Below are 72,089 nucleotides of genomic sequence, written 5' to 3'. Positions count from 1 at the left end.
CCAAACATTCAGACTTAACCTAAAGAACATGAAGGAGTACCAACAAGAAAAGACTGTGATCTTTCCTATAGTGCCCACCCATAGTTTATTTTTCTGTTATATTTTTAAAACCCTTTTATGCCTATTTCATGGATGTGTTAGTTTCAAAGATATTATTTCATAACTTGGACTAGAGATATATCAACAATGATTACTTAGTTGACTATATTTCATGTGTTGTCTAATGATTATGGTTACTAGTGCATTAATGATGCTTTAATGATGATTACTTCATATTCATAATGATGCATTATTTTATCTGAGCATTTGATGTTTGACTTATAATTATTATAGTACTTACCCCATACTTGCATGTGTATGGTGCATGTGTCCATTTTATCTTTCTATTTGTCGTGTTTGATGTGGTTAAGGGAGGGAGTTGTACTCACTTGCTAGTCGGGATCTACACGATGTACCACTCCCTACCATTGCTTGTTGAGTTTAGATATATTTATATACATGTACATGCTCGTCTTTTATGTAGAATGTAGGTACCTGTCATGCCCAAAATTTACCAGGAAAAACACAACTACAAATTTTATTTTATTTTGGTTTTTTTTTAATATCTATTTTTAAAAAAAAAAATAATTTAAAGTTTTATTTTCTATATAGGTGAACCTAGATCACTTACACATTGACATGATACAATTAGGTTATCTGCTAGATGTATGGTCAAGATACCACAATTCTAGATCCATGTGGTATTGTTATGTTTGTTAAGTTTTTTGAGTGTCTTCATCCCAATCAACGATATTTCTCTAGTGGTTGCATTAGAATGAGTACATTACTCCTTGATACTCCACAAAACAAATGGCAATTTGAGTGTTGGTACTAACATGTTTAGTACATAGCTCAAAGCACAATCCTATTCCAACATTAACTCTTCTATAAGGGTGCTCATATCTTAGTCATGAGTAGGGTCACATTTACTAAGGCACATAATGACAATACTTCCATCAATGTATTTATCTAACCTTATATTCTTGTTGGGGAATGTCAAAGACATATTGGAAGGTCCTTTGCGATAACCACCTACCCTCACTTGCATCCATTAACATCCTCACTCATTCATTCACTAGTTATTGAATGAGAGGAAAGTGTATAATACTTAGTTATAAGATAATATTAGATTCCTCAACCTATAACCATATGAAGGGGACTTGTTTTACCTCTATCATGCAACACCTATAGGCACACAATAATTAACACACTCCAATCTTTATTGAGTTTACGTTCATACATTGAGTCAAATAGAAGGATAGGTATATATGTTTATACATAAAAATCTTCTTTCCCTAGTCGATAAAAAAATTTAGTTATTACTATTATATCTAACCAACTTACATAATTATTAATGAAACACATTACACAAGTATCATTCAGATGTCCCATATATCATCTAATCTACACTACCCGTTAAAACAATCCCCAACATATATATAGCTTCATACTCTACCACTTCCTAAATACCATAAGACAAATTATATAATCATTTAAAAATATTTATTAGTATGTAATTATACTAACCTTCATCATCAATAAACTTCTAACTCATTAATAAGAATTAAAAAAAAAAGATTTTATTTAACTACCCTACCCATACTTTTTATCTTATTAGCAACAAACATACTAACATATTAATCCTCCAACATATTACCCCTCTATCCACATTTCAAGAGAAACTTTCTAATACCTTACAAGGTCATGTAGTCCACCATTTATTAATTAAATAGCTACTAATATTTTCTATCCCTACTTAATACAACACTACTACTAATTCTTATTAATACTACTACTATTTCTTGTTAATACTAACTAGCTTTTAATACTAACTATGTTCTATAACTACCTATATCTATCACCCAAGCGCCCATCATCCTAATTTAAATACAAGCCCACCCCTAATCCCCATGCGACATTTCTTTAAAAAATAAAAAAATCACCAACTCCCATGACAACTTGACTCCCCAAACACTATTTCTCCATGAAAACCTTTCTTACCTCCCACTAACCTTGATTTTATTAATAGCCTAACTTGACTTCCTTGACCCACTCATGTGACATCCCTTTTAAGTCATCCTCCAATGCACACAAGAAGAGATGACATGAGGATCAAAGAGGAAAAAGGATAGTTGGTGTGGTGGGATGGCTCGGCCTCAAGAAAAGTATGGTGCATGATCCCTAGGTCATCCACTGACACATGGTACAGATAGTAAGGGTGGCTTTAATAAAGTGCTTTATCTTCTCTCTATACAAGAGGGTTATCACTAACTACGATGCACCCCCCATTAATAGTGATGTGTTGCAAGTTATTACATGGTACTTTTGACATTATAAATTATTATAGATGTCACTATCCTTGGTTCCTACAATGTCACCTCAAAGGACCATGCGATAGTGTTCTTTTTTATATAGTATTATGTTATGAAAAATAATCTTTAGGAAAATTCACCCAATTATTTTAATGAGTCTATATTATTTTTGTTAGACAAATATTATCGTTCCTTCTCATATAATTTCTAGAGAGAAGAGACACCTTCCAACACCATTTCTTTGCAACTCTTACTCATTCATATTTCTCATTTCTCATGACGTTGCTTTGTCTAGTAAATCTAACTCTTACTAGTACCATTATAATATGCAAATAATTTGAATAGAATAATGAATCTATTGAGAGCTATAGAGCCTTAGTTGCAAGGGGGTGCACCTAATGTCGAGAATTTTATCTTTCCTTAAAAAGCTATGCTTGCAACTTAGTGGGAATGCCTATGGAATTAATTCCATCAAATCTCTACTTGTATAATACTTGTGATCATAATGAAAGTATTTACCTATGAAGGATAACTCATTTCATTACAGCTAGTGAAGAGCATTGCTTGCATTCTCTTACTATCACATGTACATGATTATCATCCAACCAAATTCACTATGATACATTTAGAAATTGTTCACAATTTGGAGCACACTGAGGCTACAAGATTACATAACTTTTCATAAATAAAAGAAAGAAAGAATCTCAAACATATGCTTCTATTTCACCAAAATATTGAGTAAAATTTTCTCAACACATTTTATAAACAAGGTGGCCATACTCTAATCATACTCCTATTGATTTTTCAATGGACATTGAATACTATTGAATTTCTACTTAAAATGATTCCATGTTGATAAGGTTTTAACTTGAAGTCTCAATACATCCAAATGCATACCAATGAAATAATAACACTATTACATATGACTCCTTCACAATTCCTTCATTTCTACCATGCAATCATGCATCAAACAACATGAATACTACAATTAACTATACAATGATAAGTTCCCTTTCCATGGCATTGCAACCCATGAGAAATCTAAGCCCTCTTCTATGAGTTCCTTGAGCACAAACCTGTAAATCCAAAAAAAAAAAAAAACAAACAACAGGAACCATGGAGGCTCACATCCCATCCTAGGCTTCTAAGAAGCCACCCATCGAGCAGGGCAAATAAGGCACAAACGGTTGCACACCTTTAGACTCACATATCATACATAACCATAACAACACAACTCAACTCAACACAACACAATACAACCCATCCCAAGGCTTGCACAAAGATTCATCAATAGAAACAAGAAATAGGGTGAAGGTGGGTTCTCTCCGTAAGGAGAATGTCAAATCCATGAATCACATATATTCACATTTTCTGATAAGTAGCATGCTCTTTCAAGGTTCAAGAATGTCTTCCCTCTTCATACACCTCATTATACCTCCCAAAAGTGCAAGTAATCATGAAGTTCATACTCTATTAAAACACATCAAAATCATCTCCACACATGGGAGAGTTTCTCAACTACATGAGTGAGCCCAACTAACCCCTTCACCCAAGCATCTCTTCCCTCCTAAGGGTGAGTGATGCTTCTCACCCATTTTACATAAACAAACAATATGAACAAACAAGATTTAGGAAAAGAAATCACATAAAACTTCTCACATTCAACAACACCTACAACAAGATTCTTCACAAAACCATATCTACACCATATCAAGTCTACAATACAATGAAGAAACACCTTGGATCATAAATACTAACCTCACTCCAAGAAATGACAAGGAAAGTTGTTGTAGAACCCCTTATCCTTCTTCCTCCAACCCTAATGTCTCTAAAGTTGGAGAGTGGGTAAGTGGGTTTCTAATTGGCCATTTCTCTATATAAGACTCTCATTTTCGGATTCAATAAAAAATGCATTCTTTTTGGGGTCTCCTAGGTCTTCTAGGTACTCTAGAAGTCACTATTAGTCCCCTAACTTGAAGTATTATCATGGGTAGGATTTATTTTTATCAAAATTCACCTTAGAGCTAATTTTTGGCCCTCATAATGCTAGGTAAAGTCCAATTTCGAATTTCCTATGGTGATAGCCTTTGTTTCCCTTACTAAGTCAAAGCAATAAGTCTAATTCTTAATTAAAGAATTTAACTTGAGATAAGGTGGCCACATGATCCATCTTTAGAGAACATGTCATTTTCACATAACGAGTACAAGTGTCAAGTGACACACACAAAATTTACTATACATCACACATGACATGTTTTGAATCTACTCATAAAATACGTACTACGCACATACATCTCATGTTTACAAAATAAACACATCACAACGAGGTTTATGAATCTTCTAAAGATTCACCTTGGTAGTGTCAAATTAACATATATTTATACCTTATTTTCTGTTATGTTTCCATGGTTCCTTTCCTACACACTAAACTCGAGCATTAATAGTCCAATGAAAAGTCACATATACAATACATATGAAAGTAAAGATACACGAAAATTTTATTATTCTACAATTCACATTTCATAATTAACTTCCTATTCTCCATCATTTACATATAAAACATTTAATCATTAAACCTCAAAAACTTGCATATTACATTAATTTTCTAATCAAATGATCCAACTAATATTCTAAACCACATTCTAATCCATTTCCTATCAAATGATGAAGTGTTGGATCTATATTGCTAAATCAGCCAATAATGAAAATTAGTTCTGATCACATACCTTAGGTTAACACCACAAAAATGAAATCATCATAGCTAGTATTCTTTGATTCAATTACATATAGGTTTGATTACTAACACTATCTCGTTATCATTATGAGATATTACATTATAAGAGTGGGTGCTAATTCATCTTTTCACAAAGGTCTCCTAAAACAACTATCATAATAGATCATAACATACTATGAACCCATTGGTATAGTTTTTTAAATCACAACATCTCGAGTCTTTATTCCATAGGGCCCTAGCTTATCGACCTGATGACGTTTTGAATATGATATTAATGACATATGACTGCAATGTATATCAATCTTAATAAGATCTCAAGTCCAATATTAATAAGGAAGATGTCGATCATGACGTACCTAAATCTCGAAACCTACTTATCATCCTTCTATCATATGGTGTATGATGACAGTCTATAATTCCTGTACCATGCATGAGAGGCAAGGACATGACACCTCACCTCCTCACACTTCCTAGTTCTTACCATATCCATGCTATTTAGGGATAACAATAAGGTACTGGGGTAGGGGTCTTATAGTACCAGGCATCAACTTCCTTGAATTGCAAGGATGAGCGTGCCCTATCACAATAACTCAATTGTAAGAATGGGGAGATAATGTTCAAGTCCAATCCCAACCATAGCCTAAATACTTGTCCTACAAGGAGGACTTGTAACTGACTTTCCACCCTTTTTAAAACCTGTGAGTTTATCTTTGTTTGTGTTGTTTGATTTTGAGTTTTGGTTTGTTTTGATAATGTTGCTTTTATGTAGATTTCACTATGTGATTTATTTGGTAAATCATTTAATTATAATATTTGGGTTAATTATATAATTAAATATTATTTGATTTAAAAAGAAAATATTAAAGCATGATAATATTTAATTAATTAAAAAACTAATTAAATATGTGCTTTAACTTAGAAGTCTAAATTTAAAAAATTGGCGAAAGAGAAATTAGAAAATATGATGATATTTAATAAATTAAATATGTACTTTAGTTTAAAAGATTTAATTTAAAAGTTTAATTTAAGAAGTTGGACAAAAAGAGAATTAAAATATTATAATATTAAAGATTTAATATTGCTTTATTATAATTATTTATTTAATAATAATTAAATTAGAGTTGCATTTAGACAATGACCTTTGATTATTATTATTAATTTAAATAATAAACTATGCTTTAATTAGTGCTTGCACTAATTAATAAATTGGAAGAAAATAAAATATAAAATAATGAAATTTAAAGATTAAGTTATAGTTCTAATTGTGGCATAGTTATATTTACTAATTTATGATAATTATTTAAGAGTTTTATTTTAATAATAAACTCTAAATAATGTTATTAATTAAATTAATAAATATATTATTACAAATATTTCAAAAATTAATTAAAAAGAGAAAGCTAATTATTTAAATTAGGATATTTTGTAATTAAATATCAAAAAGAGTTGTGCATGAAAAGGTAAAAGGTAATAAAGTGATAAATAGTAATTGATTAGTGAGTTCCCTCTTGTAATTGCACAATCAGAGCCTCAATTTAGAGGAGAACTCTTTATTAGAGATCTAGAGCTCACTTTGCAATTACATAGGTTTTGGGAGCGAAAATTCATAATTGGATCAAAAGAATTGTTGAAAGTTTCAAAAGGTTTGGATTTGCATGCATTCACAGATTGTCTCAGATTTTAGCTATGGTTTTGAGGTAGGGTTTGAAAACTTATTGTAGAATTTTATTGAAAGATCTATATACTTAGTTTCTTCTACGGTGTTTGCATATTGCTTATTAATTTACTGTATTGATTGTTGAATAAAGAATTATGTTATAGATTTTGAAAAAGAAAACTTATTAATAAAAAAAACTTGATTGTGAAAAAATTGTAGAAAATTATTGTGACTGTATTCTTTAAAACCCCTTTTTAATATAGAGAAAATTCAATTACAGAAAATTGGAAGAAAATAACAAATTGAACAGTTAGGGTTTCAAGTTAAAATTTGTCATTAGAACCATGAGATAATCATGAATTTTCTAAATATACATAATTATTATTTCTATATCTAAAATAATCTAATTGCATAATTTATTGGAAAAAGAAAGAAGATTAATTGAGAGGAAAACATGTTGTAACTAAACTTATGCATGCATGAGAAAACAAATATGTTAAAAATAGAAAGCTAACTATAGTATGGTTATATGGATGTGAAAACTAATATGCTAAAAATAGAAAGCTAAGTATAGTATGGTTACATGCATGTGAAAACAAATATGCTAAAAATAGAAAGCTAAGTATAGTAAGGTTACCTACATGTGAAAACAAATATGTTAAAAATAGAAAACTAAGTATAGTATGGTTGCATGATTTGAGAGATCAAAGACATGCAAAAATACTAATTGCATGTGTATTATTATTTAATATAATTTAATTTTCAAATTTATTATTTAAAATAATAATAATAATTTATTATTATTATTATTTGATTGGTAAATCACTGAAGCTTAGATTAATTATTATTATTATTTTATATTAATTATTATTATATGTTAAGCAAAGGTAGATTCGAACCCAAGACCTCCCACATGAGAGACTCGCAAGTTACCATTGCGTTGTAGGCTTTTGCCTAATAATAATAATTTATTATTTTCTAAAATTAAATAAATATTATCTATTTAGTTATAAAGTGAATGTTAGTATTAGTGATTATTTAGGTTTAATTAAAATCTTAGTTGCATATAAGTGATTTTTATAATTATTAATGCAAGAGGGAAGCTAATAAGTAAATATTTAGATTTTTATTATATTTTAATAGAAGTTGTTGTAGAGTTCACTTTGTAATCATTTAGTTAATAACTATTTGACTTTATGAAAAAAATTATAAATAATTAAATTAAATTTATAATTTTATATCTAATTGTATTATAAATTAAAGAAAAAGTAATTTTTAATATTGAACTTAAATAGAAGTCAAATTAATATTTTAGAAATGAAATTGATATTAGTATGTAATCTAATAATATATATTTATGTTATTAATTAAATCATTTATAATTAAAGATTATTTATAATTTAAGATTATTTAAAGTAATAACATGATAATATTGCATAATATTATAATATTTTATATGTACAAAAAATTTGGATATTTAAATACTTATTGTTTTAAATAAGTATATTAGCATAACAATTTATATTAACATGTATATTCTTACTTTATTTCTAAACATATCCTTATGACCCAAATTGGACAAGAGAAATTGGTGGAATTAAATCACGTGGCTGGAAACTTTGTGTTTTCTAATATTCTATTTATAGTCTTTTGATGTTTATTTTCTTCATAGTTTTTCTTTGTGGGTTGTTTAGTTGGCCAAGTTAGGATGTGTACTAGAGACATTTTTTGAGATTTCTTTTATGATTATTTAATTGGATGTCATGATGAACTTTATGATTTGAATTGAAATTTATGTTTTATGAGCTTTATACTATTGAACATTTATGAGAACTTAGGTTTTGAGAACCAATATTATTTTTGGGTTGCCTGTTAATGAACCGAATTCGATCAATATTACTCTTGTGGTATGTGAAACTATTGTGGTTTGTGATTTTTGGGAAGGTAGCCCAGGTACATGTCTATGAGAGTGGCTTGCAATGAGGGCTAGGGCCCAAAGTCGCTGCCAGGGTAACTCATTGTAAGTTGTGTAACAAGTGATAACATAGTAATTAAAATATATTGCCCAACCCTTTTCCTTGAGATACATTAAAAAGATAAGTTAGAGATTTTTCCTCATCCATGCCTTGAGTGCTTGTATAGACTAAGGATGAGATGAAGATGATACCTTGAGAAGTATGACTAGTTTTCTCTTCATCACAAGAGGGTATTCTGGTTCCACATAGAGTCACTAGGGGGCCGGGGTCTTGAAAGACTGTTAGGGTAACTTTAGAGTTGGCTCATGTGATGACACTCCATAGTATGTAGCCCAAGTCTCCTTCATGGTTTTTTAATATTTGCCTCTAGTGGTGTACTTGTTAGATATTATTTTTGATGGTGTATTTATTGTGAGTTGTTATTAATTGATTGGATGTCATTTATTGTTGATAGTTGACTTTTATTAATGAATGGCCAGTTATTTATTGGTGGTGTTTTTATTGTTGGAGTTAGTGATTGGTAGTTTACTTTTATTGGTGACCGTTGTTATCCGTTGGTCATTGTGTTTGTGACACTTGACATTTATTTCAAGGTGGTTATATATTTTTGGTCTTGGTATTTGTATGTTGACTTGGTATGAGATGTTAGCATTGGAATGAGTGTCCTTTCGATTTTGATTATCTTTCTTCTTGAGTAGTTTGTGTTATCCTTGAGGTAGTTTTGGCTATCAAGATTCTTTACTTAGGATTATTTAATGATTTGACTATCTGTGTGTGGATCATACATTATCTCTCCCGCATAGTGGGAGTGAGAGTCTGATTAGGTGACCACGTGGTCGAGAAGTAGTATATTCTTACCATTTGGGTCCCCCTCAGATTGACAGATGTTGGATGCTCCTTGATACAGTGGTACCATTATCATTTATCATCTTATTTTGAAGACTTCTATTCATTTGATGTATCTATGTATCATGTGTTCTAAGATCCTACGGGATATTGTATTGTATATTGATGTACTTGTATCTATTTTCACATACCCTATGACATGTATAGTGGATGTTATTCATTAGATGTGCTTTCATATTATTAGTTGTACTTATGCATTTACTTATATGATTATGTATGTGTTTATTCATTTTATGATTATGGACATTGCAATTGAAACTTAAACTTATTAATAAAACTTTCTTAAATGTGACTCAACGTAAAGGAACCCTTGAGAAATTGAAACTGTATTTGTAATTGATTATGTGTTCTTGATGTGTATGTATATATTGCTTCTGCTTATTGTTACTTTGATGCTGTTTACATTTTTTATTAAAAAAAGTTTAGTAAACTTTGTAACATATTAGGTTTATTTCTTTTGGGTTCTCAAGTGAGGCATTACATTTCTTGATATGGGATATGATGAATCACCTACACAAGAACTTGTGTCCAAAGGGAATATTTGTGGGGACCTTGGTACTACCTTCGAATCAACAATGTTTGAAGATTGAAAGGCATGCTTAGACTTGTATAGCTAGGTTTGGTATCTACAACTCTGCATTAAGACGAGAACATGTGTGTGTGTGTGTGTATATATATAAACAAATAGTGGCAAACAAGGAGGGGCAGTGTGACATTGTCTATATATATATAAACAAATAGTGGCAAACAAGGAGGGGTAGTGCGACATTGTCTAGATCTCCCACATAAGTGACTATGACTACCTCCCCTCATCCTACAAGCACATTAGACAAGATCCATACTAAAACATGTTTGGTTAGTACTGTTAGCTCATAAATAATCTTAGTCTTATAAATGTTGTCAAAGGAAGTAAACCACCATTATGGATAATGAAGTCAAATATCATTTTAAATCATTAATAAAATAATCAATCAAATAATATTTAGGATTGTACATCTAAACATAAAGATAATGACCTTGAACGTAATATCCAAACAAAATTTTCATAGTACCTCATCATTTTTAGTAAGAGAAAAATCAAGAAATAATAAAACGTAACAATCCTATCCAGTCCCAAGTATAATCAATAGTGTCATCAAGGTGGGTATCACACCTTTCCTCTACTAGAACATTGGTAAGCTACTAAATAATTACAAAGTTACAAAATATTACTTTTGTTTAAGTTTCTAATTTTCCCACTATTTCTATAAAATCTTTAGTTTATGTTGAAAGCGATGCTATACATGATGTGTGAATCAAAGTTTGCTTAAAAAATTTAACGCAACTAGATTGAAGGATGTTTGGGATTTGATACAATGGTTAAAAAATGTTACATGTGTCTCTTCTTACCACCTGTATTTGTATTTTCTTGTGAAGCTAATTTTTTTGTCACTTGTTATTGATGCAGGTTGGGCAATATGTTATAATTACTAATGTCAACACATTACAAAAATGTATTTTTTAGTTGATTTGACACTAGCTCGTTCTTTTATTATCTATGAATTTTTTAAAATAATGATGTAACATGTAAGTAAAGTGGGGAGCCAACTTTGTACACAATAGGCATTGGATTATCCAGATTGCCCTCGCAATTTAAGCACAATGTTGAAAATTACTGATATTCAAAATATAAGTGTTAAAATTTAATTTATTCATATATAATTATATTTTTAAAAAATAGTTTACTTTTCAATTTTTTTATTATGAAGAACAAAGTTATGAAGAAGAAAGTTGGAATTCTTTAATTTATACTATTATTTTTACCAGGTAGTACCTTCAATCCGTACCCTCTTTTTTCACAACACCTTACTTATAGTAAACTAATAAAAAGGGACGGATTGAAGGTACTACCCTCTAATCCGTCCCTTTTTGGTTTCAACTTCTGTTCGAATATCAAGCCAGCGCAAATTCTAATTCTTTGAAAACCCATTTCTGGTGTTATTTGCACATGAATCAGGTATACTGTTTCGAATGCAATCATATTTACTTCCGGCCTGTATCAAATCGGAGCTTTGGGATAGGGTATGGGCATTGCTCTGAACGAAGAATGCGTCTGATGCAAAGTATTTTGGAACGTGCCTGAGCTGTTTGACGGGATGCCCTAGATAAATGTTGTCTCGTTGATTGCTCCGCTTGCAGGGAATGCACAAAATGCGTCTGATGCAAAAGTATTTAGGGACTTATCATGATAAAATGTAATTGGTCATTATCTCTACTATCTGTGCCAGGATCCTTCCCGCCTATGCCTTAATTGGGAGTTTTGGACATCCACCACGGGATGAAGGGAAGGAATTATGGCAGATGTCACATCTATGAATGCCTTCGTAGATATAAATGCAAGATGTAGAAGAATATACAATTCACATGAAATGCCATGATTGCAGGATATAAACAAAACAGGATCTTTAAAAATGCTTCAGAAACTTTCGACCAAACGATATCATCACCTCTTAAGCCAGACATCTGCAATCTTTTCCAGTCCAATCGATCAATGGGTAACAGGACAGAGGGATTTTGTTATGTTTAATGCTTAACAGGGCGATTGCCATCAGATATCAAAAATAAGAGTTTTTGCATCTGCTCTGATAGCTATGTCCAAAATATGGAAGCATAGGCAAGGCACTTGGACGTGTTAGGTTAGGGTTGAACAAACTCAAAAGCCTTTAAGCTAGGTCTCCATAATCTCCATATTCTTTATCACTAAGGGCGAGATTTCTACAAATCTCGACTTAGCTAAATCAAGATTTTGCAAATCTTCATTTCTATTTTTGAGATTTTACTTAGCTATTTGTTTCACTTAGAAGATAAGTGTAAAAATACATTTTTATGCATAAGCTTGGAGTTGAAGGGAGACTCCAAAAAGTAGTACAATCTATTGTTTTTACACTCTTCAAAAACATAATCAAGTTTTGATTTTCAATTCCTACTTGGTAGGAGGAAGTTGGAAAACCTAGTTTTGAGACAAAATCAGAAGACCAATTCCATTTTGCCAATTTTGAAACAAACACAATTTCCATCATCTTCCACGAACCAAACAGACCATTAAGGTTGCATAATCTACACAATGAATTTTAGACTCGTTTCATTTTCTCATATGTTCTACGGTGTAGAGAGCTCCTAATTTTTTTTCCACAATTCTCTACTTTTCTTATATGAAGTTAGGATTATATACAATTTTGGTTATTACATATATATAATTTCACACTTAATATTTCTTAAAATTCATGTTAAAACTAGATAGATGTATAAACATATTTTCTTGTTGCTTGCAGATCACGCATGGATATAAATTTAAAGGTATTTAAAAAAAGATGTATTTGAATAAATAAGTTGTCCATTGATTGGAATTTCGTACATTTTCAATTACTTTTATAAGTCTATTATTTTATCCCTTTCAATAAAGAACTTCCAATTATCTATTTACTTGTAAGTCTTTTTATATCTTCGACAATGTACAAAAAGAATGCTATATAAAGCCTTCAAAATATTCTTCTTTTAAACATCAATTTATGTTATAAAAGGACTATATATATACTTTCAAATTATTTTGATCTCTTGAAGTATATGATAACTAAATATGTTCTTAGACTGTCGTCTCCCTTTCACAATATCCCTAAGGAACGACTATTCTATCTCTACTCACAAACCACACAAATTCTTCAAATTGCACCATTTAAATGTTGCGTGTTTCAAATCAAATCACAAAGAATTTAAGGAAATCCAACATACTCAACCCTTCCATTTCTACAAAAAACAAACATTCAAGGGAACGCTTCTTCCGTGTTTGAAGATCTGCATGACACCATATGGTTAAATTTACTTAAAGCGACTCTTACAAAACACTACAAATTGTAATTAGTTATAACCATAGAGCTTAGTGAAGCTGTATCTAGTTTAGTAGTTAATAGAAAAATATGACATTTAATGAGTGAATATTATGAATATTTTGATTATTGGTATTTAAAAAAAAATATCTCTCTCTCTCTCTCTCTCTCTCTCTCTCTCACATTATCTAATTAATTTCTTCTATTTATTAATATTTAGAGCCTTTTAAATAGTAAAATTTGATTTTAAACTATCACTTATCTTTTGAGATCTTTGTTGCACAAACAAAATCATCTACTAAATTGGACCTCATGTAATGTGTGGTTTAAACATCACACACTAATGACTAACTCCTAGGCTAAAAGTGATAAATAGTCAAAATTGACTATTGTTTTTTTCAAAGTTGTGTGATGCTTAAGGTTATCCCATGTAATGCACAAATATACACAAAAAACAATAAAAAAATCCCATAACTAAGAGGTTCAAATGACTAGCTCCTAGGCTAAAAGTGATAAATAGTCAAAATTGACTATTTTTTCTCAAATTTAAAATGGTCCTTACTATGTGATGTTTAAGGTTACCCCATATAATGCACAAATATTTACAAAAAAAGAATAAAAAATTCCATAACTAAGCTATTGCACACTGAGATGCTATTACTAGTAATAATAATAAAAAATTAAAAACACATTGTACTAAATGCGGTCATACAGCCATCAAATTCACTTAGGCCTCGTTTGGTTGCTGGCATAGGAATAGAAAATTAAAATAGAAAAATGGAATGGGAATGGAAATGAGAATGGGAATAGAAATAGGCAATTCCAATCATGTTTGGTGCACTTGGAATTCGACTGGAAATATGTTAATCTATTGTTTGGTTGTACAAAAATAAAATAGGAATAAGATTAAGTTTTGTATTTTAAAAAATATTTTTCCTAAATTTTTTTTTAATTTATTATTTTTTTAGTTAATTTATTTTCATTTTCATTTTTTTAAACAAATAGATATAGTTTAAAAAAATGTTATTTAAAAAAATTAAAAAAAAAATTAACAAAAAAAATTTAAAAAGTAAAAGTAAAAAAAAAAAATTCAAAAAAAAAAATCGAAAAAAAAAAATTATTATTATTATTTTTTTTAAAAATTTGAAAATTTAAAAAAAAAAAAAAAAATAAAAAAAAAAAAAATAAAAAACATTTTTTAATAAAAAATCGAAATGGGAATGGAAATGGCCTATTCCAATAATAGATATTATTTGGCATAGACATATGTTCATTTTAGGAGCAAAATTGGAATATGTCTTCCTATTCCCAATTCCGATTGAGCTTACCAAACAGCGAATATAAAACATATTCTAATTTCGTTTTCCTATTCCACTCATATTCCAGCAACCAAAAGAAGCCTTAGTTCGCAAGCACAAAAAAAATCTCCGGGGAAATCTAAGTTCTCGTGAGAGATAAGACATTCGATTGAACTGAAAAGCATAAAAATATGCCACCGTGGCAGAGTAGTGGTCTACGTGTCCAAAAGAAGAGAGTGGATATCTAAAAGTGGCAGTGAATACTATGTAAAATACAGATATCTTATTGCAGGCTTTACGTTTAGTTTACAGCCACACAGACATCAGAACATCATAAATATCCCGCCAGAGCTTTACGCAGGTGAAAGCAGTAGAAAAAATCGAGTATGGCGAAGGTCATGGGTTCAACTCTCAGTCGTGCCTCTGTGATCTCACAAGGCACTCTTAGAGGTGCAAACATTTTCCAAATTTTGTCTCACATTCGATTCTTACTTTTTGATTTCACTGTTACCTGTATGATCTCGGACACCCACAAGCCGAAAGTATTAGCAAAGGAGCTCTGTTTGCACTTCGCATTTTGATGCTCGAATACGTATTAATGTCTTTCTATTAGAAAATCTTTATTTTGCTTGTTATTGAAAGGCTTTTCACTGCAATTTGTTAGCGTTTCTTTATCTTGGACGTGCAAGTACTTAAAAAGATAGATTTAAAAGCCTGGTCCCTAATGACAGTATGATGAAATCCATAAACTATAGTGGGTTTTTTGAGCTAAATTCCACCGCAGTTTCTGCCAAAGACAAAATTACGTAAATTGGAGTATAAAGCTACTTCAAGATTCCCAATTCTGTTTAAAACGAGAGCATATTTGTGATTTAGATTGCCAACACTTCAATAAAACTAATTAAGGTGGCTTTCAAGGACATCACCAAGGTAGATACCAAGTTGGTGCCTGAGACTTCATTTTATGAGCAACAGAAGGTGTTTATTCGATATTTATAACAATTTTCATTCCTCACGTGTTCAATGTGACCACACCTGCTAAGTACACACGGCTTCATCATTAGGTGAATACAGAATATATGAATATCCCTTTTCTTCTGAATTATCAGAAGGGGAAAGTAGTGGGTTTTGGTCTTCCAGGAACATGGGAGCAAGAGCCCAACCTTAATGCTAGGCCACATCCTAACAAATTTTGAACTCTTAACTCCATATTATATCATCGAACGCATTGTAATTTTTTAATTAGTTTAGTTTTTAGGGATCTAGGGTTCTCTGTCAAGTTGAACTTAAACATTGTTTAGTTCTATGAATAGGGCAAGGTCTTATGTTGGAACACAACTTGTCTACCTAGTTTGCAGAACAATGATTTTGCACACAAATGGTACCAGCCCATAAAATGTGCCATAAGCTCGTGGTATAGTCTCAAGCCTAGAACACTTTCTTGCTCTCTTAAAGTATGTTTCCATCATGTTTCCATTAGGGTTTCTTATATAGAGTTTTAAACTAAGTTACAAATGTTGGTTTTGAATCTTTGATGCTGATGCGGGTGCGGGGTGCCGATGCGTGGATGTGCAAATCTATTTTTGGGGGATTTTAGATGCATTTGGGTCTCTCTCTCTCTCTCTCTCTCTCTCTCTCTCTATATATATATATATATATATATATATATATATATATATGCATGCATGTGTGTGTGTGTGCAAAGAAAAATAAACCATTCCATTGCATGATACTTCACCATTGATAGTTCAAATTGAAATAACAGTAATACTAGTAACTATGTAGTAAATTATTCAAGTTCAAGATTCTAATGCATTTTGAATTCAAAATCAAAACATAGTTCATGATTCAATGTTGATCAATCAAGAGTCAAGGTTCAAGATTCACAAATCAAATTCAGTCAATCAAAATCATAAGGGTTCTCAAAAAAATCCACATTCTCATCGTCTCCTTTTGCTGCAAGACTTGCAAGTTCATTTGAACCAAACATGGTTCACTTTTGCTAGATGCACGTGCCCTTATGTTATCAACATCATCATTTGTCATTATACTAAGATCCTAAAATGCTGCATCCAAGTTTGCACATTCAGGGGTTACATCCCAAAGCTTGGTTGACCCTTCCTTGTATTCATCCTCCTTATCTGACAAAAGACGCAAGTTGGTATGTATATAAACCAAGTCCTCAGCTTTCTTTGAACCCACCAGTTGCGCTTCATTGAATGGATATAGGAGTATGTACTCCAATTCTGTTCAGCAGTAGAAGAGCTTGCAACCTGGATATTGTTCATAAAATTAAGCATACAAATGAAAAGAAAATTAAAGAATGTTAAACACTAAATTGAAGAATACAAATGTTAAACAAAAATAAATGGGAACTTACTTGTGAGAGGATCTTGATTGCAAGAGGTTGTATATTCTTGAATGGTTGACCATGCATGTACTGCCATGTCATTTTGGTTCTTTATTGCATATGGAGTAAGTTTTGATCTTGAAGCAAATAAGCCAAGTTCTAGCCTCACCTATTTGTGCATTTCATTGTCTGGGAAGAGTCTTGCAAATGCATTGTAGCACTCAGTAGCAATTTCTTCATTTGCATATGGTACAACTCTATCCAACATAGCAAGTACTTTCTGGCTATAGTACCTTGGAGATAAGGCGTATGCAAGGAGGTGCAAAGGGGTAGTCATCTTTGCCCAACGATGATGAATGATTGCCTCCACCTTATTGCACAAGGCTTCACAGTCTGTGGGGTTATTCTAATGTACTTTAATGGAAAGCTTTACCTTTTCTACCATGGTGTCCATGCCATCATACACATCCCTCAAGTAAGGTGCATTTGTATCAGCAAAGCATAGCTTAGTCATGATAGGCTTGGTGAAATCCAATACAAATCACATACAAGCCCACCAAGCGTCATCCAAGACCAAACCCTTGACCTTTAGGGTTCTCTTTGAATTTAAAGCCTTCCGTACATCCCCATTGGCTAGAAATAACCATTTAGCTCAATGCCACTTGCACCTTGAGGAGTCATCTCATAACAACAGTATGAGATGCAAATTTAGTCTCAACAACCTAAGCAAGTTAAAAATATGACAACAAATATAAAAAAAAGTTATAAAAAAGTAATAATTTGGTAATTGAACATGAATATAAAACTTATTCAAAATAAATAAATAAATGAAACTAATTAGTAAATTACAATTTTAAATTTACCTTCAACAACTCCAACTTGGAGAATGATCTAAATATGGATTTTGACATGTGATGGTTTGTCACAAACATTGTATCTCCTCTCCCTATTGGTATATTTGCTTCACCTAATCTATTTGGGTGCCAATTTGTTGCAAGACCAAGTTGAGAGAGTGTATGGTGCATGATGTCCAAAAAATATGGTCATATCGAGACTCAACCAAAGCACTTGCACCCCTACAATTTTTGGCATTATTTGTGACCACTTGGACCACATTCTCACTGCCCACCATCTCTATTGCCTCAATGAGAATTTTAGAAACAAATTGTGAATCCTTAACTTCTCCTTCACAATCAACCGCCCTCAAAAACATTGCCCCTTTGGGGGACATTGCAATCACATTGGTCCATGGTCGGTTTCTTGTATCTTTCCATCCATTAGACACAATAGTTATACCGAAAGTTTTCCAATAAGTGCTAATTGGTTGAAGAGCTTTGTCTATAGAAATCTTTTCTTTTTGCAAAAGAGTAGTACGTAGCTTTTCAAACCCAGGACTAGTGTAATCAGCTAGCGCTTTAAGGATGACTGTGAACATTTTCTTCAAATATGGCGATCTTACTAAATTGAAAGGAAGACTATTGGCATAAAGTCAACTTGCAATTGCTTCATCAGAAAGCTTTCTTGCCTCCATTTTGAATGCTTGATCCAATGGTGCAAGGACACAAGCTGAGGACCAGGTTTAAGCCAAGGATGAAATTCTAAATCAGAGCATATAAAGCATCAAAAATACATTTAAAACATTTTGTTTTAGGTGTGTGAAGTTGTTTTACTAGTGTGTTTTGGTTTTCAGTAAAATCCTATGTGTGGTGGCAAAGACAAGGTGGAATCCCTATAAGCTCACCTTATCTTTAGCCACTTGGGACTTCTTTATTTTTTTATTTATGTTTTAAATTTTTGTTATGTCTCTGGAGGAAGGCGTCATTCTAAGCTTGGAAAGAGCATGAAAGCAATAAAAAAAAGCTGATGTTAAGTGCAACATGTCATCAAAGTTGCCAAAAAGGAGAATCTTGCATGATTGTTTTTATGCAACTTGTGGGCAACTTTGCAAAAGTATTTGTCTTTTGTGAAAGAACTCAATGGAACTGATCCAAGAACATCTGGTACTCTCTTGGACATTTCGTAGTTGAAACCCTCAAAAAAATGAGGTCCATGGCTGTAAGATCAAGTTTGGAGAACAAAACACTCAATTTTCATTGTTTTTTCTGTATTTTCTGTTGTTGCAGGCCATTGTACGAATATGTATTGTTGCTTTATTGCAGGAAATTGCATGCATGTCATAGGTAATATTGTTAGCTTTCATTTAGAAGTGGTTTGGTACTTCTAAGCTAAGTTGCTGGTTTGCATTCTGGTTCGAATGCAGGTTCAACATTCGGGTTTGAAATTCACTCAAAATAAATTTGGGCTGGGTTTGGGTTCATTTTGGGTTCGTCCGTACAAGAATTTTAAAAATAATTATATATATATATATATATATATATATATATATATATATATATATATATATATATATATCTATATATATATATCTATATATATATGTAAAAATATGCTGCAATTCATACACCACTATATGCTAATATAAAGCAATTTAGCAAAATACACCAGCACATATATTAACAATTTTGCTCGAATGGCATGACAAAATGTCAAAATACACCATATGAATGTTTCGGATCAAAAATTTTAAACCACTAATGTCAACAATACTAATGAGTAATCAGTCATAGACTCATATATGATCAAATATCAGTGTATCATAAAAAACCATCAAATAATATCTTGACCAAGCCAATAAACGGGGACGAGCTCCTTCCAACAGGGACCGGACCAAGCCATCAACAAACATACGCATCCAGATTGTTGCTGCCAAAAATCTCAAATTGTCGTTGCCAAACGTGGGTTGCAATATGGAAAAATTCCAAACATTGTCGTTTTAGGTTTTTATATGTAAATCGATACCTAAAACTAAGTTGACAAGTCAGTAAGATGTCGTAGCCTTGAAATTCACCCAAATTCGTTTCACATTCCTCCTAGGGTCCTCAGATGGCAACCAAATTCGCTCAAAATTCCTTCGAATTCGACCAGGGTTCAAAACTACGAATTCACGGGGAATTTTGATGGTAACCAGTGAATTTGTAACGTTTTCGAACCGACTTCGAATTTGAGTAAATTGAATGTCGAATTTCCTGGTTTTTGAGCGACTATGGTAACTTAGCTTTTAAGTAAAAGGAGCTGAAAGTTATTCTGATTTTGGTCACAACAGGTCTAGATTCAACCTGTAGCAAGGGTTTTGTTCAAAATATGTTAACAACTTGATCTCCCAAGTGTGCCCAGCCATGGTCCTTGGAGATGGTCGTTGGAGAGAATCAAGGTAGTAGGATGTATTTTAGGATTTTGTAATTGTTTTTGCAGCCATGTAGGTAGAAGACAGAAAATTGATGCTCTAGGTGGACATCTCTATGGGTCCACCTAGGAAATTTGTGAAATTAGTGACATATCTTTTAAGTCAAGGTGTTTTAGAAGTTGAAGGTCGGGATTTGGGAGTTTTATAGGATACATAAGACGATCCGATTGGTTAGGACTCAGTAGTGAAGATCATGCGTATAACTAGCACTTCCTTCATTAACCAAGTTGTTTTAACCCTTGTGAAACACATACAAATGGTGTGAATAGTCATATCATCCTTTAGGTTGAGAATTTGATACTTTGGGGTCTTAATAACCATGAAAAGGGTATCCCAATCTATAATTTGTTTGTATGGTCATTTGGGGAATTTAAGAGAAAACTGAGAAAATCAGAAATAGGAAGGCTAATTTGAGTGCCAGGTCTAAAAAATTGAGGGTGTTGTGATGTAGGAGCATCCTGGGCTTGCTGGCAATCCTGCATGTTGGAGGGATTTTGGCTTGAAGTTGTGGACTCGGTCACCAAAGGAGTGGTGCTCGGTCGTTATTGAGTGTAGTTTAGGCCGACGAGCTCAATCATTGAAGGGCCTCGGTCATTGAAGGAGCTTGGCATATATTGTTTCTCGACATTCACCATGGTGCTCGACATGCATTAGGAGTTCGGCATGCACTGGGAGCTCGATTTGCACTGGGAACTCGGTTATGTCTGGTGGAATATTGATGCTTGGCTTGGTTTCTTTGACACTCGGTTTGATCTCTGTCTCTATGGTGCTGAGTTGTCTATGATCCGACTTTTGGCATTTAATTTATGTATGGGTATTTAATTTGTGTTGCAGTCGACTTGTGGCTTATGCAAACATTTAATGTAAGGGTTTTCTTAATTTGTAATGGACTAGGCCGACCTGTGGCTTAGTTGGGTATAAGTAAAGAGATTTTGTGGAGTATTAAGTCATGATTATGATTTCATCTAGCTTGGAGAAGAGGATGAAGTGTAGGAACGAACTTTGAGAAGGGCTAGTAGTCGTGGCTTGGAAAACTAGGAAATTTCTTGGTGGGCTTGGGAGCACAAGTTGAGATTTCCTTAGGGTTTTCTTCCAGGGTGTAGATCTAGACTGGCTGAAATTAGTGTGGAGTGGGATCTTCGGGGATCTTGCAAAACTGTTTTGTAATTGGTGCTGTATTTAGCCCTAACTCGGAAGGCCTTACAACCGGGCATATTGCATGTAAATAGTTATATTTATGAATAAAGTATTGTGATTTGGTATTAGATCTTGCTTTGTTGTTGTGTTTTCATTGTGTTGTTATTTGTAGGGATTTGGATTACCTCCAGGAGGGGTACCCTTGGATTCTGGTTGCATCAGGTGGTACTAGAGCAACAGTTGTTCCTAAGCGTGTAGATAGATCACCAAAGTTGAGGCAGTTTGCACTAGGATCTTGGGTTGGAGAAGGTTGATTTTGTGGAGTTGATTGATCTTTTAGATTTGTGGATTTGTTGTAAAGGGTTTGCAAAGGATCTTGGAAGATGCCTCCAAGAAGATTGGACCCTAGAGCGATTGGTGATCTTAGTGACGCTGTGGAAGAAAGGATCTCAAAGAAGGTTAAAGCATATTTTAGATCTGAAATGGAGGAGGTTAAAGCTAGTTTAAGATCTCAAATGGTGTTGATGAAGAGTGACATGATCGCTGAAATTGTGAGTGCTTTAGGTGGTGTACCTCAGCATGTGGGTATTGAAGGTAGTTATGAGGAAGTTGTTGGATTGAGTGGTGAGGACAAAATTGATCATGGTGAGAGACCTATTGGAACTAGGGCTGATCAATTTGCTAGACTTGGATCTCAGTTAAAGTTGATGGAGGTTTCTAATTTCTCATGTACTTTGAATCTTGAAGACCTGATTGATTGGGTTGGTGAATTGGAAGACTACTTTGAGCTTGAGGATATTGAAGATCCACTCAGAGTAAGGTTGGCACAAATTAAGTTGAAAGGACATGTTGCTCTTTGGTGGAAAGAACTGCAAAGAGATAGAGAAGAGGAAGGTGAAATGAAGATCACTAGATGGAGGTTGATGGTAACTAAGTTGAAGGCTAAGTTCATTCTTGTTGATTATGAACTTGAGTTGTTTAGGAGGTTGTAGAATCTGAAACAGAAAGATATGTTTGTGAAAGATTATACCGAGGAGTTCTACAAGTTGACTATTCGGTTTGGGCATAGAGAATTGTCAAAGGAGAAGGTAGCTTGGTATATTAATGGTTTGAGATTTAATATCCAAGATGAGGTTGGTATGTTGAAGATTGATACGGTTGAGGATGCTTATCAATATACCTTGAAGGAAGAAGATAAGTTGAAGAGGAAAAGTCAAGGCAATGCTAGAGGAAAGGAGAAGTAGGATAGCTCGACAAAAACTAAACCAAGTACAAAGATGAAGCAAAATCTATTGATCAGAAAAGGAGGACAGGTGGAGGTGAGTTCAGAGATAATTGCTATAGATGTGGTGAAGAAGGGCATGGATCTTTTGAATGTCCTCATGGTAGGAGAGTTGTTGTTGTGAATGAGGGTGAAAACAATAGTTTGCAAACTCTGCGAGTACTCTCATTTTTTTTTGCTGGGCGAGTACTCTCAACTTTAACTCGCATATTTATAGATGTAAAACAACGTAGGTAAAAATGTCGATGCAAGGAAAACACTAGATAAGATGCATTTTTCACATGATTTTACTGCCATAAAACTATGTGTTTTCTCTATTGAGATGTCAATTTAGAATTCAATACAAATTTGTAATTGAATTCTACAAAGAATATATGTTTCTTTAAGAGATTTTAAATTTTAGTACTTATCGAGTTGTCGAGTTTTTCTCGAGTTTTTGTCAAGTATATGAAGAGTTTTTGCTGAGTTGAAAATTTTGGGCTTCCTGAGTACTCTCTAAGTCCGAGTTTGCAAACTATGGTGAAAACCATGAGAGTCAACCTGAGCAAGGCGAAAGTTTACTGGCTCGGCAAGTACTGGTTGGTCAGAGGACACTGGATTCTTGTTAGAGAACTAGTTTGTTTAGGACTCATTGTAAGTTTGGTGGAAAAGTTTGCAATGTGATTGTGGATAGTGGTAGTATAGAGTCAGACAACCTTGTTGCTGAGGAGATGGTTCAGAAACTTGGTTTGAAGAGAGTGAGACATCATTTTCCTTATAGGATTGGCTGGTTGGCTGGTTGCAAGGTGAGCATGCTTTGGAAGTAAGGGGGCAGTGCCTTGTTGATTTCCAGATTGGGCAGTATAAGGATCAAGTGTTGTGTGATATTGTAGACATGAACAATTGTCATGTGTTGCTGGCTAGACCTTGGTAGTATGATTGCAGGGTTGTGCATGATTGTGTCAAGAATATGTTTACCAGTTGAGAAAGGTGGCAGGAAGCATTCCCTGATTCCTTTGCATAATGAAGAGCTTGGTAGGAGGAACCTGAGTATTGGCAGCCGCGTTGAGTTGAAGGATTCTGAAAGGATTGGAGATTGGCATGGAAAATAGACATGTGGAACATCGAGGATGGATGTGAAGAAGCATAAGAAGAGCAAGGGAAAGAGTGTACAAGTTGATGACTTGGAGGATATGTATGTGAAGAATCAATTTGGGATTTATGTGCTGAATTCTAGAAGATGTTCTTCCAACCACTGAGAACATCTTTTCGAACCTGGGGTGTCTGATGCAAGAGCATCTTGGGCTTGTTGGCAATCTTGCATTTTGGAGGGATTTTGGCTTGAAGTTGTGGACTCAGTCACCAAAGGAGTCGTGCTCGGTGGTTATTTGGTGTAGTTTTGGCCAAGTAGCTCGGTCATTGAAGGTTCTTGGTCGCTGAAGGAGCTCGACATATATTGTTTCTCAGCATTCACTGTGGTGCTTGGTATGCACTGGGAGCTCGACATGCACTGGGAGCTCGGTTTGCACCAGGAACTCGGTTATGTCTGGTGGAATGCTGATGCTTGGCTTGGTTTCTTTGACACTCGATTTGGTCTTGGTCTGTGTGGTGTCGAGTTGTCTGTGAGCTGACTTTTGGCATTTAATTTATGTCTGAGTATTTAATTTGTGTTGCAGTCGACTTGTGGCTTATGTAAACATTTAATGTAAGGGTTTATTTTAATTGTAATGGACTAGGCCGACCTATGGCTTAGTTGGGTATAAGTAAATGGGTTTTGTGGAGTCTTAAGTCATGATTATGATTTCATCTAGCTTGGAGAAGAGGATGAAGTGTAGGAGTGAACTTTGAGAAGGGCTAGTACTTGTGGCTTGGAAAACTAGGAGATTGCTTGGTGGGCTTGTGACTTCCAGAATGTAGATCTGGATTGGCTAAGATTAGTGTGGAGTGGGATCTTCGGGGATCTTGCAGAATTGTTTTGTAATTGCTATTGTATTTGGCTTTAACCCAGAAGGCCTTACAGCGGGGCATATTGCATGTAAACAATGATATTTATGAATAAAGTATTGTGATTTGTTATCAGATCTTGCTTTGTTAGTGTGTTTCCGTTATGTGATTATTTGCAGGGATCCGGATTACCTCCAACAGGGGTACCCTTGGATTCTTGTTGCATCATGCTGGGATCTCGAGGCTTACAAGTCTTAAAGAAGTCCGAAAAGTGTACTCTAAACAGTTCTTAGTTTCTCTAAATTCTTCCTTGACATAGAGGTAGAACACCAGTTTCATAAGACTATTACTAACCCAAGCAACTAGAAAGCTACACATGCATTTACAAAGTTGTAGGTCTGTATTGATGGCTCTAACATGTTATTATGGTGTCCTTATTAACATCTCTCAGCTTAGTTCATGAGTTCTAAACATTTCCCAAGTTTTTCCCCTATAAGTAGAATTCAGCCTATAGGATCATCTGGGATGTGCCAGGTTAGAAGTTACAATTAATGTAACCAAAAATCAGTTGATTGTTTGAATTCAAGGTAAGACAAGAGTAAGGATCTGGAGGATGTATATTAGTTTAGATATTCACCCAACTGGTGTATTGGTCCCTTGATGCATCTCAGTTGAGTGAGTTAGCCTCTTGAGATTTCCAAGGTTTGACATCTACATCATCCAACGGACTTCTTTTGTGGGTAATAACTTCTACTTCTTTATCTTCCTCTCCCACTTGCAAGAATGGATGTTTGGAGAAGGCAACATGATCGGTGGGTACATTCTCTTTGCTCATTGTGGATGGTCCTCCCTACAAATGATCCTCTTAAAAAATAATGACCTTGCTTTCAAAATGCCAAAATGGAGACCAACTGAGAAGAGAGCTCAATTGCAAACAAAATGAGAAGAATGAGCAATGAATGGCCTTTTTTAGTGCCATTTTAGGCTTTTGAGGCAAAAAGGAGCAAAAATATAATTAAAAAAATCAATTAAACACATGTTTTTCAAAGTCACCTAAGTGATTGGGCATTGAAATAGTCCGGATGCTCTCCAAATGCACTTGACTGTTGTTTGGGTTCTTTTGGGATGCTCTCGGATGCATCCAGTGCGCATCCACAGACACTGGATGAGCTTCCCGTGCGAATCATTGCAGCATCCAAACACATCCGAGCATCCTAACGCACCAGAACTGTCATCGATTGATTTCTTGAATGCACCGGTATCTTAGGTTTTAATTGTAAGCATCTTCCCTCTGTGCAGAATCAAGAACAATTCATCTCATGTTAATAGCTAATTTGTTTGGCCTTCTTGTAAGTTTGGTTTTGGTCTTGTGTGGGCTTTGAGGAATGGAGAATGGAAGGCTGACCAATCCCACTTTGATCTGGTTCTTCACCTAGTGTTAGTGACATTTTAATAGATAAACTGAATTCTGATCAACTTTAAACTGCCCAAGTTGTAACACTTCCAAGCTCATAATAACAGGAACAGAAACTTCCACTGCAATAATAGCAGTCTCGTTAAATTTTCTTCTTTTGTATGAAACTGAAATTTTGTGATGAGACAGCTATCGAGTTTGTCGTTTACTTAGGGAGCTTCTAATATGATTGGCATGCAACATTTGGGTAATCTGTAATAGTTTTCCTTAGGTCAATGATACCTCATGACATATGGAGATTAAATAATCCTAAGCTTGGGTGTAAAGTGCCATCAACACTGTACTAGGAACTAAGCAGAACTTCTTGATATCATTTTCAGGTCTAATCATGAATAGTTTGAAGTTTCAGTTGCAGTCAATGAAATGAGTGAAATATTCATTTAACAATACGAAGGAATATAGAATGTAAAATGCTGATTTGATTATCTCCATTCATTCAGTTTCCCATTACATACTGAGAATGCATTATTGATATGGATTTGAAAATATAACTGAAATCTACAACTACCTGTAACAACTGATTAATTGCATAAATTAATGGACATTTTGAAGAAATCTCCAAAATATTTGCTAACTATCTAGACTTAGGGCCTCTCCCTGGATATCTCCAAAAAATGTTGAATCTGCATTCTCCAATCATTGGTGCAGCCATTCTGCAATCAACTATGAATAATCAAGGTTGCACTGGGACAGGGGTACTTGGGTACTTAGGGTACTGCCATACCGATAACAATACTTGTACAACTATTTTTCAAAATAGGGGATAGTGGTACTTGGGTATGTCAAACTTTAAAAAAATATAATTTAATATTTGTAGAGAATCTGAAAATATGAGTCATAACAATGGTTTTTGAAAACAAGAACAGTAATAAAGTTTGGAGATGTAATGTATGTTTTCAGTTTTAGATTAGCAATATGTTTGTAATAATAGTATTAGATAAATGTTTAGATGCATAACAGAGAAGGGAGCTTTAAACATGAACAAGAAAAATCATATAACAATGACATATTGTAAATGATAAATTTCTTACTTTTGAACACTGATAAAGTTTACTTTTAATCTGTATTGTATCAACATTTCAAACTGATTACGTATTGAATTAAGCTCGATAAACAACAAGCTGATACGCAAACAAAATACTAAAACGAAAATCAGAAATCTTAATCAAGGCCCTTAGCTATGATGCTCACCACTGAGTACTACATACTTGGGGTATGTGTACCCGGTCCTTGGGTACGCATCCTAGAAGTGTGGGTAGGTGTACCCATGCAACCTAGTGAATATTAAACAATCAACCATCATGAGTCACTGTCTTGACACTCACTCCAATCAGAGATGATCAAACTAAAGTTGACCATCGTAAGTCGCTATCATCGTTGGTGCTCACTCCAAATCATGGCCATGCATTGTCATCTATCTCTGTCTGCACTGTCTAGAACTCTGCAACTTGCAATCTCAAGATCTTAATCAAATTGGATCTCAATAATCCTGGGACCAGTCCTGTGGTCTATCCACAAATCTGCAATAGAAAGGATCAAACAATGTCCAAAGCTATTGCCACAGCAACTTAAGCAAAGTCGGAAATAAACCAACAATGCCAACAAATGTCCTTTGTGTAAGGAAAACACACTACAACAACTGCATCAACATCATTAGGGTAAATCATGAAAATTCAAATCAAAGGCATTCCAAGCATAATAGGAATCACTAATTATCATCAATATTATCATCACCAAAAAGCTTGTTATCACCAGCATCACTATTAATGTCATTGTCATTGTCAACAACATTATCAACATCATTTTCATTACTAATTGTAGCTTCAACAGTACTCAACATACCCTTATTTGGAGCATTTGGTGCCATGTCTATCAAAGATGTGACAACTAAAGAATCTGAAGAAGCACTTAATGTTTCCCCTGAGATTGTTTCAAACAAAGGTTGAGAATTACATAAGACAGTATTTTGCACTTTTTTTTAAAAACAATGAAATGTTGACCACCTAAAGAATAGGGATTTAGATCGATGCAGTTTTTTTTTGCATTTAATTGTGTGCATTATTTTTGCATCCATAAAAAGCTGTATCGATTTAAATGATGGATTGTGGAAATCTTTTCATGCTAATAGAGATTTAGATCAAAACAAGAAATTGATACATGACCATGATGACCACAATAAGAACATGATTTTGGTTGAACCATATTAAAAATTGGTAGAGGAAGCTTTTAATTGACATGAATTCAGAAGTTCTTTAGAGACATATTTGATAGGTTTCAAATACTTAAAGGGACATAAGACCCAGCAAAACCCTTATATAACCAAGACTACATTTTCCCTTGTTTATTTTCTGAGCCACTATCTTTCACAATGTGTTTTTCACTTGCTTGTTGTGTGGAAATACTAGAAAGAATATCTTGTTCAACATTTTTCTTCTGTGTTAAGGCATTAGGTGTTTGATTGTGCAACCTATCCATCTTTTGTTGTAGGAAAATAAATTGAGCACAAACTGCATAACAGTGGGCTGAAATAGTCTCCAACATTTTGCTATTTGGTTTGTTTCTTTTAAATTGTCAATTTTGATGCATAAAAGAATAATTCCATATTCAATCAAAGTAGATCCCAGTTCCCATGATGCAGGCTCAATCAATACCTTACAAACGCTGATTTCTTCTTATTTAAAAGAAATACATTATAACTGCAAATCCATACTTCATTTCTCTAAAACAATTTTTACCTTATTAAAAACTGTTCGAAATTTCTACATTGATACTTACATCACTCTCCTCCTTCCTTTCTCCTTTATTTTGCAGCTTTATTCTTTAAACTCTACATATCGACAACGTATTCTTAGGATGTAATGAAAAAATGAATGCAATGGAGATTATTGTATCATCATTATATAATTTATATTCCTTCACTAAATACCTTGTGACCATAGTAGAGGTTAGTTCTTAATATGTGAATTATAGTATAAAAGTGTCATCCTTTCCCTTGATGACGTCATTTCAATTACCTACCACCCAACCTTTTTGATTGCCACCTGTTACTAATAGTAATATATATATAATTGGCATGGCAGGCAAAGATTCAATCCCAATTGGTTAATGTTTACACAGGAGAGTTGGTACCGTCTTGTGTATGCCCTGTATGACACACATTTTGGGCATATATCTATTCTTTAATTTGAAGTCCTTTAGTTATTATATAAACTTCAATTAATATGACAATCTACAGAACAACATTGAATAATAGTGTGGGTTAAGACTTTTTGGGGCTGACCAGATAACAAGCAATTGCCACAAAGCAATTTTCGTCTACAGACTTATTATATAAATAGATCTTGGAATATGGAATTATAGTGTTGGTTAAAATCCTTTTAAAGTGAAATATGATTAATTTCAGTTGGTTGAAAGAACGGTGCATATATCTTTGAAGAACTACAATTATCATAACCTTCAGGGAGCAAAAGTACACATGTAAAATTTTTTTGTGCATGCTCAAGATTTATTTGTTTATTATTATTTAATCTAACTTACAATGTGCAGTGACATAAGTCTTACATATGCTAAAGCTGCATATTTTTAGTTGGTAAGTGTTGGAAATGTGAGGTAGGCTAGGTTACTGAGAGGGGAGGGGTGAATTAGGAACCTATAAAACTTTAACTTAATTTACCAATTAATCCTTCATATAATATTCTGATCTAATTGCATGAAAGAATGAAAGCAATAAAACATTCATAATACTTTGACACAAGATATGGTGACCTAGAAACCTTCCAAATAGAAAATAAAACTGGGGTGGGCATGATACCCACAAACTTTAGTATTGCAATATAAAGTTGGTTGGTTAAGATTTACAATTGATCACTTTTGATGATCTGCCCTGTTAGGAACAATGAGGACTATTAGGTCCATCTTGTGAAAGGATTTACAAAACATACAATGAAGTATGCACTTGGTAAAGAGATTTGATAAAGATTGTTAAGTCTACTCGGTTAAATAATTTAGCTGATACACCTGTTAGGATGAACCAGTGGCTGATCTTTGATCTGTGACTCTGATTTGCTAGTTGAGATTCTTTTGAAATGTAACAATCACCTTGCTGTGATAGATAACTCTTTGCTGTCCGTTATACTGCTTGTAGCCTTTACAATTCACACTTCAAAGCCTTTACAATTCACACTTCAACTCTCTATATTTGCATCATACTTTCTTCTATATCATATTTGAATGTGATAGAATACATTACATATATATCAATCCAAATCATAACTCATCAAAGTCAGCTACAACATAGGTTTCCATCAAGATCACAAAGTCGGCTAAACTGCTGGCACTCGGGTTTTGAAGACAAACTCAGTGAGGTTCTGATACACGGCAACCATTGTGAACACTTGGCATCGTCATGCACTCGATAGACGTAGAAGCTCATACTAATCACTTCCAAGTAGCCTGAACTTGGTCAGCACTTGCGTGACTCGGTGACTACTGCGAAACTCGGCATATAAACTAAATCACTTGGTTGACACTCCTTGACTCGGTCAACACTCCTTGACTCAGTCAACACTAACACTTCGAGCTCGGTATAAACTGAATCACTTGGTTGACACTCCTTGACTCGGTCAACATTGGATTCACATCACTAATACTGTAAGGTCGGTAGATAGTGGAGACCATGGTTGACACTGTGCAACTTGGTTAATACTGTGAAGCTCGGTTAGCACTGTCACTGATCAACTCGGTAAATATTGCTCAGCATGAACTGCATATTGATTCTTGAACTCGATTGTAGCTGTAGAACTCGGTAGTACCTAGATTACTTGGTTAACATTGCAAACTGCAAGATAAGCTTGGTAGCAACTTAACCAATTGACTAAGTGCGAGTCACTAATAAAAAAACTTTGACCATAATGTTAGCAATCTCCCCCTTGGCATTACTGACAAAAACACTTATCAATCCAAAACTGAATTCTCAAAATTTCAAGTCCAAAACATTCTTTATCGCCTTTTTGTATCTACAACTCAGTAATCATACTCTATTTTTGAGATTTTTCAAAATTTGCTTTTGTAAAGGATGTTTTTTGATTATCTGTACATGTATTTGTATAATACTACGTTGCTCCCCCATACATATATCTCATGTTATACTTATTCCAGTACTCTTCATATATACATTCATCTTATATACTTCTTCTTCTTTATATATATATATATTTCATATTATACTTCTCCCCCTTTTTGACATAAATGCCAAAGGTGTATGCTACATGGTAATGCCAAAATGTGACAAAAAGTTAGAATGTACCTTCAAAATTAATGCCATTGTCTTGTCCCAATTTTATGTAACACCTTGCTTGCATGAAATGCAATATGCAATTCTACTCATAACTCCGTGTGATCAACTATGGAGAAGTTATTGTCATGGATGAGAGTTTTGGCATGTGCAATGTGCTTTTGCAATGCATCCATGTTTGGAAGAATCATGCCTTGGATGTCTACAAGTGTTGTCTTAATCTTGGCTTCTTCTCTTAATAATTCTGCTCGCAAATTTGTCAGAAATTTGATCTTGAGTAGTGAGCAAAACTATAGCTCAGGTCAAGTGACAATTGATGTGCACGTGCGTTCAAGTCTTCATCTAAGATAATTATTCTTTGATTCCTTGGGTGAAGATAGATGTATCATACAACTTACTAAATAATGAAGTTACATTATTTGTAGATGTCTCCAATGAACTGAGAGTAGTAGACAATTCTACTTGATTGATTGCAATTTTTTGCGCTACTTGTTCCAATACCTTGTTTTCAAATTTTCTCTTCGCTCTTTGTAGCAACTTTTCTTGTCCCATCAGATCTTTACTGAATTTCTGAACAACTTCTGCTAACTGATCCAAAATAGGTTGTGTACTATCAACCTCAATACTTAGCGCATCTACAAGTATGTTCTTTACATCTTCAAGCACTTGGATTTCCTTGCTCTTTTCTTCTCTAAGCTTTTGTTGCTTAGCTCTCTTTTGCAGTAGTTCACCCATGATGTTCATTTGATCAGGATTTAGAGTAGAGATATTCCAATTCCGGATAATTATATCCTCATCAAGATCAGTATCTTCTTCTTTACCGTTATCTTTGAGTGAAACTTTAGTACTCGGTTGAGACTTGATCTGAACTGTCCTTGTACTAACTGAGTGTGGAATAGAGACAATAGTAGAAATTGAGGGGTTAGCAACAAAAGTGGATATTGAACTGATAGTAAAAACACATTGTTGTTGCATTGTCAAATCTGATGATGATGGAGGCACTAGCTACTCAGTAGATGAAGTGCTGATCACATTAGTCAATATAGTACTCAGTTGAATAGGTGCAAAGATTGGTTGGGTGCTTGGTGTTGTGGGGGTTGCCACACCCAACTTGGTAGAAGCTTTCTTTGAGCTTGATGGCATTAAAGTTTTGCTTGAAGAGTGAGGAAATGAGGCCATTACGGTTGCTGCAATCTTCTCTGTGTCAATTTCCTCAATGCTCTAAATCTCAAGGAGATTCTCCTCTGTAGCTTCCTGTTCTTCCTCTTCATTATCTAGATTTACATCTCCAGTTTCCACATCTTCTTCATTATTATCATCATCCTTGTCATCTTCATCATCTTTATCACTAACATGAACAACAAAATCACTTAGTTGATGCAGGTTGTAAATGTTTTTCCATGTGGTAGTAGCAGATTTTACCACAGATTCAATGTCTTTCATTAGCACAAGACATGTGTTGAACTTAAGAGTGAGCTTTTCTTCATTCTTCTTCAAAGATTCTTTCACCTCTTTTTCACTAAGACTCGGCATGAGTTGCCTCAAAGTTTGTTCAAATATGTCTTTTGATGTTTTCCTTGCATTCTCCCATTTGGGTTTGATTGCTTGCAAAAGCTCCTCAGGAATTTGCAGAGCAAGCTGATTAGGTGAGTACTTCCACTTACCCAATGTTGACATCATCAGGTCCTCAATCTGCTTCTTCTCATCTGCATTCCAGGTCTGATATCTAAGAGATTGGAAGTTTTCCATTCCAGCTCCTCTTTCTATTTCATTTAATTTTTCTTCGAATGTTGGTGGAGGTTTCTTGAAAATAATTTCCTCGGCATCCTCCTCACCTAACTTCAATTTCTTCCTAGATTTTGATGCTATTCTTGTGAATATAGCAATGGATGACTTGGTAGGTTTGGTTATGATAACTTTACCTTTCTTCCTTATAGGCTCTTTGTAACAAACGAATAATGACCATTATCGATAAACAAGTAGACAAACATTTTCATAGAGTACAACGACTATATTTAACTAACTCTTTCACATGACTGAAGAAAATCCATTTAATTCAACAGCTATGATAAATTTAAATTAGGTCAAAATTTGGGATGTAACATGCCCTTCCTCTTATCTTTTCATCGTCCCCAATGAATGTCACCACAAATTTTAAAAACAATATTTATTCAAATCATTATAGAAATAAAAGAACAAAAGGGTAAAAGTTTAGGCTCTAGCTCTGGAGAAAAGATGGGGGTATTTTTGGAAAATTTCATTGTAATCTTCCCAAGTAGCATTATCTTCCGTAGATTGATCTCACTGGACCTTGCATTGAGTCACATCTCGATTTCATAAGCGTAGCTTACGCACCTCGAGTATTCTGAGTGGTTCTATTTCCACCACCCTTGGTTCTTGTACTTGCAATAGGTTCCAATCAATTATATAATCATGATGAGTGATGTATTTCTGAAGGTATGACACATGGAAGACGTCATGCATCCTTACAAGAGTTGGTGGCAGGGCAATTCTGTAGGCTACCGGGTTCATAATTTCCAATATTTCAAAGCAACCCACATACCTTGGGGCCAACTTGGCATTCTTACCAAACTTGATGGTACTCTTTTGAGGTTTTACTCTTAATAGCACCTTTTCTCCCATTGAGAATTCTCTAGGCATTCTTTTTGCATCCACATAATTTTTTCGTCTATTATTAGTTTATTTCAAATGTTGACGAATTTTTAATCTCCTATCTTCCATTTCTTTGAGCATTTCAGGTCCAACAATTATTCTGTCTTCTACTCTATTCCAGCTTACCAAAGTTCTACATTTGTGACCATAAAGAGCTTCAAAGGGAGCCATTTTGATGGTGGATTGCTAGGAGTTATTATAAGCAAATTCTACCAAGGGCAGGTACATTTCCCACTGGTATTGCCAATCCATACAATAAAATTTTAAAAGATCTTCTAAAACCTGGTTTACTCTTTATGTTTGACCATCAGTCTCGGGATGATAAGCTGATCTGATGTTTAGCTTAGTCCCTAACGCGAAAAATAATGTTTGCCAAAATCTAGAAGTTATCTTAGCATCCCTATCTGAGCTAATTTTCTTTGGAACTCCATGTAGTCTGAAAATCACATTTATGAATTTATGAGTGATTTCTGGTGCTTCATCGGTTAGATTTCCCAATATAAAATGAGCAATCTTAGTCAATTTATCTACCATTAGAATGGTGTTGTGTCTATTCCATGTCATAGGTAACCCTTGTACAAAATCCATGGAAATTATCTGCCATTTCCATTCTAGTATCTCATTTGGGTGTAAAGAGCCACCTGGATAATGATGTTTTGCGTTTACTCTTTGGCATTCTAGGCATCCTGCCACAAATTCTGTTATTTCCCTTTTCATTCCTTTCTAAAAATAGAGGTTTTATATCGAACAACATTTTAGTCACTCTAGGGTGATTCCTGAATACGAAGCTGAATGAGATTCTTCTAAAATCATTCTTCGAAGTTCAATTTTGTTGGGTATATAAATCCTGTCATGATATCTTAACAATCCATCCTCTTCTATCTTAAATTCTGAATAATTGGGATCCTGTGGGTCTCTGATAAGAGCTTGGCTAATCTCTACATAAAATTCATCATGCTCTAGATGTTGTAAAATTTGATCTTTTAATTTGAAATTTATAATAACCATTGCGGAAATGTGTCTCTTTCTGCTTAAGGCATCTGCCACTTTGTTTTCTTTGCCCTTGATGTAACTAATGTCAAACTCATATTCTGCTAGAAATTTTAGCAATCTCCTTTGTCTAGTATTAAGGTTGGGTTGGGTAAAAATGTATTTTAGGCCATGGTGATCGGATCAAAGATGGAAAGGTTTCCCAATCAAGTAATGTCTCCACATTTGGAGGGCATATACTATAGCTGCTAATACCAAATCATGGGGGGCATAATTCTGCTCGTAATTCTTCAATTTCCTTGACTCATATGCAATTACCTACTCATCCTACATTAGTACTCCTTCAACTCCTTCCTTTGATTCATCTGTTATGACTACAAGTTTCTTTTGTGGATTGTGTACTCTTAGTATGGGTGCAATAGTTAACTTTTCTTTCAAACATTCAAAAGCTGATTGACATTTTTCAATCCATACAAACTTCCTTCCCTTTCTCTGAAGTGATGTGATCGGATAAGCTATCTTGGAAAAATTTCTGACAAACTTCCTATAGAACCCTACCAATCCTATGAAACTTATAACTTCTGTCACATTTTTAGGTATAGGTCATTCCTTAATTGCCTTGATTTTTGATGGATTTACAGCTATTCCTTGAGCTGATATAATATGATGAGGGCACAACCCAAGACAAAATGATCACAATAGGAAAAGGGGAATATTATTATCAAAAGCGATATGCTATTACATTCAGTACAATGAAAACAGACTCAATGACGTGCTTTGGGGGCTTACAATGTTGTTTGATTCTGGAGAAAAACACTCCTCATAGTACCTTCCCCCAAACTCCACCAAAACTGCTTTACAATGCCAGAAATGACCTTATGTAGCCCGAATTAGGTTTAGGATTAGGAATACATTTTAGAATATGCCATTTGACATCCAATGCCAAAATAGAAGGTTCTAGAAAACATGTTAGAAGTCGGTGCAAAATTAGAAGAATCCAGAAATGGTAGTCCAACTTCCGGGAGGCAAAACTTTTGATCCGGGACTCCAATTGACGAACTGTTTACATTTTCAAAAAGCTCTCGAGTGCTCTATAGCTCTATGAACAAATTTTCTTATCCTCTATTTTGTGGGCCTGTACGAGGCTGTTTAGTGCCTCAAATCTGACTTTGAAGCACTCTTAGGGGGTCTCCAGGCAACTTAAAACTGCAATAACTTTCAAACCGTAAAGCCTTTTGACCTAATTCTTTTTTTGGAGTGCTTTAAATTACAATTATAATCATCCCTCCAACTTACACCCTGTAACTCATCATAATTATGGCTCAATTACAAAATAATCTATTTTCTGCATTGGCACATATCCCAAGGTGCTCAAAAACACAAACCCAAAAAACCAATAGTGGAATTATGAGAGTTGGAATCTCCATTTGACGCAAATGGGTATCCAGAAATAAAATACGTTAAATAGAAATTAAAACTAAGCATATTTTTGGGTGATACAAGATTGCCCTTACACTACTAGATGCTCTTGCATCGGACACCCAGGGTAAATTGAAAAGTGGCTCTGTCACTTTATAGTTGGTAGAGGAAAACCCAAATGGGAAACCTCTGCCACAGATATCCAAGTTGAATCTTCCATTGGTCGTCCTTTCCATTTCACTAGGTAGTCTTCATACTGCATGTTTTTGGTACTCCGACCAACACGCCTATCCAAAATTTCTTCAATCTCTTCCTTCTCAGAAGTAGGAATTGGACATGGCTCCAACACCAACTCCTCTATACCATCATTATGATATTTTGTTAAGTCTGCAATATTGAAAATAGGAGAAATGTGAATCCCATATGGCAACTCGACCTCATATGCATTTCTTGAATCATGTTTTTTCAAAATTTTGCAAGGACCAAATTTCTTCATCTTTAGCTTGTTGTAGGTACCCACTGGAAATCATTGCTTCCTCAAGTATACCATAACCAGATCCCCAACTGGAACTCCTTATGTCTCCTCTTTTGATCTGCTCTAGCCTTATACTACAGGTTCATCTTGGCAATATGTGCATGTACCTCATGTAGGTTCTTAACATGTTCAGCAAAATCTTTTGCCTCAGCACTTGTCCTCTCTCCTTGCTCCATCTTCCACAGCTCTAGTGCAGTCCTTGGACCACTCCCATACACAATTTGGAATGGTGATTTACCAGTACTCCTATTCACAAAATTATCGTAAACAAATTCTGCTTGTGGTAGAATCAAATCCCATCCCTTGGGTTGATAGAGTCCAATATTTTGACTAAATCCCTTGGTTGTTTGACATACTCGACAACTCTGCACAAACTTCTTCACATCTTGTGACAATTGAGGCCAAAAATAATGTTCACTAATAATGGCAATGGTCTTATCTCGACCAAAGTGTCCTGCCATCCCTCCACTGTGTTTCTCCTTGATCAAGTTCTCCCTCATGGAACTCCTTGGAATACACAATTGATTGCCCTTGAACAACATACCATCTTGAATCAAGTAATCTAGCCACTTGGTCATGTCTAGAGTAATAGGTTCTTTACAAGCCTTCCAAGCCTCTGCGAAGTCAGGATCCTAAGGCTACAGATTCTTGAGTTCATCAAACCCAACCACTTCAACCTGTATTTCTGTCAGTGACAACTGTCTCCTACTTAATGCATCTGCAACCCTATTAGACCTTCCGCTTCTATGTTTCAATATAAATGTATAACTTTGCATGAACTCTACCCATTTCAAATGTCTCTAATTCAATTTACCTTGGCTATTTAGATACTGTAATGCCTGATGATTAGTATACAAGACGAATTCTTTTGGCAACAAATAATACCTCCATTTCTTTAAGGCCTAAATTATTGCATAGAACTCCTGATCATAAACAAAATACTTCTTCTTTGCATCATTCAATTTTTCACTAAAATAGGCAATAGGCTTGCCTTCTTGGCTCAACACAGCCCTAATAGCACTGCCACTAGCATCGCAATCCACCTGGAACAATTTGTTGAAATCAGGAAGTGTCAACACAGGTTTCTTTGTCACCTTCTTCTTCAGCAATTCAAAACTTCTTACTGCTCCTATAGTTCGCTTGAACTCTTTTCTATCCCCTCTCATTGTCTCAGTCAGGGGTGGACATATACTACTCAAATTCCTAATGAACTTCTTGTAAAAACTAGCTAGACCATGGAATGACCTCACCTTAGTGGCAGACCTTGGAGTAGGCCATTCCAAGATGACCTTCACCTTCGCTGGGTCCATTTTGAGACCTTCAATTGATACAACAAACCCCAAACAGACTAACTCCCTTTTGACAAAGCTATACTTTTTCAAATTAATCAACAATTTCTCTTCCCTCAACCTTTCAAGGACACTACGAATGTGCAATAAATGTTCATCCAAGACTTACTAAAAATCAAAATATCATCCAAATAGACAATAACAAATTTTCCCAAAAATTTCTTTCGTACCTCATTTATAAGCCGCATGAAGGTGCTTGGTGCATTGGTCAGTCCAAAGGGCATGACTAACCACTCATATAGACCCTCCTTGGTCTTGAATGCAGTCTTCCACTCATCTCCCTCTTGTATCCATATCTGGTGATAGGCACTCTTGAGATCTATCTTTGTGAAGTACTGAGCTCCACTCAAATAGTCCATAAGATCATCCATTCTTGGAAAAGGAAACTAGTACTTGATGGGTATTTTATTTATAGCCCGAGAGTCTGTACACATTCTCCACTCTCCATCATTTAGTGCTAGTACTGCAGGTACTGCACATGGACTCAGACTCTCTCGAATTAAACCTTTCCTCAACAACTTTTGAACTTGTCTATTTAGCTCCTTAGTGACAGTAGGAGTCATCCTATGAGCAGCCTTATTAGGAAAACTAGCTCCAAGGACTAAATCTATTTGATGACTGATTTTCCTTATTGGCGACAACCCTTCTGGAACATTATCAGAGATGACATCTCTATACTCAATAGACTTGAAACTTCAAGTGGAACTTCACTGCTAGCTTCCTTATTCTTTCTAGGAATTAAAACATAAGACGTGTTGATGTTTCATGGCATCCAAAAATTTTCTTCCATCAACAAGACATACCCTAGCACTATTGCATACCTTTTCACCCTCCTTTATCAAGGGTTTTAATTTGTGGCGAACTCCATCCTTTGTCAGAGAGTATGTATTTGCATGACCATCATGTATAGTATGCCTATCAAATTGCCACGACCTTCCCAACAATAAATGGAAGACATCCATTGGGATGATGTCATAGAGAGCCTCATCACGGTAACTCCCAATCTTGAACTTTACCAAACATTGCTCACTAACAAGGACCTTATGATCATCTTGTACCCAAGCAATCCGATAGGGATGGGGGTGTTTCTCCCTCTTGAGCTTTAGCTTTGAGACCATTTCCTCTAACACCAAGTTGTTAGTGCTCCCACCATCAACAATCACATCACAACATTTACCCTTACACTTGCACCTAGTACGAAACAAACTCCTCCTTTGGCCAAGTTCAGTCTCACCGCTTAGCAAGACCCTTTCATTAACTAGAACCTCTCCTCTTTCTGCATCCTCTGGATTCGATGGCTGTACATTATCATCCACATAAGCAACCCTTGCTTGACCATCAACGCTCCTATCTGTCCTTCTTTGGCGTTGAGGGCATTTGTAGGCATGATGACCTTCTTCATTGTAATGAAAATAGGTACCATGGAAGCCTCCTCTTCGTGAACCTTGTCCACGTCCTCTACCTCTTCCTCTCTGATCTCCAAAGTTTTGATCACGGGAGCGGTTGAAACTCTCGTTCCTTTGGTTTCGGTTGGTACCCACATCTTCATTTTTCTTCTGGTTCTTATTTTGGGCTCCAAATGACCTGCCACCGCCCCTTCCTCCTTGACTGCGCCCTCTTTGCCTTCCATCAAACTTTTGGTTTAACTTCTCCTCAACTTGCAAGGCAAATTGGTATGCCTCTTTAATGGTAGTCATTCTAACTAGACTTAACTCCTCCTGAATGCTAGGTCTTAACCCATTAAGGTAACGGGCAACCTTCTCCTTGTTTGCTTTTGCATGCCCCACCCTAATAAGGACTCGGTAAAACTCCTCTGTGTATTCTTGGACAGATTTTTCCACTTGCTTTAACCCTTGCATCTTCTTGAACAAATCAAGCGCATAGTCAACAGGAATGAACTACTTCTTTAGTTTGTCCACCATGCAATCCCATCTTGTGATTTTCTCCTTTCCTCTTCTATTTCTTTCCAATTGAATCTCTTGCCACCAAATTTTGGCATGGCCTTTCATTTTGGCCTTCGCAAACTTAACCCTCAATTAAGTTTGCAAATGGGGTTGCAAGCTTCGGGTTTAACCATGGGGAAACTCCATAGTTAAGCACGCTTAGGCTGGAGTAGTACTTGGATGGGTGACCTCCCGGGAAGGCCCGGTGCTTCACTCCTGTGAGCATCACCTAGATCCAATGAGTGCTAAGTGTTCCATTTATTCTCATGAGAGATGGATTCATATTGAATCACTACTCATGAAACATGGGTCAATGAGTTTGACTCAAAAATCACACAGTTAAAATCTTGATAGCAATATCACAATTTGACTTGCTGTGGAAATTATCTCCTACTTATCAAACTTAACCCTATCAGGGTCCTCGATATCCTCATACTCAAAATATTCCTCTAGCTCATTGATCCAGTCGATCAACTCATCCGAGTTTAGATTTCCCAAAAACATGTTGACATCAATTTTAGGTCTTTTTCCCAGCTTGGCAATGGCCCTAAAAAGCTTCTCCTCTGCTTGGTTTAGGACTTCTCCGTCTCCTTCCCCTTCCTGCACAATATTTCCTTCTTCATTTTCCTCCTCACTTTGGTCGCCTATGGCAATATGCATCCCTTAATGGATCTCCTCTTTCAATGCCTGAACTTGTCTTTGGAGGGCTCTAACCTCAGGGGGAACAACTCCGGCCCTTCCACCATGCTCCTTTCATGGAGGCATCTTCTTGCTATATCAAAATCCACAACCACACAATCTTGGAGCAAACTGCCTCACAATCGGCGCTCTGTCTACACACTTAGGAAAACTTGCTCTGATACCACTTGATGAGGACACAACCCAAGACAAAATGAACACAATAGGAAAAGGGGAATATTATTATCAAAAGTGATATGCTATTACATTCAATACAATGAAAACAGACTCAATGACATGCCCTGAGGACTTACAATGTTGTCTGATTTTGGAGAAAAACACTTCTCACAGTACCTTCCCCCAAATTCTACCAAAACTGCGTTTACAATGCCAAAAATGACCTTAAGTATATTGAATTAGGTTTAGGGTTAGAAATACATTTTAGAATATGCCATTTGGCATCCACCGCCAAAACTAAAGGTTCTAGAAAACATGTCAGAAGTCGGTGCAAAATTAGAAGAGTCCAAAAATGGTAGTCCAACTTTTGAGAGTCATAACTTTTGATCCAAGACTCCGATTGATGAACCGTTTACATTTTCGGAAAGCTCTCCAAGCGCTTTATAGTTTTACGGACAGCTTTTCTTGTCCCCTATTTTGCGGGCCCGTACAAGGCCGTTTAGTGCCTCAAATTTGACTTTGAAGCACTCTTAGGGGGTCTCCAGGGAACTTAAAACTGCAATAACTTTCAAATCGTGAAACTTTTTGACCTGATTCTTTTTCTGGAGTGCTTTAAATTACAAGTATAATCATCCCTCCAACTTACTCCCTCCAACTCATCATAATTATGGCTCAATTACAAAATAACCTATTTTCTGCATTGGCACATATCCCAAGGTGCTAAAAAACACTAACCTAAAAAACCAATAGTGGAACTATGAGAGTTGGAATCTCCATTTGACCCAAATGGGTATCCAGAAATAAAAACACATTAAACAAACACAAAAACTAAGCATATTTTTGGGTGATACAGGATTGCCCTTACACCACTAGATGCTCCTGCATCATAATATGTCCTAAATACTGAATTTCCTTTTGATAGAAAGTGCACTTAGACAATTTTCATATAATTTATGTTCTTTTACTCTTTGCAAAACCTTTTCTAGATGCTCTTGATATTCCTTCTCATTTTTCGAATAAATTAGGATATCGTCTATAAAAACCAGTACAAATATATCTAAACAATCTTGAGATATGTTATTCATCAAATTCATAAAAGCTGCTGGTGCATTGGTTAACCCCAAAGATAACATTGTGAATTCATAATGCCCATACCTAGTTCTAAATGCAATTTTGTGAATATCTTTATCTTTAATACGAAGCTGGTGATATCCTGACCTCAAATCAATTTTTGAAAATACTGTAGCGCCTTTCATTTGATCAAAGAGGTCGTCAATTCTAGGAAGTGGGCATTGGTTCTTGATTGTAACCTTATTGAGCATTCTATAATCTATACATAATCTCATAGTTTCGTTTCCTCCTTCTTCCTAACAAATAATATTGAAGCTCCCCATGGTGAAACACTAGGCTAGATCAGTTTTTTATTTAGCATATCCTGCAATTGTAATTTCAACTCCATTAATTCTGTGGTTGTCATCCTGTAAGGGGCTCGAGAAATTGGTTTTGCTCCTGGTGTTAATTCTATAGTGAAGTCAAAAACTCGTGATGGAGGTAACCCAGGAAGTTCGTCAAGAAATACATCTTGATATTTCTTTAGATAAGGTACTTCCTTTCAAAGGTATCCTTCAAATTTCCTTCATTTCATGTGAGGCATCCCTCAAATCTTCAATCCTTACTGCAAAGATCTCACAACCTTTTCTTCCACATTTCTTAAGTTGCATGGCGGATATCTGTTTTGATTTAATTTCATGTATAACCCCTTTTATGTTTACCGGTTTGCCTTGGTCATCCAAACAATCTACAATTTTAGCAAGAAAATCAGCCTTGGCCTTATGCTCGTTGAGCCAATTAATGCCTATAATAATGTCGTGAGACCCAAGTGGTGCTACATATAATTTCAATTTGGTGGAGAAATTTGGAAAATCAACTTGAGCCTCAAACAAACACTACTCTACCTTAGCCCTTGACTGGTTTGCATACTCGATTGTCCATGGTTTTGCCATAAAACTAGATCTCTTTGGAAATTTACTTAATAATTTACGTGATATAAAACATTCAAAAGCTCTAGTATCAATTAAGATGGAAATAGGGTTCCCGTAGATCTTACTCAAAGTTTCGATCGGGTCTATTTGTTGTTCTGCTTGTCGATTGTCAAGGGCTGCGTGGATCCTTTGTTGATAAAAATGTTGTTGTGGAAGGAGTGGCCAGTGCAGCTGATTGGTATTGATCTTAACAGGGCATTTATTAGCATAATGATCTCCTCCACAAGTGAAACATCTTGAAGGTGGCCCCTTCTTTTCACTGTCCTTGTTACTCTTATTTGTATTTAAATTACTTTTGAAATCCTTGGTTCCATTCCTTTTCGGTTCTGGCTTGTTAAATTTATAATCCTTAAACGGTTTCTTCAGAAATCTAGCCTCTGCACCATCTGTATTCCAGTTTGTTTTTCTTTTATTATCCCGAATGGAATCATCTCTCTTGATTTTATATTCCTATCTAACAGCCTTTTCTAGGGCTTCTTCCATGGTTCGAGGAGTGAGAACATCAACTGCCCCTCCGATTCTATTGTTCAATCCCATGATGAATTTCCTCACCTTCAAGTTTCTATCTTGTTGGTACAGTAGTACATGCTTCAGTAATCGGATGAATTTCTCCTAGTACTTATGTACAGTCATATCTTCTTGTTTAAGATTTTGGAAATCCAACAACTTTTGGTCATAAAACGTTTGGGTTAACCAACGGTTCCTAAAAATGGTTACAAACTTTTCCTTTGTAATCTCAATGGTTTTAATGTTTAGTTCAACCTTGGTGTTTCCCCACCATGCAGCAACTTCTCCGGTAAACTGATATATTCCCCAAACTAGCTTTGAGGTTTTGAAAAGTTCCTAATTTCAAAGTACTGTTCCATTTCGGTTAACCAGGCCTCTGCATCCTCTCTGGATTCAGAACTAGCAAATTTGGGTGGGTTGATGTTCTTAATATCTGCGGACAGGTAACTCACTATTTCTTGTTTCTTTTGTTTTTCGGTTTGGGTGGGTGAAGCTTGAGAGGTTTTCTTGTTGTGTTCAGAGACTTCTGTTTCTATTTTGGGAGGAGGCGAGGATTGCATTTCCTCTTGGTTCTGCCCCATCTGGGCTGCCATCTCATTCATTTTTTTTCCATATTATCCAACTTCAGTTGCGGTTCTTGCAAAATCTGAAGTAATAAATCAGTGGATGATTGTGGGTTATTTTCATGAACCATGTCATGACCTGCAATGTTCTCATTGCTGCTCATTTTGTTTGTTTACTGGTTTAATTTGGAAATTTGTAAGATTCTTATGTCAATTGGTTATATATATATATATATATATATATATATATATATATATATATATATATATATATATATATATATATATATATATATATATATATATATATATATATATATATATATATATATATATATATATATATATATATTTTTTTTTTTTTAAAGCATGCTTTCAACAAATTAAAAAGATTCCGAGTGGATATAGCACATGAATAAACCAATTTTTTTAATCAACTTTAATATTTCTATGCTGCATTTACAACAACCTTTATTTACAAAAATTTCCTCTTCTAAGGATGTTTACATTATGGAATCTAAATATTTAGCATTCAGTTCAGTTTTAGATTTGTACATATCCCGCACTATCCAAGATCTATGGAAGTGTATAAGAGAATTGGCCTGGCGAGCATTCCAATTTTGAATTAGTTTGTTTCTATATGCTGCTTTACTAGTAGGAGTCCATCTGACTCTTTCCTTCTTCATTCGCTGCAAACCTTGTTTTAAGGTTACATTGTCTTAAGGCATGGAACAACAAGTGTAATCGTAGTTTAGCATGTTCTTTATTAGGTACAAAAAGATGGGATGTCGTGCCTTCTTGCGAGTTGTTTTATGTACTTGCATCCTATACATTTATTCTAAGAATTTTCAGGTTTACTAGAAAGTAGTGTGCCCTAGGCTCAGTGTCGAACCCAGCGCTCTGATACCATATGTAACAAATGGATTACGACCATCATCAATAAATAGTTAGACAAACTTTTTCGTAGAGTACAACGGCTATATTTGATTACCTCTTTCACTTGACTATGAAGAAAATCCATTTAATTCAACGACTATAATAAGTTTAAATTAGGTCAAAATTTGGGATGTAACACTCTTCTTCCTCAAAATTTGTTTCTTCTGCTTCATCTTCTTCCACATCATCTCCTTTCCCTTTAGTCAATAGTAGAGTAGAACTTGTTTGCCTTAATTTTGCTATCCTCTTCTTTCCTTTGTTAATTGCTTGAGGAAGCTTAATTTCAAGTTCTATCCTCGCCTTGGCTTCATCATAAGTACCAAAATATGTGGCCTTGGGATTCACAGGTTCATTCAGCAATGTCTTAATGATATCTTTTGTGTCATCAATGTTAACCTCATAGGTTAGAGGCTTAATCCACACTACTCTAGGTCTCACTGCTTGAATGTACACTTTGTCACAGTCTACCATGAAACAAATATCATCCTTGTAGTCTTCTACAGGTTTCTTTGGTATTCTATATCTGTTATTCATCTTTTCCTTGAATGAATCAAAATAATTGTCCATGATACTAACAAACTTTTCACCCATCTCTGATACATATTCATTAATTTGATATAAAACTAGTACATTTTTCCTCCATACAACTGAACCTTTAAAAGGGAAGAATTTTTGCACATAGAAGAATAAATAAGTTAAGAGTGAACCAAACTTACACGGATTGTTTTCGGAAGTTTTGATGCTCTCCATGTTCTTGTTGAACTGATTCAACATTAACACGACAAGGTCTAAGGACATGTTCTTCACTACCTTGAGAGCCAGATCAATTGCCTCACATGACTCACTGTTGAGACGACTGGAGCTGTAGATCTTGTGAGTGATCACATGAATTCCAAATTTTAGCTCCATGTTAGTTACATTGCTGATCTTCATTCCTCTTCAATACCACTCGGCAAGAGTCTTGTTTTCCAATTCTACCCGAATTAGGGTTTTGGTAGACTTGGCTTTGTTCAACATTGGGAGCCCTATGATTCTATGAATCATTTTCGTTGTGATTTGAATAGACTGCTCCAACCATAACTGCCCATTGTGTATACGACTGAGGATAAATCTTATCCATTTTATTTGAAAATCTTGGGACATATGTGGAATGTGTGTTAAACCCTTGGTCTCCAAATGTTGATGCTCGAGTTTCAACACACCATTCACACATAACTTCTCCAGAGTCTCATCCATCTCTAGGGTTCCAAGTTCTTGTATCGAACAGTGAAAATATGAACGAATATCATGAATAAGTAATACCTTGGGTGGAATCTGTGATTAAGCTCTAGTTGGGTCAAGCGCTTCTGCAATTGCCGGGCTCAACTTGAAGTCTAGTGCCTTCCAATTGACTCCTCGAACCAACATCTCAGGTCCTTTCCTGGTTTTGCTGCTGGAAGACACCATGCTTGGTAGGGTTTATGAAAACACAAAAATCTTCAACAACAAACATACAAATTTTGCTTGGAAGCACAAAAATCGCTCTTTGCAAATAGCTCTCGAAAATTCACAGTGAAAAATGAATTCAATTTCCTTCCTTTTAACAATTTTCACTTTTCAAATGCCATAAATGCTTGGTATGTTCGGTCATTCAGTGACAGACTGTCTTCCACTCGTTTCAACCTTAATGCTCAGTAGAGTCATTCATAGCTCGGTATCCACACAATGTTTCAGTGTATCCTGAACTTGCTCGGTAGAGTCTTGCGACTCGACCGAGCTTGGTAAGGTCTTGAATTTCCGCAATCACTTGGTGATCCCTTTGCATCTTAAATGCTGATATGGATCTCTTCTAGTGGGTTGGAACTGATGTGAGATTTCTGCTTCAGAGTCTTAGTTCCAGTCATTCCATAGGGATTTCAAGTTGAGATGCTTGAGTCACCCAACTCTTGAGTGACATCTGTTTCATGACTCGTACTTGTATTCTGCTACGAACCATTACACCAAAACCCCAAGGTGCTAGTGAAGGCCACCCTCTAGGATCATAACATCCCACCACGCTCTGCAGTCCAGATTCTGGCTCGGATGTGCACCCATACAGTGGGCCCTTCCTTGGCCGTATGAGCCGCGGACAAACACTGCAATGCCGGTGTTGCCACCCACTCTGAGACTCGAACCTGGGTGGAGGCTTTGATACCACATGGTATGAACCATTGCACCAAAACCTTGAGGTGCTAGTGAAGGCCGCCCACCAAGATCATAACACATTCTCAGAAGATTTAGGTATCCATTGCTGCTTCATTTGCTTTCTGATATTGTTAGCTTTGATTTTCTTTTTATCTTCAATTGTTCCAGTGTTCATACAATTCTCGGCAAGATGTCCAAGTTCTGTACAATTAAAACATCTTCTAGTGGTGTCTCTTTTCCTCATGTGATATTTCACACAATTTGCTCCAATGTGCCCAAATTCTCCACTGTAATGGCATCTACACCATGTGTTGTAGTCCCATTCGAATATAACTTTCACATCTGTTTTGCTGGATTCAAAATCTTAGTTTTGCATTCAGAAGATTTGTGTCCTTGCTTCTTGCAATTGTGACATTTACCTTCAAACTTAGGTTTCTCCTTGCATTCACTTGCTCTATGTCCATTCTTATTGCAATTGTAACACTTTCCATTGAATTTTGCTTTACCATTACTCCAACATTTGTTTGATGTATGACCTAACTTACTACAATGATTGCAAGTAGGTCTTTGATTCTTTTGAGCTTCTTACTTGGATGATTCACCTTCTTCTGCGTATCCTATTCCTGCTTTTCCTTTCTATCTGTATTGACTTTGCTCATTCAACTGATTAATGCTTTCTTGAGATTTTATCATCCTCTTATTGGTTTGCTTCTTAGTGTTTAGATCATTTTGTAATCTTTCATTCTCTGATCTTAGATTCATGAGTTCTTCATTTGCATTGGTGAGCTGATCAATGAAGTATGTTTGCTGAAGGGATAGATGCTGAATTTCATTGTTCTTTTCTTCTATCTCTTCTTTGGCTTTGTCTTTTTCTTCCACGACTTCACGTAATCTTACTCACTGGATTTCTTGTTCTCTTTTCAGCTTTCTAACTTCTTCTTGAAGATTGAAATTCTTTTCAAGTAGATCTTTGATTGATTCATCAGCTTCATCTAAGTTTCTTTCAGGACATATATCTTCAATTCTTTCTTCAGTGTAGAGATTGTCATTCATTTGTACTGCAAGATCTTTCCTTCTTTTCAATGATTGAGAGAGTTGCTCCTTTGCTTTCTTTAGATGCCCAATAGCTAATTCAAGATCCAACTTTTCATCGTTGTAAGAAATGATAAGATTGAGCAAGGAACGAGAAACAATCCAAGTAAGTTAAGTGTGAAACAATGTTACCATGAGATAAGCAAAATCCAAGAGCATACACCAAGATGGTTCAACAATGGAGACAAGGATTTATAAGGGGAAAGCAAAGAAAACCCCTTGTGAGTATTATGAATGAAGGCAAATGCCTAGAGAAGAGAGAGAGAGAGTGCTGGAGCAAAATAGCTCAATACAATAACATCAAAGTGATAAGAGTGTAGAAGAAAGAAGGAGGAGCATCTTTATGTAGAGATGAGAAAGGAGTTGCATGTGTAACTCCCATTTCTATGAATGCCACATTCATAATAGGTGTGTGCAAAGTGTCACAATCCTCTTAAGGAGGATAAACTAAATTCCTTAATAAAGGAATAAAAAAAAGTTGTCCTTACATGTGGAATAAAGGACAAACAATGACATGTCCTTCACATGTGTACAATAGGACAAACTACATTTAGGGATCCTTGGAATATCCCAATTAATACATCCAAGGGAAGATTAACCTTTCTAACAATCGTCAATAGCCTTATCTAGCTTGTATACCTCCATTGCCTCTGATCTTTGCTCAAGTTGTTAAACTTCGTTTCTGAGAACCACAATGCTCTAATACCAATTGTTGGAAATGTGAGGTAGGCTAGGTTACTGAGAGGGAATGGGTGAATCAGGAACCAATAAAACTTTAACTTAATTTACCAATTAATCCTTCATATAATATTATGATCCAATTGCATGAAAGAATGAAAATGGTAGAATATTCATAACACTTTGACACAAGATATGGTGACCCAGACACCTTCCAAATAGAAAGTAAAACTGGGGTGGGGATGATACTCACAAGCTTTAGTACTTTAGTATAAAGTTGGCCGGTTAAGGTTTACAATTGATCACTTCTGATGATCTGCCCTGTTAAGAGCAACGAGGACTGCTAGGTCCGCCTTGTGAAAGGATTTACAAAACATACAATGAAGTATGCACTCGGTAAAGAGATTTGATAAAGACTATTAAGTCTACCCGGTTAAAGGATTTAGCTGATACACCTGTTAGGATGAACGAGTGGCTGCTCTCTGATCTGCAGCTCTAATTTACTAGTTGGGATTCCTTTGAAATGTAACAATCACCTTGCTGTGATAGATTAATCTTTGCTGCCCCTTGTACTACTTGTAGCCTTCACAATTCGCACTTTAGCTCTCTATATTTGCATCATACTTTCTTCTATATCATATTTGGATGTGATACAATACATTACATATATATCAATCCAAATCATAACTCATCACCATCAGCTACAACATAGGTTTCCATTAAGATCACAAAGTCGGCTCAATTGCTGGCACTCGGGTTCTGTAGACAAACTCAGTGAGATTCTAATACTCGGCAACCATTGTCAACACTCGACATCGTCATGCACTTGGTAGATGTAGAAGCTCTGTTCATTCTAATCACTTCCAAGTAGCTTGAACTCGGTCAGCACTTGTGTGACTCGGTGAGTACTGTGAAACTCGGCATATAAACTCAATCACTTGGTTGAAACTCCTTGACTCAGTCAATAGAAACACTTTGAGCTTGGTATAAACTGAATCACTTGGTTAACACTCCTTGATTCAGTCAACACTAGATTCACATCACTGATACTATAAGCTCGGTAGATACTGGAGACCATGGTTGACACTGTGTAACTCGGTTAATACTGTGAAGTTCGGTTAGCACTATCACTGATCAACTCGGTAAATACTACTCGGCATGAACTGCATACTGATTCTGGAACTCGGTAGCAACTATAGAACTCGGTAGTACCTAGATTACTCGGTTAACACTACAAATTGCAAGATAAGCTCGGTAGCAGCTTAACCAATTGACTATGTGTGAGTCACTAATAAACAAACTTGACCATAATGTCAATAGTAAGATGCAGTAATACTTATCGTTGAACAAAAAGATAATTCAAAGGTTGACACATTAGAATGCAAAGCCTTTGACAGACTGAAATCTTTGTTTTTTTTGGTTGTTTGGCTGCAAGTTCTTAGACAGTGAACCTGGAAATTTGATTTTCAAGTAGATAAAACCTTTGTCTATGGGACTGATAGAAGGTGTATGAATTGATTATTGGACATTATTGTGTCATTGGCTTTTCTATAAAGAAAAAAATATTTTCTCTAGTGTGTTGAGCATTGAGCATGAAAAAATTGATCACTCTTTGCTCTTGGAGAAAGTATACTGTGCTAGTTCAATTTGAGGGTTTCCATTGATTCCACAATATTGGAAAGTGAATATAATTTTTCTACTTGTGTCCATTTATAAACATATGTTGGTAAATATAGACTCTATTGAAAATTTGCCTAGCAATTTTATTTTCAGAATAGGTATATTCCCCTAGTAAACTATCTGCCTCAAACATATCAAGCCAAATTTGCAGTGTTACATGGGGATGCGTCCTGGCCCCCAGACCCCCGCGTTCCCGAGACAGAGACGTCCTTGGGATGGGGATGGGGATGGGATGTCCTCCCAGCACAGCCCAAGCACCACCCTGGCTTTGCTGGAATGCTGGGACAACATGACGTCCCTGGAATGGCGTTGTTTTGACTGTCGAGGGGACAAAATGGCACAGCATCCTTGAGAGAGGTCAACAAGCTCAGATCTGTGCACAAAAACATTAAATATGTTGAATTTGCCCACAGACCTTTGCTTTCAAATTTAAAGCAAAAGGCATAGTTGATGGGGAAATCACATCGAATCAAGTTGATGTTATATACCCACTTAATTGAGTTCCAATGAGGAGGAGGAGTTTTCTGTGAGGGATGATTAGAGGTCACACTTCACTGCATTTTGATATTTTGTACTTGTTTTGATGTCATGCACTCATTGTAATCATTTTTATGATATGTTTGATATAATAGAAATCTTCCATTTGCTGATTTGTCAAATTAAAATTTACCATAAAAGTTTTCTGGATGCTAAAAATACCCACACAATCGAATCTAGAAAACCTGTATGGTAATTCTAATGGATTGTGGAAATCTGATATCTGAAATTAAAATGTATTTAGTCTTCTATCGTTCTATTGATATTCAATGTTCAGGACTTTAGTATTTGCAATCTTGCTATTTTACTTCTTATACACCTTTTCATAACAAGCATTTCGAGTACCATATGTATAGTATATAGTATATACAGCATTTCCACCAACCCCCCACTGCCTACCTCCCTCCCCAACTCTCCGACATCTCCAAACTTAGGCCCTTTGTAACCCACATCCCAGAAATCCATCCGGACGTCCCCCTGACCCCTATACCCGATGGGCTGTGGAAGACTGCAAATTTGATAACATGTGTGATTGTAGATTTACTAATCTGAGACTTAAGGCATGCAAATCAAGTAGCATATAAAGGAAATCCATAAGTGAGAAATATGAAATTTTATGCACAGATTAACTTTGTGTTTCTTCTAGATATTCCCTTGATAAGGGCGTGATAAATCAGATTTTTGTTGAGACGTCACTGACGTAAGTTACCATGAGTGCTAGCACCTACTATCCATTCCTCACAGTTGTGGTTCATAAGTTCATTCATTTTCCTTACCGGTAGAATAAAACCCACATTTATCTAGTTACCAGCATTTGAATGGTACTCTTATCATTTAGGCAATCCAGCCAGACAATGGAGAGCACCTTATGCAAGATCAAGACCTGGAGTGGTTATGCAAGCAGAAAAGACTGTCACCTTTTCATCTGACATCAGAACTGATATTCCTCTTTACGAGCTTCCTCAGGTATCTTTAATTATTATCTACAGGTAAAATTTGAGCTTCAAACCTATTTTTGTATACTTTTGCCCTGCATAACATTTTTCACTTTATCTTCAGGTTTCTTTTGATGAATATTTGAGTGATAGGACAAGAGTATTTCAAGCAATATTCCCAGACAAAAGGAGGAGTGAGAGGCTAAATGATGTAAGAGATTTCTACTCGAATTGATTTCAAATGCTATGGAAAGAATTTGTATTCTAACAGTATTTTTAATTATTCGAATGTTCAAATCAATTCTATAATTCACCGTTGCTTTCTTGTAAACTTAAAGAAGAGACTGTGCTCTGTTGAATGTCACCTTGGGTCGCTTCCTGTTGTTCACTTTTGATTGTACTCTTTTTTATTTAAGTCATTGCAGCTTAATATTTTCTGACTCCATCCTAGTGTAGTTATGTTTTTCTGTGATAGGTAAGCATACAACCATCTGTGTGGCTATTTCCATAACTACCTCTAGAGGATTCTATGTTACCTAACAATATATTATCTTCAGATTTTAATCTTCTCTCCAACCAAAATCTCTCTGATAGTTGATGTTATTGATTTCTCCAGTTGGTCTAAGAGGACGGGTGTCTCATTGCAGGATGAATGGCGAATTCATATGTTGCCTATTGAATTCCTTTTTGTGTCTGCATATCCAGTTATTGATATGAGTATTGTTCTAAAAGAATCAGGACAAGGATTTCCTGACGGTATTGCGCAAAGTGTTAAAAAAGTCATAACCTTGGATGCTGTAAGTATTGCATGCTGAACTAGTTGTGCAACTATTAATACTACAACTCAAGTAGACACTGTTTGTGTTGCTGTTTATGGCATAGTTTTTCCATGCCCCAGTTGATGAGTATTTAGTATTTACTATTTGTTGAGTGCATCACAACTTCTGGCAGCTTTATTATATGTTTAATTGATCCTGAGAAGCATTTGCTCAGAAAAGATGGGATCTTCGAGGATTGGATTATATTTTGAAACCATCAGACTTTGAACTTGGAGTTCGTGGGTTTCTTTACTCGGAGAAATATGGAGTTGCATCAAGATTAAAGGCACAGATGGAGATGAACATTAGCTTTGTATTGCCTCCAGCACTTGCTATGGTTCCAGAAGATGTTCTCAAAGGCATTGGTCATTCGGTATGCATATAGTGTAGAACTCTAAAGGGTCTAAACATACACTCTTAAAAACATTTTTGTCCTGTAGGTAGCTCAATAATATTTTAACAACTCAATATGTTGCAGCTTCTGCTTCGACTGCTGGAGAACATGAAGCAGAAAGTCAACAGCAAACTTCTTGCTGATTACAAAGAATATGCAACACAGCAAACAAAACACAGTCAGGCATGGAGAGATGGAAAACCCATAACGACAGCACTATAAGAATGCTATGACTAATTGAAAGCCGAAGATAGACTATAGAATTGTGGTCTGATTTTTCTTCGAACACAGCACGATCTTATACATTTTAATTTGTATATGACTTCTCTTATGCAGAAGCGCAACTGTAGAATCATGTATAACTAATGTTTGTATGGGGTTTGTGGCTCAAACCTCACAGAGAGTGCTTCCTTTGGTGGGTTTGATACCTTGAAAATCAAATGTTATTGATTTATTGATATTGGTTTTTGGAAATTGAAATGACTCTTTTTACCTTGGATCCTCAAAGGAGATCGTTTGGAATACCCACTGATGTGATGGAAGCAGCATCTCAAATTCCTGTAAATGCAATTTGAAATTTTATTAAAAATCTAAATGAGATCTTTTTGTTTAGTTAGTCTTTGTTCTTTTTGTGTGTGCATTTCGATGATATACTATTCTGTGCTGCTTAAGTATTTGTGATAAACTTTTAGTATGTTTTTATGAGCCCAAAATAAGGCAGTTTCCTGGTTTCCAACTTATCTGTTCATAACCTAGTATTGCATGGTAAAATTTCTGAGTGATGCAGGACCTAGCAAGCACCAATAATCAACTCCCTATATCTCTTCATTCACCCCATTCACATAGAATAAACATAAAATTGGTATGACTTCAACTGTATGCTGTGAAAAATAATTTAATAACCTAGCTTTACAGAAAACACCTTGTAATTAATAAATGTCAGCCTGAGAGCACCATAGATCCAAGGGAGATGCTATTCTGAACTAGAAGATTGCATATTTGAATATTTGTAGAGTGGACAATACCAGAGAAATCACTGACTATCACTAACATTTCTAAAGAAAAATTCTTAGGAGGGGAATGATTATTATATTATGTGCCTAACACACTCAGAAGATTAATGTCCAATTTTTATACGTCATAAAAAATTAATCCGACCTTTAGCAACTCCTACGAGCCATTTCCTCATTGAGTAGTTGTAAAAACGGATGGCAGTACCAATGAAAAAATCTACCTACAAAGCTATTTCAGCTGAAGCTTTTCTATAAAAAATGTTTTCCAGTTTGTTGATTGGATGCTTCCCAAACTTGGGACTTGGCTTCACAACATAGGCCAGAGTAACAAGATTGCAGTACCAAAAATGTGCCAGAGGAAGATATCTCTTAAGTCAGCTAAGAGCATAAGAAATTCCTCCCAGATCTACCAAACACCGTCAAACATTACAATTTACAACAGGATAGCAAATACGATTGGCATATGATGAAAATCAGACAGCTAGACAAATATGGGACATTGTTATAGTTTTTGTACATATTAACACCATAAGGAGGGATTACGACTGAATAGTGTTTACCGTACTGGTAAAGAAATCAAGGCATACAGACAATGGAACAGAATAGCAGAATTATATTCGCCTATGCCAGACATACATTATGCTTCATAAGATGAGTAATAGAAGATAGAAGATGATTTACAATGATTCTAGACAGGATATAAATACTATCCGCCGAACCTTCCCGGAGGAGTCCGTCGGCCACAAACATTATGTCTGCTACAAACTATTTACCCGTCAGTTACAAAATACAAAACATTGACGACAATCCTTCCGTCGGCTACAAAAACACTAAGGGGACCATCCAGTCGGTTGACACCATCCCCCCTAAAAAGAAAAGTCGTCTCTTGACGACTAACAAAATATCTGAGACAATTTAACAAACAAAATACATTAACGGACTAATGACAACAAGATAAATCTGCTTTTGACACATCACTATCACCTTCGTCCCGTGCCTGTAGCCTCTACTAACACAACACTACCTCCTTGATGAAGCTGACCTTGATAGCCACTTGTACTGCTTTCTCTGTTTTCAATTCCTCGGTACCTTGAGCCAAGTGTCGCTGCACTGCCTCCAACTGGATGATTAGCTCCTCCCGAGCTCTCTATGCATCCTCCAAGACAACTTCCCGGCCAACACCTACTCCCAGTGCCTCTGGTACACAGAAAGTTCATGCCCACAACAACTTCAACTCTTCTCAACTGGTCAGACTTCCATGATTGATATCCGCAACGACTGGGGGCCAAATTAGCACTTCGCAACCCACACAGAAATGCACGAAACACACCATTTTTATCATTTTCTACCGATTCTACACTCTTTCTGGCAACCACTGATGCGTCCCCTTCCCTTTGGTATCCTCCGTTATTCATTCTGAGCAAGCTTGATTTGTCAATGTTTTTTTTTTTTAAAAAAAAATTTTAATAGCTTCCTGTCACCTTCCTTCTGCCGAAGAAGAGGTTTGGACGTGGCTGGCTAAATCCACACAAACATTCATTTTATGCTCAGTAATCAATGAAATTCCCTCTGTTACTTCGTTACTCCACGGCAGGGGAGAGAGCTTTCGTGGGGAAGAGTATGGATCCCACGAAAAGACACGCTTGGCAGAAGAATGTTATCTGCAGAAGGTCGCCCGTGGGAGATACGAAACACTCTGCGGCAAATTTATAATACTGCCGGCCAGTGAAGAATTCCACAGAGAAAGAGAGAAGGGTGTAGGAAATAAGGCAAAAAATTATTCCACGGCAGATCAAACAAGGAGGAGAGACAACCCGCATGGAACTCAGAGTGCGGCAGTGAGTTAAAGGAGGGAATCGAACACGAGCTTCCGAGCCTGAAAACGGCGTGAATAACCTGCAGAAAGAGGACCTCCGGACAGGCTGCTGCGGACAGGTGCCCACGGAAGAGGTCCGCGGAGCACCTCCTGCGGATGAGGTCTGCGGAACACCTCTTGCGGAGGCTTTTTTTTTTCAATTTTTTTTTTTTAACAAAAATAAAATAAATAAAAAATAGCGCCTCAATTTTGCCTCCAGGCGTCGCCATTCTGCAACGATGACAACAAGGGAATCATCTGATCATTCTATGATGGTGACGGCAATGGCCTCTTCTTGGCACGGTAGGATCCATTGACTGCATGAGGTACCTCTTGCCCGTCCAACGTCCCCAACTTTATCCTCGATTGTCACCGACCTCCCGGATCTGATATGGTCTAACCCATCTTGCTTTAAACTATTTCGGTTTGACTTCATTCCGACCGTCGTACTTGAGTACCAACTGCCCCGGCGGAAACTTGTTGAGTTTGAGATGTTTGTCATGCCAGGCCTTACGTCTGTTTTGTGTCACCTCCGTTGCCCACTGTGCTTGCAGTCGTCGCACATCTAACTTATTTCCTTGCTGTCGGCACCCTTCAACCAATTTTATGGTGCGATGCATTCTTTTCTTCTTGTGCGGTCCGTTCATCGTGTACCGGATGATGGAATTTTTCTTTTTTCTGGGTTTGTATTGTTATGTTCTTCCCTTCTTCAGCTGTAACCTCCTTTGTGTCATCTGCTTCTCTGTATTCCTCTGGACACTCATTTTCCTCCTTTTTCTCACCTTCATCGACCCTTAGCATATTACAACTCGGAAAGAGTTTGTAGTCTTCTATTTGCCAATGGTAAAGGCCATTCACTGAGTCTAGGTCGTCGTCATTCAATCCTCTGTCTAGTCTCAACATTCCTTCTTCGTCCGGTTCCATTCTCCTCTTTTCTTCGTCGTCATTTCTTTCGTCGTCACTGTCGCCTTCACCTTCTGAGTCTGATGATGCTGCCTCCTCACCTACCATTTGTGTGTGTAGGTCAATTATGAATCTTTTGCCTCCGCGCTCCATCAATAGGGTATTTCGTTTCCAATCATGTTTTACTTTTGCTTGCACCAACCAATCCCGTCCCAGAATAGCATCATATCCTTTTCTTTTCAATGGAATGACTACGAAATCCAATAAAATGGTTGCGTACCAATGGTTACCGGTTGCGCCCTCAAGGTTCCTAATGGTTTGATCCTGTGCTGGTCTGCTGTGAGCAATTGGAATGTAGGTGGCCACAGCGTCGACTTTCCCAACTTCTTCCAAGTATCCTCCGGCAACACATTCATGCTGGACCCTCCGTCGACAATTGTGTCTGTCAGAAAGTTTCCCAAAATTCCCATCTCGATGACTGCCGGATGTAAGTGCCAGTAGCATTGGGTCTGTTGTCATCACTTCCCTACTGTCCCTTTCAGTGTCTTCTGTTGCTTCCGAAAACAGTGTATGATTCAGAATGGCCGTCCGTAATTGGGGCATTGTGAGAAGGTCACTTATCTTGACCGGTATCTCCGTTTGTAAGATTTGCCGTACAATGTTTTGTTCTGCGAAGTTCTTTGCCAAGGTGCCAGTGATGTCCTTCAACTGAGATGTCCCTTCTGATGATGCCTTTCCAATTTCCGCCTGCATTTCTCCCAATTTTCTTTTTTTCCTCCGCTTGCCTCCGTGTAATTGCCAGAACCTCCTCTACATCTGTACCGATAGTGATCAAGTTTACTCTAGACTTTGGACACTTGGAATCTTCGTGATCGCCGGCTCCGCACCATCTGCATAATAATTTCGGTGTGTTTGCCGCTGTACAATCCCGCGCAAAATGACCCCACAAATTACATGCTCGGCATTGAACAATTGACCGTCCATTTGCATCATACTGAGTTCGACTTTGGCTCCCATTATTATTGTTATTGTTCGCACTGTTGTTATTTTGCCCTCTGTTATTATTCTTGTACCCTTCGGATGTGGCACCTACGCTATTCGTATTTCCGCTACTGCCCGACGGGGAAGCCTCCTGTGTGAGAAGCACCTGCAGAGATCCTCTTGTCTTCATGTTAAAGGGACACTCTTTTGTCGAATGGCCCATGATCTGACAAATGTCACAGAATTGGTTCTTTGGGCACAATCTTTTAGTATGACCGTCGGTCTTACACTCTGTGCACCACAGTTCACTGCCTTTTGGCTCCTTCTGCATGTTTTAAAACTCCATCATGCGGATCATGTCCTTCTGGAGGGCACAAACCTTCTTACTGTTGCCTTTATCATCGCTGCTATCACCTCCGGCAGGCTCATCGTCATCCAAATTAGATGAGCTAGTCTTCGTCTTCTTCTTTGTCTTCAGCTCACTTTCGAGGTCCAATGCTCTGTTATAAGCTTCCGTATATGATGACGGTGGCACAATTTTCATTTCCCTCTGCAACTTCGAGCGTAGGCCTTCCACGAACCATCTTTTCTGAAGTCCGTCCGCCGGCTTGCTTTCCATTTTGTTTATTAAGTCTTTTAATCTCCTGGCGTAGACGTGGACAGTTTCGTGCTTCCCCTGTTTGGTATTGAAAATTTCTGCTACGATTTCATTATCATCCCGCAAGAGTTTAAATTCTGCCAGGAACTCCTTTTTAATGTTATCCCAGCTATTTAGCTTTTGTGGATCCGTATCCGAAAACCAATCAATTGCCACATCTCGTAGGGTTGCCGAAAATTGCCTGACCCATTTGTTGGCATCTGTGATTCCATTTGCTTGCTAGATCGTCTCACATGTCTTACAATGTCGGACGGGGTCGGCTGTACCATCGCCCTCAAACTTCGGTAGCTTTTCTTTGGGTCCTGCCATCACTCCTAGATTCTGTGCACGAGTGTTGTTTGTTCCTGCAACACTGGCACTGTTCACTCCCGCACCGACGGTCTGAACTCCCACACCGACGGTCTGCACTCTCACACCAGTGATCTGAACTCCTACACCGGAGGTTTGCACTCCCACACCGGTGGTCTGAACTCCCACACCGAAGGTCTGAACTCCCACACCGGAGGTCTCAACAACTGCGAACCTTGGTGAAGAAGGATCTTCTGAAGTTGTCTCCTGCAGAAGTGTATCCCGGACGAAGAGGTCACTCCACGCTCGTGCTCCCTCGGCACTCCGAGCCGTGCGAGTCGATGCTCTTCCGTCTGAATTCTCTTCCCTCGGCAAACACAAATTCAAGAACGGCTCCTGTGCTTCTTCCACCAACTCCACCTGCTGTCGAGTCTCCTCCAGCAATTCCTCTACACTTCGGTTTCCGTCGGCAATCTTCTAGAATCTCCTTCGGCGCTCTGCCTGCTGTGCCAGAATTAAATTAGCTTCAGTTGTGCGAATCTCATCTTTATCCTTCACCGTGTTTTTATTTTTATTCAACAGATTCGGCATTTAATTTCCATCTACCTGCCTGCGTACCAGGTCCATCAGGCAACGGCGCCAAATGTTTACCGTACTGGTAAAGAAATCAACGCATACAAACAATGGAACATAGTAGCAGAATTATATTCGCATATGCCAGACATACATTATGCTTCATAAGATAAATAGTAATAGAAGATAGAAGATGATTTACAATGATCCCAGACAGGATATAAATACTATTCGCCGAACCTTCTCGGAGGAGTCTGTCGGCCACAAACATTATGTCCACTACAAACTATTTACCCGTTGGCTACAGAATACAAAACACCGACGACAATCCTTCCGTCGGCTACAGAAACACCAACGGGACCATCCAGTCGGCTGACAAATAGGGCACATAAAACTAGTTTTAATCTGGACCAAATAAACAATAAACAATAGGCTAACATTCTGAAGGAAGCCCTCAATAAGCCTACTCATCATGTCTATGTATACTAGCTGGATCCCAAGAAAATGCCATTATTGTATTCAATGAACCAGGTTTTCTAATAACAAAGTAGTCCCATTACCTTTCAAACAAAATACAGCAAATGGTATCTATCAATAGAGAAGGATGCAAATGCTAGAACTTCTTTTACCGATATAATATTTAAGAATATGATATTTTCAGAGTCCATTATAATAAAGTTGAAGGCTTCTTGACTAAAAATATGAATACTTTTTCATGTCAATGTTTAGCGAAAAAAGTGGATCAAAGAATATATATTAGTTATGAAAAACTCCTACACGGTTCTAATCCAGAAACCTTCAAACTAATCTAATCATTGATCTCCGCGGATCTTAATTCCAATATTAGCGTATTAATTACTAGTTTCCTCAATGTTATTTGTTGATTTATAAAATTGTCCTTCACAACCCTAGACAGAACCTATCCATATTACCTTCTTAATTACTAGCTTTCATCCTAATGTTGCAGTTGATTAATCCTTGGAAGAAGCTATGTTTCCCTAGGGTAATCATTTTGAATTGCTTGCACAGATCCCACCCGAGGTGCAATTAGAGTTTCCTAAAACAAACAGAGGTAAGGGTACTTGACTGCAAGCAGCAATCGTTAATTGGGTTGGTGAGATGTCCTGCTTGGAAAAGCCTTTGAGAAAGACATTTTATGTGGGGTCTGGAACTTTCCATGGCCTCTTGTAAAGAACCATTGCCAAGCCTTTGCGTTGAGGCTTTCCCCCTGGTTTGACAATACTATCGTTAGGTTTTTAGAACTGGGTGCTCTACAATAGGAGCAACACCTCCAAAGCTTGTGTAAATTACTAATGTATATATATATCAAATTCAAAGGTTAAACTAACCTTCTTTACCAGCAGTTCCCTTAGTTTTCATGTAGAGACTTCTATGCAAAGTTAGAGAACCACTAACTTGATTCTAGATAGAAGGCCAAATCAGGGATATTTAAGATGCAAGATCCAGAGAATCAGTGAACAATCTTAGGTTGATTTGAAACAGTTTGATTTAAATGCTTAATCCTAAAGTGAAAAATCCATGCTCTAGGATTGCAAGGTACACACGGATGTAGGACGAAGATGGAATCTGATAAGACTCAGTTTCAGTCTTAAGTCTGTATGTGTGTTAGTGTGATCACAATATTTTTTGAAGCTTCTGGTTCAGACTCAGGCACAACAGAAATTGATAAATGTGTAGAAGTTTAGGTCAGATCTAAGCATGGTATACAGTAACAGAAGCACAAAGTAAGTGTCAATAGTGTCACAAAATGAATCAATAACGCAGAACTATTAAGTAACAGTGCAAAAGGTCAAAATAATTGTATAGAAGGTCAAGGCAGATGCATAACAGAACAGAACAGATGCAGATGCAAGAACAGTGACAGGTTGTTACAGACAACTAATCAGATCATTCTGTTCCAGATTTTCATCTCAGTTGCAGGACAGCAACTCAGTCTCTAAGCAGGTGACAAGACATAATTTTTTTGTGAAGTGGCAATGAGTTTTCAGTTTTCAGATTTTGTTAAGCCGAGAGGATTCCTACAGGTGAACTTTTTTTGCTTTTTTAATAAGACGTGCAACTGTCAGTTATAAAAGGAAATCAACATATATAAAAATGTTAAGCCGAGAGGATTCCTACAGGTGAACTTTTTTGCTTTTTTAATAAGACGTGCAACTGTCAGTTATAAAAGGAAATCAACATATATAAAAATATAAAAAGAAATATTGACGGTTACAAGATATATTTATTCCATTTTGCTTTATATTAGAAAATGTGAAAAATCAAGCGTTACATGAGTGCCTAGAGACCAATGACAACCAGCGTATTGGGGAAATAAAGATGTGAAATTGCAGACCATTTGATGTATCTCGAACAGATAAATTCTTAAGTAATGTAAGGTCTTTGAGATCTGTGAAACAGGATCAGAAAAAACTCTTTGAGTTCTGAACTCACCGTCTGATCTCGCGGGGTGATCCTGTTTCCCCCGGTCCATCTCTGAAACCATTGTCAACCCAGTGAAGTTAGGACTTAACCACTTCCCAGACTTTAGAAACCATTGTCAACCCAGTGAAGCTAGGCTTAACCGCTTCCCAGACTTTAGATTTTTATTAATGATTTTTTAAAATGTTAACTAAGTTATATATAATATTATATATTATTTTACAAATATATTCAATATGGTCTTTTGTAATATTTAATATATAAAATAGTTTAAATGTAGATAATTTGATTTATATAATTGAAATTTTGTATTTGTATAATATTGTATTAAATTTTAATAGATAATAAAAATATATACATTAATATTTACGCCAACGAATGTAACGGTGTAAGAAAAAAGAATTACACCAGCTGTCGCACTACAGTACACCATCTGCCACTTAGATGCTCCATTACACCAGCTGTCGCTCCATATTGCAGTACAATTGCTGGCAACAAAAAGAAATATGCACTGCTGGAAATAGCAATGGGATACAAACAACACCATGAAACTTGGCAGCCATGAATAAGGAAGAAGAGGGCAAGTACAAACAACACCCAATTAGACATCCTGAATCGATCATCCGTTCTTAAAATGCAGGAAGGCTTCTTCACAAAAATCAAATAAGAGATGGGCGGGAAAGCTCGATGGCCGACCCCAAAGGAATCAAAATCTTGAAGGATCAATGATGATGCAGGGTGGGAGATTGTCAAAAAAAAAACCCCAAAATAGGCATCCCAAACCTAATAACACACCCCCAAAGATAGGTGGGGCTACATGTAAATCACAGGAAATGAATTAATTTAGTATTATCAATTGTATCAGATCTTGAGAATTCTGAGTATTGTTATTAGAAATATATGAAACAATTAGAATTTATATGTGAATTGCTATGTATACATTTGAGAAAAGTTTAGAAAGATCAAATATATTTAAAAAATTATAGAGATGTTCTATTTCTATGTAGATGTAAGTTTCAAAATTTGATTTTAAATATATCTACTAAAATATAGAAATATTCTATTTCTAAAAAAATGTTCTTTGATTAAATAGATATGATAAAAGTTTAGAAAGATTAAATATATCTAAAAAATAATAAAAATGTTCTATTTCAACTAGGATTTGATTTTAAATATATCTACTAAAATATAGAAATATTCTCTCTCTAAAAATATGTTCTTTGTATAAATATAAGTTTAATTTTCATTAAATAATAGTTATACATTATGATCAACAGATTAATTATATTTTAAAAAATAAAAGAATATATTTTAATGTTGAAAAATATTTTTGAAGAATTAATTTAATTTAGCATTTTAAATTTTTTTTTCATTAAACTTAAATTAAAAGATTGGACATTTTTAAATATTATATGATAAGAAACATATTAAGTAGGAACCCAAAGAATATGAAATAGAACTTAAGATTCATATGATTTAATTAATTTGAGTTTATAAGAATAATGAAGTTTAGGTTTAGGGTTTGAGTTTTGTTGTTAAGGGTTAGATTACACGAATACTTGAGATCAATTTTACAATAAAGTTTTAGATGATTTTGTATTTTTAATTTAAAAAAAGAAATAGCCAGAGTGCAATCTGTAAAACTCAACCCTAATAGTAATCCTAATCACTAAATTTAAACCCCAATCCTAATTCCTAAACCTAATAAAACCATAATCTTAATAACAATACTAAACATTCAAGGTAAAATCTTATCATAATCCTAAACTCTAACCTTAATCAAAATTGTAACGTGAGTAACCCTAACCCTAATACTAAATGCTAAGTCATAACCCTAATTGTAACTCCAAATACTAAGCTTAATATTTGAACTCTAACCCTAACCATAATACTAATCCCAATGTAAAGTATACTTAAATCTTAATCATAAGCCTAAATATTAAATACTTAAATTCTAACTCTTAAACCTCAATGCTAAACAATAGTTCTAAATACTAAACTAGGTCATAATCCTAACCGCAAAACCCTAATTATAAATTATAACCCCTAATCTTAGATGCTCAACCATAACTCCTAAATCTCAATTTGAATCGTAGATCGAAATGCTAAACCCCAACATTAAATAGTTTTAGAAACATATGAAGTAGGAACCCAAAGAATATGAAATAGAACTTAAGATTCATGTGATTTAATTAATTTGAGTTCATAAGAATAATGAAGTTTAGGTTTAGGGTTTGAGTTTTGTTGTTAGGGGTTAGATTACATGAATACTTGAGATCAATTTTACAATAAAGTTTTAGATGATTTCATGTTTTTTATTTAAAAAAAGAAATAGCCAGAGTGCAGAGTGTGATATGTAAAACTTAGCGCTAATAGCAATCCTAATCATTAAATTTAAACCCCAATCCTAATTCCTAAACCTAATTAAACCATAATCTTAAACACAATACTAAAAATTCAAGGTAAAATCTTATCATAATCCTACACTCTAACCTTAATCAAAATTGTAACGTGAGTAACCCTAACCCTAATACTAAATGCTAAGCCATAACCCTAATTGTAACTCCAAATACTAAGCTTAATACTTGAACTCTAACCCTAACCATAATACTAATCATAATGTAAAGTATACTTAAATCTTAATCATAAGCCTAAATACTAAATACTTAAATTTTAACTCTTAAACCTCAATGCTAAACAATAGTCCTAAATACTAAACTTGGTCATAATCCTAACTGCAAAACCCTAATCATAAATTATAACCCCTAATCTTAGATGCTCAACCATAACTCCTAAATCTCAATTTGAACCGTAGACTGAAATGATAAACCCCAACATCAAATAGTAAATCATAATACTTGATCCCTAACCTTAACAATAAGACTAACCATGTCAAGTGAATGCTCTAACCCTTATTGTACCCAAAACCCTACATCCTAAATGATAAACCCTTTCCTAAACCTAATTGCTAAACCATAATCCTCAACGCACAACCCGAAATCATAAATCCTAACCTAGAAAATAATACTATTTACCCTAATTATAAATGTTAAGCCATAATCCTAACTTTAATTATAACTATTGAAACTGTGTGTTAGAACCATAATCCAAAATCTTATCCCTAATACAAATCCTAACCCTCTAACCATACTTCTAACAATGATGTAAACCATACCCTAACCCTCTAACCATACTTCTAACAATGATGTAAACCCATACCCTAACCCTAATCATAATCATAAATCATAAATTTTAAACCATGACCCTAAATACTAAACTCTTAATTTTTGTACACTAATCCTAAAATGTTAAATTTAAATGCTAAAGTCTAATTCTAAAAGCTATAAACTAATTTTAAGTACTAAACCATAATTCTAACCCTAATCGTAAATGGTAAACCCTTATACTAGATGATAAGCCCCAACCCTTATCCTAAATTATAAGTCCTAATCATAATTCTATCCATAAATTTTAACCCTGATACAAACCATAACCCTAAAAATAATACTAATAGCAATGTCAACCCATATCCTAACCCTATAAATAATACTAATAGAAATGTAAACCCATACCCTAACCCTAATCATAACTATAACCTTAAATCCTAAATGCTAAAGCCTAATACTAACCCTAATTGATAGACAATAATTTGTAGTCCTAACCTCCGACCATGATCCTAACCCTAATTGTGGTCTCAATCCTAAATCATAGCCCTAACCATAATCCTAACTCTAACCCTAAACCTTAACTAAAATACATATTGATAGATGAAATGAGCTTCCTTGGAGAGAGGTTAATCCAAAACATAGATTCTCGTTTTCGACAAGCATTTCCAGAAAATAGCCATAAAACTTTTGGAGGCATGTTTGGTATTTGAATTTATTAGAGTAAGAGATTTGCATTGTAATTTACTTTGTTCCTTACTTTTAGAATACTAATTTGTAAATATTTATTTGATATGCATATTATAATATTTTTCAGGGATATCTATGATATTGGTGGGAGATTTGGCACAATTACCTCCAATCAATGATAGACCAGTATATGAAAGTAGAGGGGGGCATGCAAAGCTATTATGGCAAGAATTCCAAACTATAGTTACTTTAAACCACATTTTCAGATAGGATGGACAAAGTAATGAACAAGAAAGATTTTGTGTTCTATCAAATATAAGGGATGCAAACCCCACAATAGAGGATTGGATGCTGCTTATGTCAAGATGCAATGCACACATGAGTAGTATAGAAAATGAGGAGTTTAAAAACAGTGTTCATTTATTTTCAACAAATGATGATGTGTACAATCATAATAAGAAAATGCTATTATCATTATCAAACCCTGTTGCACAAAGCATTGCTATTAAAACAACACATGCTTCTATAGATGCAAAGTGATGAGTTGGACATTGAACTATTACTTAGCAAAGATGCAAGGGTAATGCTAACTTCGAACCTATGGATTGAAAAAATCTTAAAAATCCTTTAAAAAATAAAGTATTTTTATTTTTTGAAAAAATCCTTGATGACATCATCATTTATTAATTAATTAATTTTTATGCCATTAAATCCCTTTATCTTAATTAAAAATATTTAATTAAGAAATCCCTCCAAAAAATGTTTAAATCTTATTTAAACATTATTTCCTTATTTATTAATTATTTAATTAATAAATTGACCAAAAAACCCAAAATAAATAAAAAATTTATTTTTTGCCCAAAACTTGGCCAATTTCCTTAAGACCACTAACCTCTTCCAAAATCTTCTAATCCTTCTTTAATTTTGATTAAAGGCTAATCCCATCATTTGCTACCCCTAATCCCAATTCAAAATATTTAATTAAGATTAAATATTAATCCTCATGTTTATTAAAAAAGTTTTAATAAATATCTCCTCAACCCAAACCCTTGAAATAAATAAAACTTTATTTATTTCCTAAAAATCTAATTTATCCTCATCCTAAGAAGTTCTAGACTCTTCTAGAAAGTCTTCATCCTCATCCTAGGAAATTCTAGACTATTCTAGAAAGTCTTTATCCTCATCCAAAGTCTAGACTCTTCTAGAAGATGTCTTTAAACCTAATCCTAATCCCCTCCTAACCTTGTCACATTCCCTAAAAATGGGTTAAGACTTACTAACCCAAGCCAAAGTTAACAAATATCTTCTCCTTCACCCACCCTCATTAAATGCCATCCACTTGCCTATCCCTAAGCTAATCTTAAACCATCCTAATCCATCCTCTAATCATTTGCACAAGCCTAAGCAAGCTTAAAACCTTCCTAATCAAGTCCAAGTCGAAATTGCTCTCATCACCCTCAAAATATCTCAACCATAAAACTTTATGAAGCCCACTAGGCCATAAATGACTCTTCCAAGCCCTTTTATTGCTCTTACAAGCCATTATGAGGGTCTTTATGAAGATTTTATCCCTTGAGCCTCCTTTGTTGACTCATCCTTCCCCTTTCCTCCATCCTCTCACCATGTGACATGTGTCACTCCTTGATTGGCTGTAAGGAAGCACAATCCATGTGCTCTCCTCTCATGCAATCTGAGCCCTCCATGAGCTTTTTCCCATCCTTGCATCTTAGCCCTCAATCCCTCAAGCCCTTTGCCTATTTAAGGAATCCTCTCCCAAGCCATTTTAACACAATCCATGAAGTAAAGTTATAATGCTATTTTGAGAGCCAAATCCATACTAAAGCCATCTATCCACACCAAAAATCCACAATCATCCATTGAAGCCTTTGGAAGCATATTGAGCATACATCCTATCCATTTAGATAAAGCTACTCAACAAGAGAGCTTCTCATTGAGAGAGCCCATTAATGGCTCGTATTCTCAATTGAGAGCTCATCTTAGTCTATCTTGAAGTTTATGAATTTTGTTTAGTTTGTAGAAGCTTTATTTAGATTTGGTTTCTATTAGCATACTAACATTGCTCATATACAATGCTAACTTCGAACCTATGGATTGAAGCTGCTCTTGTCAATGGAGCATTAGGATATGGTCAAAGTATTGTGTATCGTCTTGGAAGTGCACCACCACTACCACCATCATATGTACTTGTCGATTTTGATAGTTACTCTGGAATTCCTTTTGATGATCATCATCCTCAGAGAGTCCCAATTCTTGCAATTGATAGGGGCATGAATACAAAACAAATTCCATTGAGATTGGCTTGGGCTTTAACTATACACAAGTTACAAGGGCTAACACTACAAAAAGCTACTATTGATATTGGTCCCACTGAAAGAAGCAGTCTCACATTTGTTGCAATATCACACGTCAAATCTTTACAAGGAATAAGAATTATGCCACCCTTCACATATGATAGATATGCAAAAATGAAGGCAGGAAAGCAAGTTGCTAGAAGAAAAGAAGAACAAAGCAGATTGGGAACCTTATAATTATTTGATGCATTGTGCATTTTGTCAACACATTTTTGTTTTGTTTTTGATACATAATAGACATTATCAATAAATTTTGGTGGTTTGTACTTCTCAAAATAATGAACAATATCATTATATTTTGTCTCTTGATCCAAATGCTTGGTGATGAAATCATAAATTTTTTTTTCTTCTATTGATAGAATGTATTAGTTATAAAGTAAAAGCTAATATTTCTTTTATAAACAAGTGCCACGTAGTGGATTGTATTTGTCGTTATAATTTTTGTAATAATTTTAATTGAAAATTTAAATAATAAATTTAGAAATTTTATTATAATAGTCTATCTTTTGAAAACAAAATATATTAGTTAATTGAAATAAAAATTTATAAAATGTTTTAACATTAGTTACGATTATTATTTTTCATTTATCTATATTAATATTGTAGAAGTAATAGAATTTAAAGATTAAGAGATTAGTTTTAATCTTATAGATTATATATATTTTTGTTTATCATAAGTTATAACACCAAAAGGTTAGTTAGTTATTTCTAATTAGTGAAAATTAGTTATTTCTAATTAGAAATAATTATTTTAGTTATTTCTAATTAGAAATAGTTATTTCTAATTAGTGAATATTGTCTTTGGCCAATACAGTAATGTTGGATGAAATATTGTATTAATAGAATGTAATAATGTGAATCTAAAATTCTTAACTTTAACTTAACTTTGAATCCTAAATAAGAATATTTTTATAATGGTTCTAACATAAAACAATTTTTTGAGATTACATTACATTTGAAAAAAATTATATATCTATGACATATTTTAAAATATTAACGATAAGATTGTATTACAAAATATTAAATTATATTATTATATTCTATATAGATTATATTGTAACATATTTTATATAATTTAACTTATATATATATATATATATATATATATATATATATATATATATATATATATATATATATATATATATATATATATATATATATATATATATATATATATATATATATAAAATTTAAAAACTCACAATAATATATTCTACAAATTTATGTATATTTGTGATATATTATTAATAGATTTATTTATATAACTACATAGTTTTATTTCAATAGAATTATATTTCGTAGTTTCATCTTTAAAATATATTAATATTAATATTTGTTAGCAAAAATTTAGTCGAAAAAAATGAATATGGAGGAATTCCGAAAAAAGGGCCTATAACGCAAAACTGTTAGAGCCAATAGAATTTGAGATAAATAATTTTTATAATGTACAAAATTAATAAATTAAAATCAAAACTTTAAAAATATTCAATTTATGGAAAATACTTATTGTTCATTGGTGCAAAAGAATACAATTATTACATAATTGTGGAGAACTGAATGCAATAGTATATTGCATACGACAAATATAATAAATGTAAAAAATTATATAAATAATATAAAATGTGAAAATTATTAGTATTTTGATAATTTACATTACTTTTTATTAATGTTAATGTTAATTAAAGTTCATTTTCATTACTATTAATAAATTTAACTAATAGTATTAGTTTTATATAATTCGACTTGACATAAGTATAATACACAATATTAATTAGATAATAAGTTAGACAATAAGTTTTTATATTAATTTAGTTAAAAATAAAAGTCCGTATATGTTTATATTAGTAAAATTTTAAAAAATATATCATCATAAAATATTTTTGCAAAAGATATTTGAGTTAGATACATTAGAATAATATATATTAATTTAGTCATTAATATCAATATTATTTTAATTTAAAAATGATATTATTATTTTATAAAGAAAAATAACTTAATATAAATGATTAAAATATTATTATTATGAATGTATTCGTTATAATGTATTCTTATTAAAAATAACTTAAAGTAAATATTACTTTTACATTTATTAATAAAAGAAATATTACTTTTTACTTTATAACTAGTTAGAAAAATATTTTATTATGATATATCTTTTAAAATTTTACTAATATAAATGTTTTATTTTTATATTATTTTTTAATGTTTCAAATTTTTTGTATTATAGTATAATTTGATTATTTTTAATAATTTAATTAGATAATAAGATTTTGAATTAATTTAGTAAAAAATAAAAGTTTGTATACGTATAATTAGAAAAATATTTTATTATGATATATTTTAATTTTTTTTACTAATATAAACGTTTTATTTTTTATTAGATTAATTAAAAATCTTGTTATCTTATCTAATTAAATTATTAAAAATAATTAAATTATATTATAGGGAGTTTGAATAAAGTAAAATTTAAACATAAAGAAAAATTTCAAAACATTAAAACACATAAAAATTTACTCTCAATGCCATTTGAATCAAACATATTAATTTGTTTTTAAAAATGTGCTTGACAGTAGTCGAATCAAAGATATTAATTTTGTTAAAAAAGGTGTGCACTGATAACCGTGCGTGGGTATGAATGCATGGGTATGGGAGTTTTGGTAGCCACCCATCCAGAACAATGGGGTTGGATAGATGATGCCTTACATGTGTTGTAGTCTTTTCAGGCAGTGTGAGAAGATAACATGTATAGTTCAGATCTAACGAGTTTATTTAATGACTGCAAATTAGATAATGGTTTCAACTTTCAACATTTCAACTGAAGTTTATTTTGTACTATTTGCAGAATATATGTGTGAAGATAAATTATTTCTTTTTAAAACTCCCTTTAATGTTATGGGTATTTTGTGGCTTACCACTAATTAATTCTAATTTTGAATTCCAAACGATTGGTCATTATCTTTGAGTCGATATTATTGTGGTAGCTTTTGCTTCCAAAAATTACTATTTCATCGGAAATATTGTAAGACCACTTTACAGTTGATTTTTTGATGAGATATTGATAAAAATATACTTATAATTTTCAAAAATGTAATTTTATTCTTCTCAATCTTAGTTTTAATGTTTTGACAAGTTTCTATTTGATTTCTTGTAGATCTCGTACTTCATAGATTCACATCTACTTTCTATTATATATGTTTGTTCATTCAATTTCATTTATATTTTGAACATGTAACAACATTGTAAATTACTATTAATTACTTCAATTTGATATTCATGTAATGTAGAATAGGCACCATTAATTATCAACAATTTTTTTTTTCTTACAATAGACAATAGTACTCTAATATAATTTTTTTTTGAATTTTAATTAATTTAATTAAAAAAATTATTATTATTACTTTTATATTTAATAGAAAATTAATATAAATATAAAATTATTCACATATTTGTAAAGAAAAATAATTTTAAAATTGTGTAACAAATACTTGTT

The 72,089-nt window shown here is 34.8% G+C and overlaps 2 protein-coding genes across 2 annotated transcripts; both read left to right on the top strand.

Annotated features, from left to right (window-relative positions):
* The first annotated feature begins 15,059 nt into the window (after positions 1-15,059).
* Positions 15,060-54,269, top strand: LOC149536469 (uncharacterized). The gene is made up of 6 exons (XM_089805469.1): positions 15,060-15,235; positions 52,349-52,476; positions 52,570-52,656; positions 53,093-53,242; positions 53,439-53,636; positions 53,742-54,269. Exons 1-6 carry the CDS (start codon positions 15,172-15,174, stop codon positions 53,877-53,879), a joined length of 765 nt encoding a protein of 254 aa, XP_089661595.1. The 5' UTR covers positions 15,060-15,171; the 3' UTR covers positions 53,880-54,269.
* A 14,045-nt stretch (positions 54,270-68,314) lies between these two features.
* On the top strand, positions 68,315-68,773 carry LOC149536468 (uncharacterized). The gene has a single exon (XM_089806297.1). The coding sequence runs from the start codon at positions 68,315-68,317 to the stop codon at positions 68,771-68,773; it is 459 nt and encodes a 152-aa protein (XP_089662423.1).
* The last annotated feature ends 3,316 nt before the right edge of the window (positions 68,774-72,089 follow it).

The sequence above is a fragment of the Cupressus sempervirens genome, chromosome 10, assembly GCF_028749045.1.
Source record: "Cupressus sempervirens isolate cs-2001-9-10 chromosome 10, ASM2874904v1, whole genome shotgun sequence".
NCBI lineage: Eukaryota > Viridiplantae > Streptophyta > Pinopsida > Cupressales > Cupressaceae > Cupressus > Cupressus sempervirens.
Note: the sequence above shows the minus strand (reverse complement) of the source record. Positions and strands in the feature narration are given on the sequence as shown.

Bases quoted from the DNA above. Each gene is read 5' to 3' on its own strand.
- LOC149536469 (XM_089805469.1), top strand. From the start codon at position 15,172: ATGGCGAAGGTCATGGGTTCAACTCTCAGTCGTGCCTCTGTGATCTCA. The intron at 52,477-52,569 runs GTATCTTTAATT...CTTTATCTTCAG, and splicing joins CTCTTTACGAGCTTCCTCAG to GTTTCTTTTGATGAATATTT. The intron at 53,243-53,438 runs GTAAGTATTGCA...GCATTTGCTCAG, and splicing joins AAGTCATAACCTTGGATGCT to AAAAGATGGGATCTTCGAGG.
- LOC149536468 (XM_089806297.1), top strand. From the start codon at position 68,315: ATGCTAACTTCGAACCTATGGATTGAAGCTGCTCTTGTCAATGGAGCA.